Below are 72089 nucleotides of genomic sequence, written 5' to 3' on the forward strand. Positions count from 1 at the left end.
GATCCCACAGAGCCCAGTGCCTGCTCATTTGTTGGCTTTATCTCTTCCAAAAGCAGAAGAATGTTCATTCACCTGGACTTTGCTGCTAAAGACATGCATGTCTGAGTTCATAAATAGAAATAATTTGTCCAAAATGGGCCCAAAGGACCTACTTCCTCCTGATTTAAAGAACAGCACAGTTACAGACAGTTGCTTAAATTTATGGGTAACTGCTGCTTTGTAAAATCATGACAGAATAGCAGGAAGAAAATGTATTTTTAACAAATACAGAGCATTAGTGAGACACAAAGCGCTAAGCATGAGTCACAGTTCAGACTGCTGTGTCTATTAAGTATTTAAACTATGGCATTTCATTATAGCCTTGGCTGCCTTTTATGTATTGTGACAGAGCAGTTACTAAACCACTGCCCTTTACTCCATTGGATTGGAACTGCCCTGCTGGGTGCATACAGCCTGTCCTGCTCATAACGGGTAGAAAATTTCCCTCAGCTCAAGGAGCAAGAACATCTGAGCCCTGTCCGTGTTGCAACAAGCACTTGTGCAGCATGCGTGCAACTCTACCCTGACACCAAAAAGTCCTAAGTGAACCTGACTTCAATTTAATGAAACTGGAGAAGTAGAACAAGTTAGGTAAAGGTTTGATAGATTTTTGTGCTGGGTTTTATATGGCTTTGAGATAAACACTTATGCTTTTGGCCTTTGTTTCTTCCTCTGTAAAGAAGGTAGGTAAAAATCTTGATTCAGTTCTAAAAATGTCTTCGGAGAAACATGTTGAGGCTGGGAAAGGCAAGGGCAGTGGCCTTGGTGACAAGGGCAGGGACTCACAGTGCCCAAGAAAGGTGAACAGAGCAGGCCTGGGGAGGGTAATCCACTTCAGCCAAGAGTCCAGGGATCACCAGAGAAGTCCATAGTATTGCGGCAGGTCCAAAGTCAAACAGGGAAGCAAGTCAGTGGGACGGATTGGCATGGGACATGGCCAGCTACAGGCAGAGCTGCAATGCTGCTGAGGCAAGGACTTCCCATCTCATGTTTAACTCATTACAAACAGGAAAGAAGAGGTACAAAATCATTGAGGAAATGTACAATTTCTTGAGTTTTGGCCACAGGAAAAAGAAAAACAGCCCTAACTGCAGAAAATGCATTAAAGTAACTTTAAAGTTTCATCTCAATTATCATGACTAGGTGATATATTGGTGGTGGAGCAGGTTGTTTCTGGATTCCAACAGTGAGGTTTTAAAAGTGGCTACCAGCAAGAGAATTTAGACCCAAGGACCTTTTCAGGACATATTTTGTGACTTTTGGCATTTCACAGGTCAAACATGAAAGGTTAATGAGAAGGACGAGTATACTTCTCCAGCTCGTCTGATATATGTAGATGATAACCTGGCAAATGTTACAGTTCATGAAGAGAAACAGATGTGTTTACAAATGACCTGTGATAAGCTTAAGGTTGCCAGTCTGAAACTGAACCCAAAGAAGTGTGAGTTGGTTTAAGGATAGAAAATTTATTTCTGGTTTTCTGCCAGTGATGTAGTCATTGGAGAATGGATTTACACAGGCAAGAACAAAACAAGAAGCTGAGCAGAACTCCTTAAACCCACCAGATGTGTGGAGTTTTGTAGGATTATGGTCTTATTATTACAGAAGGTAAGCTGGTAAATTTGCCCATGTTGCAAAACATATATGTAAGTTGTAGATGAAAAGGAAACTGTTTCAGTCATCAGTAGAAATACGATTTAGCAAGTTCAGAGCTGAAAAGGCCCATTGCAAATGTTCCTCTAGTATATCTATGTTTCAGAAACCTTCCATATTAAATACAGATGCTAGAGCATGCAGTTCGGGACAGTATTGACACAAGAACATCAAAATCTATAGGGGATGGTTATTGAGGATGCTGAAAACGGAGCTTAAATTCTCTAGGGAGAAATTATTGCAACACTCAAAAGGAACTCCTGGTAGTCATTAAAGCTACAGAAAATTTTCAACACTAGTATAGGAAGATGTTTATGGTCATGGCAGACCATACATCCCTGCAATGGCTCAATAAATCCTGCAGTCCTGAGAAGGTTGCCAGGTGTCTGTAAAAACTGCAAGACTAACATTTTGCAATTACAATTACTTCATTTTGTGCCTTATTTTGTTGATTCTGATGCGGGACTAATTGGGAAGGTGATTAAAGATTTCTGAAGAGAATGAGGATGCTCCAAAGGAGATAAGCCATCTTTTCTTTTGGCATAGGTGAAACTCACTGGTTCATCCAGGTGAGAGTTGTCTGTAGTAATTAACAGCTTCCCAGAGTGGGAGTTCTATCTGGATAGTGTGCAATGGAAAGATGATTTGGCAAATGCAGCCACTTTAGCAGCAGTATCTTTTCAGGATACCACAGTAAAAAAACTCTGCTTGGAACAGGAAAGCACTGAGTGTAAACATGAAGTTGTAGAGGACATGAGAAGAAACTGGTTGATTGTTGGCTCAGGTATTAGTTGGTGTCCTGGTTTCAGCTGGGATAGAGTTAATTGTCTTCCTAGTAGCTGGTACAGTGCTATGTTTTTGAGTTATGCATGAGAAAAATGTTGATAACACTGATGTTTTCAGTTGTTGCTAAGTAATGTTTAGTCTAATGTTTAGTCAAATAAAGTCAAGGATTTTTCAGCTTCTCATGCCCAGCCAGCAAGAAAGCTGGAGGGACACAAGAAATTGGGATAGGACAGAGCCAGGGCAGCTGACCCAAAGTGGCCAATGATGTATTCCATACCGTGTGACGTCACATCTAGTATAGGAACTGGGGGGAGTGGGAGCGGGAGAGGGGATCGCTGCTCGGGGACTAGCTGGGTGTTGATCGGCGGGTGGTGAGCAATTGCACTGTGCATCATTTGTATATTCCAATCCTTTTATTATTACTGTTGTCATTTTATTAGTGTTATCATTATCATTATTGGTTTCTTCTTTTCTGTTCTATTAAACCGTTCTTATTTCAACCCACAAGTTTTACTACTTTTCCTGATTTTCTCCCCCATCCCCCTGGGTGCAGGGGGAGTGAGTGAGCGGCTGCATGGTGCTTAGTTGCTGACTGGGGTTAAACCACAACAGTCCGTTTTGGCGCCCAACGTGGGGCACAAAGGGTTGAGATAACGACAAACCTGACCAGAGCTTGCTAGCCAGTTGTATGAATCATGGACTCAATGTGAGAGACATGTTGAGAAGGATCTGGGTTGACCACTTGCACGATGCAGTCCATAGAGTCTCACAAGGCATTTAATGTGCATGGAGCTGGATAAGATTCTTGGCCAAATGGTGTCTGATCTCATGGGCAGGAGTAAGGTTTTACATCTCTGTTTCTCAAGCTTATATTCCCTGTAGGATACAGATACCACTGTGTCTATGCTGACTCTTCCTGTCTGGGTTGTGGTGAGGTAGCCTGCTGATAAGGAGAAAGAGCGTGGATAATAGACAGGCATGTAAACTGTTCTGAGAAGGCAGCAGGCTTCGTGGAGGTGTGGGACCGTATCATCTCTTTAATGTAAATTGCTGCAGTTACATCTTAGAACTAACAGAGAAAATAATCTAGGTTTCTAAATAAATCCAATATGCAGTTATATACTGGGGAAATACTGGCTTTCCTTTGACAGGTATTTCACTGTAACATGCTACTGAATTTCTAATTTTAAATGATACAAGGAAGCCTGGCCATGAGAAGTGTTGACAGTGTAATTTGATTTTATTTGTATCATTGGCACTTCATGTGTGGGACATTCTTTTCTGTTTTATTTTTTTAATGAGAAACATTCTATCAGATTGTGAAAAGCACATTTTCTGTTGCCGAATGCATAAGCAAAAAACCTAACTGAACAAAACCCCAATATTATAAAGAACAGAAAAATAAAACAAGTTAAACAATAATACTTGGCTTTTATGTATAACGCATTGACTTAAAAAATCTGAGTCATTCCGTCCATATAAACAAGTTATATAGTAGTAACAAAGTGCATGAAGCAAATTGCTGAATTTAACTAAGGTATTAAAATAAAAAGTACTTTAAAACAATACTTTAACACAGTTTCTTGCCATGATTCCATCATGCATCAACACAAATCAAATCCTGAGGCAACCTGTGCCTTTGACAGTCTTCCTGTATTATTATGTAAATAAGTGGAAGTAATGATCAAACTCGCAAGAGGGTGAAAAACATCAAGACAAACCATCTATTTATAACAGAGCTGTATTTAAAAAAAATAAAATCAAAGTGCACTGCTGGTACATCTCATTTGAGCCTATCTGGGACGTGTATAACACAGCGGCGTGATCCAGTCTCCAATGGTTTCAATCCTCCGTTTAAGCACCAAGGGAATAAAGAATGATGGATGTTCTGTTACTAGCATTACTATGACTAGCATGAAAACTGAAAAATTGTACCAGAATATATACGTAAACATCTTTTGTATACTGAGGAGGCAAACACTCTTAAATTATCTGATGTGTACAGTACTGGTACTTAATGTTTTGGTGCCAGTACCAGACTGGTCCAGTAATTAGCATTCAGATCTATTTCTAATTACAGATAAGGCATATATCGAAAAAGTAAATATTTGGTTATTAATATCTCATACAGTTCAGCAACCCAACCAGTCAGAATTTATCTTGCCAATTTTAACAATCTTCAAACTCTTGTCTTCCATTTGGAGATAGTACTGATCTTTGAAAAAGTAGGTGTACCCTGTGAAGGTAAATAAAAAAGCAGACTCAGATTATGGAGCACATAATTCTTGATCAAAGATTTTTTGTCTGTTTGATTTCATGAAGCTTAATGAACTGGAAGACTTGTTTCCTGAAATATATATATACAATAAAAAAAGATTTATTTTAAAAATACATAGAAATTCCCATCCTGGAGAAGAGAGGTCTTGTTAAATGGAGCCTGAAGTCAGGTTATCATTTTGTGAGCCAGAATTTTCTGGGAAGAAATGTTTTCTGGCAAAATAGATATTGAAAATGTAACCGAGTCAAGACTCGTGATATCAGCACTGCTTCCAGACATATATGCATATCTGTGCAAAATATGAGGCCACTTAAAACCATGGACTGGGCTCTCAGCTGCCTTTGATAGGAGGTTAAAAAAAAGAGCAAAATACAACCCATTTGTGCCTGTGATCAAGGAGGTTGTCATACTTGAGTTCTGACTATGCTAGAGCAGGATAATGCTGAAATGGTGCTGGGACTACATGCAGGTACTGAGGAGCCTATGGAGCTGTCAAGAAGATGGGAAATTTCCAAGCTATAGGGACTGGCCCAGTCATGTCTTCTGGTGTTAGGACATCCTGTGCATCAGGCATTGGGTTGCAGGAGTCGCTTTAGTCTCTGTCTGAAACTACACTGGAAAGAGAATTCTCCACAGAGCTAATTTTCCCCATGCCCAAATTGGAAAACCAACATGAACCCATATCTGAGCCTCAGGGACATCTTGACATAAAAGTGACTTTATCACTGATTACTTTCCTCCATGTCCTGTCTGACATTTGTATAGCAGGTTTCTAGACCTGTACAGCATTGCAATGGAAAGCAGTAAGATGCTTCAAGACACTCAAACAAGACAGTATATAGCCTTTTTAAAAAAACAAACAAACAAAAAACAAAACAAAAAACACACAAGGAAGAAAAGGGGAAAGATGCTAATAAAAGCTGTTTCTTGCCTTGTTAAGCTTTGTAGTATTCAGCATCAAGGAAGTAAATGATAAAGAGCTGTAGCAGATTGAAATTAAATTACCTTCATGAAAAGAGAAATTAGTGTAACTGTTATTTGCTTGGATAAAAATATTCAGGAGAGGTCATATTCCCTAAATGTTTGATTTTAAAAAGTTTAAACTGTGATTAGTAGGGTATTTATCAAGTGATATTTAATGGGAAAATAAAGAGATAAAAAAAGTTTGTTTGAACCAGTGGTTTGCAAAGCTGAATGGGAATTTGGCTCAATTTGGCTCCTACTCATAGACCACAAGAAATTAAAGTCTCTAATAAGTTTCACAGCAGACAAATAAGAGAGCTTGTTAGTGACTTGAATCAGAATTACAGCTTACCACTGTCACCAAGACCCAGGACAGCATCGAGGTTATCTGGAACGCCATTCCAAGAGTCAGCAATGAATTTAGGGGATGCAAGCTCCATTTTCTTCTTTTCTTCATTGTACCTGAAGAAAATTATATCCCTGCATTACAAATCTGTATTTAATGTTAAAATTTAACATAATATTTCAGGGAGTCCTCAGCAGAAGTGACTATATAAAACAATCAAACAGAAATATAATAACTGAGATGTAACATTGTTTCTATTTCATTATAATTATTCCTGACTCCTTTAAAACCCTGTGAAATTTCACATCTTTCCTTTTGGAAATGCAATTCTTGCTGAATTGAAAATACACTTAGAAAGCAAAACCTTTTTCAGAAAAGTAGCTTTAAAATTCCAAACATAATTCTAGGAAAGGTAACTTTTTTCAGGCAGCAGCCAGCATCTGAAGATAGCAGTTTTTAGTGTGAAATGGCTATCTTTTTCAAATCTTCTTTGAAATATGCTTGTAGTCCATGTAATTGATGGATTGCTATTAAATTACTAATTACTTTCCCTAACATTTCATTAAACCCCCCTGTTATTTTCACACAGTCTTTCTCTCTCAGTGATGATCGACAGATAAATGCCAAGTTAAAAATATATGCTTTTCTTTGGGGGGAAAAAAAACCCCAAACCACAATGGCTTTCACAATCTATGCTTTAAAGAGGAAAAACTCAGCTGATGTAAATCCACCTAACTCCATGGAAGTTGAATCTAGTTTGCAGTATCCTTCAGAAGTGAATGGATCTGTCTGTATCCACATCTGCAGATGATCATTTGTTTCATTTACTCTGTGTGCTTTCCACTGTAGAGTGCAAAGATAGATTTGTGCAAAGCCAGTTTTACACTCCCACAAAAAAGTAATCCAGGATCTCCCTTTCCATATATAGGGAATAAATGTCCCAGGGATGAAAGGTCCTTGAGAGTGAAGGTGGAAGGAGCAAGACTGTGGCCTTGTTTTCCCATTTTTCTGATTCATAGATAGGAGTCAGTGCTGAGCAGGAGGAGTGGAGATGTCCTGAGAAGCAATGACATGGCATAGAGTTTGAACCAGGCTTCCAATGCATGTGAGGCCTCAGTCACCCTAGCAGCACTTCTTCAGGAGCAGTGGACTTCAGAGAGGTCATCTTTGACTAGTACTGGAAAGAGGGAAGCATTTATGTTCTTGATTTCTATTTATCTGTATCTGTATGTATCTCTCTATGTATCTTTCCCTCATTGCTGTATGGAACTGCTTGGATTATATCCAAAGTTACACTAGCACAGATGAACAGTAGGTTGGTTAAAATCGATTTAAATTATTACTTTAAATTGCTTACTATTTTTTCCTTGGATATTTAAGGAAAATCTAGTACCTTGCTGTGTAGCTTTAAAACCAGCTGTGGAAGCTGAGCCGGTTCCTCTTACTCTCCGTCACAAAACTTCACTTTGTTTATCAATCTTGTTATAACAACACTAAAATAGCTTGGGGCTGGAAGGAGGGAGAGGAGAAGGTTTCCAAAAAATCCATTTAAAGTAAGTGTGATAATGGCACAGGAAGGACTATGGTATGTAACTATTTTGATTCCATGTGGCAGAGCGCTTGTATAAAATAAACCAGCCACATACTTAAGGGTTATAGCATCTGTGTTAAACAGAGATGCATTTTTTTCTGAAATATTTGTCAACTGCTTGCTTTCTTCTTTACACAGATGGAAATCACTTAATCTTATTTTGATGCCTTAACAACAAATTATGCATTCCGCAGTGACTGCAATTGATAAGGTACTTTGATAGAAATACTGTCTGTGATTAAAGCGATGAATTGCTTGGAGGCCCTGGAGCACAGTTAATCAAACCAATAGCTGGTACAGAGGAGACCAGCAGCTTTGCTAACTCATAGTCTGTAGATTTGGGGTAGGAGTTCAAGGTATTGCAAATGGCTGTATTAGAACTACTTAGAACTACTTGCAAATGTTTAAGATGGTTTCTACAATACGACATTAAAAAATGAATAACATTCTTTAGCTTTTAAGTTCTTATTTTTTTCCTTTAGATAATGAAGAAGAGTACTATCCTCAGAGTAATTGAAAGTTATGATCAAGTGGCAATTGTGAAAGGGTATTTTATTTACTTACAGGAATCCACAGCCATTAGGATATAATAAAGACACTTATCCAGTTTGATCATAACATGAAATTAATGTTGCCATAAAATGGAGTCAATTATACCGAGACCTCCTTTAGTACTTCATATAGAGCATCTCTCAGAAGGAACCCTTATAGCTTGGAGAATCTTTTCGATTTCTGGTGGGTGTTTCTGATGTTTAACTTTCCTCTAAATTGTCAGTTAATTAATGGTTTAACTTTCATCCTGTTGTGTAATGTCTGCATTCCTGAAGTAAAGTCTGGTTCCTGGAAGAGACCTCTGATGGTGAAAGCAGGAGTTAGTGTCTCTGTTTTGCTTTCATGCCATTCTGATAGGCAGCACTGAGGTAACTCACACAGTTCCTCAAAGCACCAAAGTGCCTCTGCTTTTTAAGGTGATCCTTCCTGCCAGATCTTCCTGCCAGTTATGATAATGAAATTCTATTAAATACAATTAGTAGACTCTTCATCAGGTCTAATATAGGTTATTTATTTCTACCACAGTAATAGCCTTGAGGCATTTTAAGGACATTCTTTCCTAATCTAAGAGTCCAGTATCTTTCCTGGATAGAGTGTGGTAGCAGGTCACCTGAGTGTGGTTGCTTACATTGCATCGTATTTTGCGTCTCATACAACCTTTTGAACAGGAACCTTGGTGCAAATAGGGTTACATGCATTTGTGGAATATCACATTTGTGGTGTTCTTTGCAACAAAAACTTCTCTGAGCATGTACCGGAAACATGAAAAGGATTGTCGAGACTGTCAAAATGAATTGAAGCTAAGACTTTTCCCGAAGTACCAACAGATACACTTCTTGTGGTTTGGTCAGATCTCCTGAGTGCCAATTCTATTAGTGGAGCAAATGTGTTAGTGACTGGTACATCAGCTGCTGAAAGGATTTACAGTCATCCCTAGCATGTTTTGCTAGGCACCCTGCTGTTTCTTTTACATCTAGTCCCTCCAAACCTGATGGTTTAGTGAACGAATTTCAAAGGCAATCTGGTCAGTCTTTGGCTTCAAGTGATTGGAGATCAGCCCATTTTTAAGGAATTCCTTTCAGAGTTTTCTCCCAGCAGTTGTGAGCTGACAGTAGGGACAGCTTGCCCCTCTGAAGAGCCTGAGACTGACGTGGGGCAGTTGGTACATAAGGGTTGAGGGATGGGTTGTTAGTGGCGAGCAGCCTGACAGACTCCCAGATATCCTCTTCCATTGCAAGCTAGTCTCCTGCTGCTGTACTGAAGCGCTTTCCTAGACACGCTCCCTGGTTCAGCATCCTCACTCGCCACTGCTGTCAGTGCTGTCCTGGCAGCCTTTGGTTTGCATTCTCAAAAGATGCACCCTCTGCCTCCTGAACCTCAGTATGCATTCAGCCCTGGAGACACAGCTTGGCTAACAACATACCACCAGCACTTCAATATATCTTACTTCCAGTATCTGTCTCCAGCAAAAATGTATGTTCTCTTGTTCCTGCCCCAGTTAAAAGCTGCATCAACACGTTGCACATCAGGGGGTAGTCCCAGGTTGGTGAGTTTCTTTGGATAGCCCCTATCCAAGTTACTGGCTGAATAAACCCAGTACTCATTTCCTAAGTAGGGGAGAAAACAAAGCAAACAAACACTGTTTATTAATCAGATAGAGAGTAGTATTTCTTCTTTTATGCTTTGTTATGTGACATTTTATTGCACTAACTGCACTACTAGTCTTTCTAGTATTTTACCATCTGTGAAGTACTAGATTAAAGTGCAGGTATACTGTGATTACAATTTCTGCTTTTGCCTCTTCAGTGTTGCTTGCCTCTCAGCAAAAGACTTCACCTCAGCTTGCTCTTGCTTCCTCCCTTAGCTGTCCCATCTTTGATGCAGGTGCTGTCTTAATACAGTTGGGGTTATGTTAAAACAAATAGTTAATATTGGTCATTTTTTGTATGACGGAGATAGTCTGAAACGAGGCACGGCCACCTGAAGGTCAAATGCAGAAGCTCATGTTCACCCTCCATTTGTTTTGTTGAGTGATTAACAGGAAGTTTTCACCCAGAATTCCTGTTTTTTTTTGTCTTTTGTCATGCAACATTTTCTAATGTCTCTCCAAATAGGTGCTAGTGGAAGATGTACTAGTATTCTGCGGTCTCTACATGGTATTATAATTCACTGAGTAAATACCCTCGGTGGATTCACTGAAAGCCATGGAAAGATTCATTCATGAGCACATTTCTTTGATTCTGTGCTAGTGGGAAAGAAAGTAAGTACAGTCTTAATACAAGAAAAGTATAGTGTAGCATTTGAGTTCCAGAGAAGTTACTATTTGACCATTCAGGAGCAAAGGGTGGGTCTCAGTAGTAAGTAACGTAACTTTCAAACCAATCTTTGTTTGTTTGATAGTTCTTATTTTTTATTTTTTTAAAAAGCAGGTTAGTTACATTTTCCTGGAAATTACAGAGAGAGGGAGAGAGGTTTAGATGTAATAAGATTATATATAGTATATTCAATATTTAAAGTGTTTTGGCTTGCCTGAAATAAAACTTTTTTAAGCTCCCCCCACCCCACCCGCTCCCTGCCATGTAAACTAAAGCAAATGACCTTTGAGACATGTGGAATACATTATCATTATTTTTTTTCCCTCCTGTGCAGAAAATGTACAGCAGCATCAGCCATATGGTTTTTACATGATTGGAGATGTTTAGTCATGTTTTTAGTAGATACTGGAAGCCAGTTGTTGCTGGCTGAGTTTTTCATGTTGAAAATAGCCTCCCAGCTCCTCTAATTTGGCCAGCACAGCTGAACCATATGTGTGACTTAGGAGGGACAGAGTTGTGCTTCCTGTTGTCCTCCTCTCCCATGGCGGCAGCTAGCACAGCCGCCTGTATCCTCTGCCTGATGAGCCACCAAGGCAGATCCTTGGAAGCCAGAGTGGAAGTCAGTCTTTGGCAAAAGAGGAGGAGACAAGGAAAGGCATGGGGGGGGGGGAGGGAAGATCTAATCTCAAGCAACATGTACAGAGACAGTAAATTAAAATGAGAGGAAACAGAGGAAAAACAGAGCAGTGACTGATGAAACAAGAATTCCCACTGTTGTTGTTGCTTTTTATTTTAAATATTGACCTTTGTTTAGTCTTGCTTAATGTGGAAGGTGTCTTTCTAGGTCTTTATAGCTCTCCTTTGTTGAAATGGAGGCTGAATGCTGTTCAGAGTCTTTCAGGTCCAGCCTTTGTCCTAAAATCCGCAGCATGGGGTGTTTGAGATGTCACCCATACCTGCTGGCTATACTGGCTCTTAGGCAGGCCATTCCCTGGCCCAGTTACAACTCAGAGGAAACTGAGCTTGAATGCAACTTTTATGCAAATGGCTACTCACATTTTAAAACTTGAAACAATACCTGAAAAAAATACAGCCTTCTCATCCTGAGGGGCCTCGTAGACAGCATCAATTTTCTCTGGCAGATCAGGCCAGAATGTAGCAACAAGAAGAGGACCTGTGGGTTTTCCTCGGGCGTTTACAGTCCTCCACATGAATCTGGGCAGAACAGAAAATTGTGCGAGATTTACAATGAACTAATTCACCAGCACATCTGTTTCTCATAATTTCTGGCAAAGGCCACATGAGCGTGCATATATACACATGCACACACACACACACACATTACCAGCAATACACGCTTGTAACTGTTTTCCTACCGTGACTGAAAAGCCGAATCATTCATTTAGAAGCATGTTGCTAAAACAGTTGCACAATAAGCTGCATGCTGGAGTGCAGGTGAAATTGCTTGCACTGATTGCTTTGGAGTTCCTGTTGCTTTTTGTATCAGGGCAAAATGTATTCTGTGCTTGAGTATACAAATAAACTGATTTACAAGGCATTTAAACTATTAGAGCTCTTCTGCTGTTGTGTAAGGAGCAGACGGGTAAGTGTTTGACAGAAAGTGAGATTTGTATTCTGTGAATTGCTCTTGCAATTACTATTGTAGTGACTAAAAGTTCAAATTTAATAACAGTATATCAAACTGCTTGGAAGTGAGCTCGCCTGTAAAAGAAACTGCAAGCACTAAAAATGTTCATTAGAGAAATGCAGAAGGTAATTTATTGGCTATTTTATGTATAAGTAGGATCATCATTTGATTTAATCTTTTAAAAGCTGTAATTATCTTTAAACGGCAGAGCTTTGTGCTGAGGGCTTTTTGTATTAAAAATGGCACTGCTATTTCCTCTCCATGGAATGAACAACTTTTTTCCCCAACAGAACAAAAGTTTTGCCATGGTCATAAAATGAAAAATCAGCAGGCTGGTGGAATCACTCTTGCACCAAGCTATAGCTATTAAATTCTCAGGTCAGACAGCTTTTACCATTATTATGTTGCCGAAGCTCCAGGTGCTGCTGGCCTCTTATTTTTTGCAGACTGTAAATAGTCATTACCCATTCCTACCTTGAATAATTATACCTTTAAGAAACCCAGGATCTGAAACTGAATTTTGGGTTTGCCTAAAACTTGGAGGAGCAGTCCTATATTCATTTAATAAATTGCTTTATTTTTATCAACAGAAGTTTGACTGTGAACAGAGTTAGTTAAGACTAATAAAACATTTTGAAATGCATTTGCAAGTACGATTAGTTGCTGCACACTGAATTATGATAAACTATAATGTTTGATATGATGAAGAGTACAACTGGCAAGTACATTGGTTTTTTGTCTCTTAATTAAAAATACGTATTAATTTAACCTGTCATATGGTACTAATAATTAAGGAATTAATATGTTAACTCTCATTTTGCATACATACATGTATTTTTAACATGTACAAAAATATCTCTGAGCATAACTCATCAAAATTTTCACTTAAAGAAAGAGGCAAGGAATAAGGCATTTAGCTAATCAGTCTTGCTCTTGACAGCATTTAAAGACATGTGAAATGCTGTAAAAGGCTATAGCATTTGTTCCGTGCATGTCTTTTTTTAGACAGAAAAGCAGATCCAATATGACATGAAATGGAAATACATATAACAAATCTTTCTAACACTGTATTCATAAAAGTAGCTCTTTTAAAAATCCAAGTTACAGAATTCTCAATCAAATTTGGACCTGATTTATGACTGAGTCAGCACTAATAATTACTATCTGCATGAATTCCAAACTTTCCAGAGCCAATGGAGACTTAACACCGGGTTTTTATTAAAGCACACATTTCAAGGGACTTGTTAAAATGGGAGGTTTTCTCATGGAAAGGGAAGCTTTGTCAAAGCTGAATTTTCTTTTGTTTTCGAATCGGGTAGGATGTATTTTTTTTTCTACTCATCTTATTGAGGAAATGGTGAGATTAATTATTTGGCTTTCTCATTTCACTTTTAACATGTTAGAAATCTTTTAACTCATTCAGGTTAAATTTTAGTATGTTCATAGACAGATTTAATACTTTGTTACAGTAAGTATTTTACATTATATTTTAACATAAAAAAGATTTGCCATTATTATTATTACTACATGCAGTTATATAAAGGGACCAAATCAGTGGGTCTTTTTTAATGTCTTGGTAAACTTCAGAAGTTTGAATTTTTGTTCACTTTCAGAACAAAACCACCTGTGTAAATGCCGTACTCAGGCACTCTGATTGCTTGGAGGATTCTGTGCCTGGTGGAAAAGCCCAACTGTTCTGTGTGGCCAACAGCGCCTCCAGTAATTCCTTTATCTCCTTGGTTTGAGGGGGGGACAGAAAAATACTTTTTTGAAAGAATTAATCTGATCTGACCTCCTTTTTGCTATTTAGTCCTTTTGCCTGTGTAATATGACAGTTGGATGCTGTGGTCATTTTCATGAATCATAAGTCACACGACACATGATAGACATTTGTTTTTTGAATTCCAAAAGTGAGTCATAATGCTGCTTGCCTGATATTTGGAAAGCTGCAAGACTGACAGGCAAAGCCATTCCAGAGCAAAACAATTCAACAATTGTCTGCTTTTGCTACATGTTAGATAAAGCATGAACAGATTGTTTTGGTATTTGCATAGTTCTTTGACCAACTGTACCTGAATGTGAAATACTTCTGTTTTGTTGAGATTATATAGAATACTAAATCACTTTGCTGATTTAGGACTAGATTTAAAATTGTTCCGTGTTGGATCAAGCCTCGCATGATTACCAGTTTACAAAAGCAGAAGCAAGGTGGAGGTCTGGCTGAAAACCAGGGCCCGTAAGTGAGCAAAAGAGTATCAGTGTGCTGTGAATACTGTGGAACCTGAAAGATTTTTTTACTGCTGTGAGATTATGTTTTTCCTTTTGAAGGCACTGAGCTGAGGTGAATACTTTAGCTCTCTGATGACTATGCTAGCCAAAGTGGGCAGTGTTTTTGGCAAACTTGTTAGGCCAGGGTGGTGGGGCCAGCTGTGTGCAGCTTGTTGGTGGAAGGGTCCAGTGCTGGCTTTCTGTGAGGCTGATCTGTTGGTACTGTGGAGCCATTTTGTGGCCAAGAAAGGGCTGTTTCTTGCCATTAGGAATCACTGGATTGTAAGGAGTCGTAGCCTGCCACTAATGGGGCCAAGAGCAATAGTAGAAAAGGTATCATAGGGGTCCCCACAGACATGTTGAATGAACCCTTTTTGCCCCTAGCAGCTGTAATAGAAATGGGGAACATTATGTTTTTACAACCAGAAGTTTTCAATCCCATTTCTGCATTGCTAAAACGCAAAGTTTGTGATAAAGATTAAGTCAAACTTCAAAGCCCAAGCACCATTATTCTGGGTATCACATAAACAGGAACTAGAAGGAAATGCACTGAAGGAATTACTGTATACCATAGCCTGTAAAATTACCCAACTGACTGTGATTTTTTTGTTACGAAAAGCTGGTGACTAGAGTTAAACCGTGCAGCATAGTAATAAATCCTTTATATATTCTAGCTGAAAATGTAAATCTGGAGGAGGTGGCTGGACTTTACACCACAAAGAGATACAAATAACTATTAAATTGCTGTTTTGTGAGGGGGACTTTGTCTGTTGGTTCCTGCTTGCTTTTAAATTTCAGCTGACATCTGGCAAGAAGCAATGAACAGGTGAGTTGTAATACTTCCATCAGCTTCAGATGCTTGTGTATGTTTCTGTATGATAGGGGACAGTGTTTGATTTAGGCACGCGCAGTGAATGTAACTGTGCCCACATCTTCAATGGCTTTGGGAGAATGTTCAGGGTAACTAAGGATAAATGATTTCAAATTGGGCATTGATTTGTGGCAGGAAAAAAGGAGCTTTAGTTTCTCTCACCATGGTGTTGCCAAGTCCTGTTCTCCTTAGGAGAAGCTCTTCATTACTGAGCAGCTGGGTAATAGGAGGCCCTGGCAAAGACAGTGGGAGCTGCAGCTGTGCAGCCACCTAATTTTATCAGGAATGTCTCTGCTCTTGCATCAAAAATGCCTTTTGTGTCTTCTGCCTTGGAGGCCTTGGACACATGGAGCCTATCCCAATCACCAGTGTCCTTGATGTGTTATTACAGCAGCCATGAGTCACATTATACTGTTATTTAAGGATTTTGGACTCAACCTGGATTAAACCACTCAGGGACAAGACTTCGCTCACAGTTTTTCATGATTGTATCTTTATGAACATGGGAAAGGAACAGATCCTCTTTGGACCAGTCTATCATAATGAAAGTTATGCTAAAACTGAAGATTTGCTAAAACAGTGTCTCCATGGTGGAAGAGGCATTTGATATTATTGCCACTAGCTTTGGATGAACTACTTTTTTGGAGGAGTGTTTTTAGAAATTGAGATTGCAAATTTTCCTGCAATCAGATTCGAAGCTTTCCCCCAGACTGCAGACTATATGAAGTGAAATCAGGAAGGATAGTGCCTCCAGAGCTCTACTCCACTGAAAGTGATGGGATTTCCATTGCTGAATTACAGTCCTTGTAGGTTTTGCTACAAGAGGCATCCCGAAATATTTTATAGAGAATGAATCCTTCTTTGGCAGGCAATAGACTGGTTAATAACACCTCTTCCATTGCTAATTTTGTGATTAACATTACAGATGGGTAAATCTCTAAAGATTTTGCAGGTCATATCTGGTTTGCATAAGCATTATAGAAGTTTGGATGTGTCTCCCAGCTACTTCACCCTTTTAAGCAACCCTCGTGTCACTCCACAGAAGCCGGCAGGGCTGACACCAGGGTTGATTTTTGCTCTCCAATCTCTAGAATTGGGCAGAAAATATCATGGCAACAGGCTTTTTTTGTGAGGTTTGCGGCATTTCCTTCTCCTGATTTTAGCTAGAGCTACCACCAGCCCAGTCATTGTCATAGCATCTTGGCATGCTCAATCCCAGTGTAGGGCAGAGACCAGAAATTAAAAACCACCACAGAACTGCCTAAAATAATGACTGAAGTTGAAAATTCCAGAGTCTCAAAGTTAAGTTTGAGAGTAGTTCTAAGAAAAAGTGAATTTATGGCATAATCATGTCACCTATCTCTAATTACAGAATGTCTTCTGGACATGAAGATTGTTGGGAATAGTCAGCATGGATTCTCAAATGGGAAATCATGCTTGACCAACCTGGTAACCTTCTATGATGAAATGACTGGCTTGGTAGATGAGGGGAGAGTGGGTCAGAAAGGTTTTTAATTTCCCATTTCCAATAAGATTCTCATAGAGACGCTGTTGAAGTGTGGGTGATGTAAGCAGACAGTGAGGTGGACTGAAAATGGGCTGAGTGGCTGCGCCTAGATGGTGCGGTCAGTGGTACGAAGTCTAGCTGGAGGACAGTAACTACCGGTGTACCCCAGGTGTTAGTACTGGGTAGAAGACTAACAACTTCAGTAATGATCTGAATGCTGGGGCAGAGTGCACCCTCAGCAAGTTTGCTGATGACCTAGAACTGGGAGGTGTGGCTGATAACACCAGAGGGTTGTGCTGCCATGCAGAGAGACCTTGACCCCTGGAGAAACGGGATGACAGGAACCTCACACAGTTCAGCAAAGGCCAGTTCAAGGTCCTGCACCTGGGGAGGAACAACCCTAAACACCAGTACAAATTGGGGGCCAACAGACTGGAAAGTAGCTTTGTGAAAAAGGACCTGAGGTCCTGGTGGAAACCAAGTTGACCACAAGCCAGCAGTTTACCCTTGTGGCAAAGAAGGCCATATTATTTAACTGTAAAACCAGAATTTGCCATCTCTTTCCCTTAGGAGTTGATTAGGACACTTTGCTGCCTCTGAACACACAAAAGAGAGGGCAGAGATTGTGCCTGATAATAAATTTCTAGAATTTGTTGAATACGTCAGATATAATACAGATTCCTCTACCTGAGGCTCTGCTGGTAGGCAATTTATCTCACTTACCTATCTTTGAAGAAAAACGTTTCTCCTCTAATTTGTGCGACTCCATCAAATACAATGTCGTGCTTGCAGAGCTCTGGAGTGACAGGTCCAAGGGTTGGACGTGGGCCTGGTCCTGGTCCTGGCCCTGGCCCAGGTTCGACATCGGTCGATACTTCTGTAATGATGAACACAGATATTCTGTTACACTGAAATACAGTGCTGCATGGGTTACAGAGAAGATGAACTACCATGACTTCTAGAAGGGGAATAATTTGGAGGCAGTGCTTGAAGGAGAAAAAATTTATAATAAAGTCTTCTCAGAAGAAGGGTGGTCAAGTACAGCTGAGAAGGCCTTAGCTTCCAGTCCTGCCTTAATCTGCTGTGTGGCCTCATTCAAGACCCTGTGCCTGTGTAACTGTCTGTACATTTTGAGCTGTCTGTTTAACTTGAAAGATATTCAGAAGTGGCTATACTGGGTTCAAATATTAACATTGCAATTTTTTTTTTTACTGGCTTCTAAAAAGAAGATAAATACATTTCAAAGTCCTTCTATTCAGAACTATCCACAACTCTGCTGAGAGAGACATCAAAGTGGATTTCTCTTCTTTCTAGAAGTACCAATATTTTGCAAGTTTCAAAGACGCATTTTGAGGCATTTGTATGATCTTTCTGCCCTCATCAATAATCAAAATGTGCTCTTCAGAACATACGCTTTGCCATCTGGTTTATTTTATTTTTATTTGGCTGCTGCTGTATTGCCTTATAAGGCATTTGCCTTTTTTCTTAGACATCACATTGATTTACTGTATGAAACAAAGTGGAGTGTGGCTGATTTGAGATAATTCTAATGCAAGAAAACAAAGGGTTTTTTGAATACTTGTTTTATATAGAAGGTGGTTTGTAAAGGGTTATATCAGTTATAACGAAGCAAGAAAGACAGTTTTGTCTCAGGTTTTGGAGTGTGCCCCGAGAGAACTGGGTTAAATTCTAAACTCTGTCAAAGATATGCCATGTGAGCTTAGAAAATTCACTTAACCTTGCCCATGTCTCAATTCCCAATCTTAATTAAAGTGGCTAAGAACAAGGCAAAAATGAAGATTCAAATGAGATTTTTGATAAAAAAGTGTCTCATGGTAATCATTTTGGTATATTCTTATTATCATTCCTAAGGTGTTGAATACGGTAAAATACAGTCACTTACAATTAGGAAGATATGTCAGTAGAAAAGTGAAAAGCACAGAAAGAGAAATGGTATAGATTTTCTTCGTCTGCTTAATTGACTGTAGTATACTTGTGCCTCTACAAGGTAGAAAATGTATACATGGAAGGAACTTTAATCCTAATAATTCCTATGCCTTTTACTAAGAGTATCTGTGGAGAAAAAAATAAATTTTTAAGATGTACTAACATAAAAATACTTAAATCCACTTTTTCTCCAGGAGCTTGCCAAATACATTAATGTTGAAGTATCAGCTCCCACACACTCTGCAAATGTTACTGTGACAGTACAGCTTGAATTGTTGTGGGAAGGCAATGTGAACTGTTTCCAAGCTGGGACAGGAAACAACGTCCTTCCCCTCTTACAGGGAGTTGCAATCTGGGAAGCTCGGGGTGTTGTAGACAGTAACACCCCAAACCACCCACATCAGGTATTTCAAGCTAGAGAAAAGCATGACATTTCATTGTCCCAGTAAAGGCAGTAGAAATTTTCGTCTAAAAGTTTGGTTATGGGGAGTTTTGGGGCTCCTGTTAGTTCAGTAAAATAAGTGACCCCTCATCCTTAAATTGTGATATTTGATTGAAGTTGGAATGGTGGTAATAATATGAAGAAAGCAGGGAAAAAGGAACAGACGATGTTTGTGGCATTGGTGGTATTGTGAAGTATGTAATTTACTGCAAGTTCAGAGTCCCAAATTTCAACCTGTGCTCCATGCTTTTCTGATGGGCTCTGCTGATGAGGGAGGACTTTACCATATAGCTCCTGGATCCCTTTAATATCATCCTGAGAAAGTCGAAAGTTCTTGGTGTAGGTGTAGATAGGGGCCATAAGAGCTCCTGGATCCTCAGAGTGCTCTAATCCCATAGCATGGCCAAATTCATGAGCAGCAACCAAGAAGAGACTGTATCCTAAATAACACAGCAAGATAGTATTAGCTGCTTGCATCTAAATAGAAGTGTACCACACTTACAATTTTATTTCCTTGCCACCCATCAAAAATCTCCCAATAATGAATATGATAATATGTACAGCCTCCAATGGTGAATGTCGTACACATTGCCAGAAATGACATTTCATTAGATTCTAAAACTTCCTTCTGTAGCTGATACTTGCTCATACAAATCTCACATGCAAATGTCTTTGACCACAGTCTTAATACTTCTGTGAAAAAAGGATGTGTAGCAAATAAAATCAGACATTTTTTTTAAGCACAGAAGAATTAAACTTGCAATCTAGACCTCAAATCTTACTTTACATCATGAAGTGACATGTAAGTGATAAACAGGTCTGTATATCTGTGTGTCTGTGAACAGAGCCTGGATCAGTAGTGTTGTACCACATATTGTTAGGTTAAAAAAAATCTTTTATCACAGGACGACATTTTATCAATTATGCCCAAACAGTCTTTGAAATTTGGCAGTTATTCTCCTCCTAAAAGAAAAACCTGAATCTAGCATTTGTTTGTAAATGTGTAAAAAGCCTTTTGCTATATTTAATTTTACCCAAATTTAGCCTAATAAATATAGCCTTTTGCTATATTTAATTTTACCTTACAAATAAGGGCAAAGATTAACCAAAATAATTTTAAATACTTATATTCACCATACAAATTTTATATTGTCTCTCTCCTTTTTTAAACGTGTTTTTCATCTTCAGCAATATTGGCCACAAAGGTATTAATTTTTTACATTTAGCATTTGTTCCTAATTTGGCCAATATAAGAGGGTAATTATGACATACTAGTGAAATACTATAGTACTTGTGGCTTTTAGCCTTGGAAGTCAAAACTGGTGTTCAGAAAAACATTTATTTATTTCTCAAATTTTTTTGTTTTTTATATTTTGGAAAGATACTTCATTGTTATAATTTTAGAAAATCTGAATGTTTCAGGCAGATGAGCTCTGAGACTGACTCTTTAACAATAGTCTTACATTTAAATGTAGGGGTTTTGCTCAGATTTCGGGCTGGGGGGAAGTACTGTAACCAGACAGGAGTGATAAGTATGAGAATGAAATCATTGTAAGTGTGACATCATCGGTGTGGTCAATATGCTGTTACGATTGTATTGCTCTGACAAACTGTGTTACCTTGATCTGGACAAAATCCCCACTTGCGGTCATCATCATAGCTACCGGTAGAAGCGCACCACAGCTTGCCATCATTGCGACCTGCACTCGTACAGGACTCGTATTTATTCCCAAGGAAGATGAAGGGGAATACACAAGGGGCTCCTTCTGAATTTCCACCAACTGTTGACATGGCTGCAGAAAATGACAGAAAACCACAGTGTGAAGGGAGTCCCTTTTGCGAGATTAAGCTGATGCATCTTCTCCTAGACTACACACTAAAACCAGAAAGCAAGGAGAAAATCTGCAATCCACTTAAGAACATGAGGAGTAAGATTAAACGTAGTATTTGAAAAGAAAATTGTCTGACAGAAAAAAAGGAAAAAGTCTAGGCATTGCCACTGCAATGAACTTGCCAGTAGTTTTGGTGGGAGTAAGAATGAGCCCTGGACTTGTGTTCACAGCTCTGAGAAAACAGCAGTTAACAGTGTTTTGTGGAAGGTGATTGCGTAGCAAGTATCTTTTGATGGTCTTTCCTGGTGTTGTTTTAAAGTGTGTCTCAAATAGGTCGAAGGTAGTTTAGTGTCAGAAAGGTTAAAGAGCTATTGAGTATCCACCTTGTTAGTAGGTGTCCTACTCAAGTATAAGCTCTGAAGTAAAAAAAAAACAAACCCAAAAGGTCCAGAAGAGGAGTCATATCAAATAAATTGAGGAATTGTTTTATGCTGACAGCAGGGTACAGTTTAAAAGCATATGGTTTTAAACATTTTCTAAAGAAAAGGATATCAAATGTGAATGTTTTTTGGTTTTTGGTTTTGGTTTTTTTTTTTAACCAGTGTTTCTGCAAAAACTGGTAAATTTTTCCCCTCAGTGTGTTCTTATCTCTGTAGTATATGGCAGTAATATGTAAGAAATAACATTTGTATATGCACATACAAGTATTTTCTAGAGGGAAGAGGGTGTAACTAAATTTAAAATTACAGTTTAAAGTAGGTATTGTAAACAGAATAGGAAAAGAATATAAAACTCACTTAAATTCATTTACACTGCTACCTGGCCATTACAGTTCCTTTCAAATTACCTGGGAAGGTACAGAAGAGCAACACAGAGGCAAAGCTGGTTGTGTCCCTAATTATTTATTGTTATTTATTTATCATTCATTATTACTAATTAATAAGCCAGAAATTTAAAAAAAAGAAGAAAAAAATCACAGCTACCTCAAGCAGTAATGTCTTATGCTGAAAAAGAAGCTTAAACTAAGTGTATTTCTTGGTTCCAGTGATAGAGACTGTGTTACCTAGGACTTTGGATATATTGATTCTATATATATTGGTTCTTTTGTTTGTTGAACTATCCTTTAGATTTTTCTCTTCCTGTGTAGAAAGTTAGAATGAATTTGTTCTTTTCTTTTAATTTTCTTTTTTAAACATCTGTAAGGTAAAAGTGAAGGGTTACACCTGGTTATCAAAAGTAACAGGAAGCCAAATACCAATACATCAAATCCCTATTGCATATGCTTAGGCCATTTTCAAAATACTCAAAAAACAGGATGCATGTAGGTTGAATGTAGCTTCAGGGTGCAACAGGGTGAATGTAGCTTTCCCTTGGCTCTGTTTAAAAGCCTGAGATTTTAAACTGCCATAGCGAACTTATACAGTCTAAATACTTATGGCTTTAGTCTGTATCCTAAAATTGAACATCTGCCAAGCTATACAAAGCTATAAATTAATTTTTGTTCCTTTATGTAATAAAACTCAAGTTAAAAAGTATAAAAAATTGTGAAGAAAGCAGAAATCTATTTTCCTGACTAAACCATTTTACTTAGTTCTTTTGAATTGCTGAGAAGATCTATTAACTCAAGCTTAACATACTAAACAGGATTTCTTTTTTCAAGTGTAAATGGTAAGTATTAAGCTAAAATATTATTCATGCTTTCTTCCATCACATGAGACTTCTCTCCGAGGGCCATTAACAAATTGTAATCTACTCATAATTACCCTGCAGTGGTAGACATTTAGTCCTGTGGTTCAATGACATTTGTGTATCCCTGATAAGCTTGGTGTGCTATGGCATACCGTATCGTTTACACAGATTGCTCCTGTTCTAGTTACTTCCTTGGCCACCTATGCTGAAATTGTGCCTAACTCATCAACTTCTGTGTGCTTTGGTGGAGGTGTAAAAACAGGAGGCTTTTGTTACTTCAAACAATGACAAATTAGACTGTGCTATGCAAGCAATGTTCCTCATACCAGTTTCCGGACAGAATCCATATTTCTTATCTCTATCGTAGTCTTCAGTGGTTCCACACCATCGATATCCATCTGTCCTGCCTTCTGTTGTGCACTGGTCATAGGACTGGCCTTGAAATTTAAAGGGAAATTTGCATGGCTGCCCATCACCATTGCCACCCATTGTAAAAAGTGCTGTAGAGAGAACGAAAGAGAAGAACGTCAGTACACAATGCTCAATAGCAACAAGGAATCATGTTGTGCCAATGGTATCGTGTGAAGGTCTTGACAGAGATTAGACAGCTGTCATGTGTGCTGCAGTTCACACTTAGAACTTCTATTTTACACCAAAAATGAAATGCTTTGGCAAAATAGACAAGAGATGTTATAATCTCACTAATGTCTAGAAAGGAATGACTGTTTGATCTTTATAAATGAACTGGGAATGAAGAAAACTCTACCAAGCTGTTTGAATGTGGTTTGAATTGTGTGTATCCTTTATAGCCTGCCTTATAACATAAAATTAATATCCCTTCTTGAAACAACGTTTAGAAAGAGGATTCTGAGAAAGTCACTCATGTTCCTTAGTGCTCTGCTGATTCATTTACCTTGCATCAAGAATGTTAGCTAGAATGGTAGACTTTGTACAGAGCCACAGACAAGTCAGACTGGTTTTTCCCAGTGGCCATCTGTGTACATTTTCAGTTTCTTTAAGATACTGACATACAGGAGAGTTAAAGTCAGATAATAACCTGTAGGCTTTTCCTCTACTTTGCTTTGCTACTGATTTCTGAGAATCCCTGCAGCTGGGCTCAGGCACTCAATAGATAAACAAGAGAGGACGTACTACTTCTCCGACAAAGCTGAACACTGGAGGCTTCTCCTGTTGTTTGCTTCCTTAATGTTCCTGAAGGGAGTCTATTGGTCTTCTAGGTGTTGTTTATTGTCTGTCTGCATACACAGACAAGGCCACATGGCTCAGCCCTGAGAACTAGAAATCTCTCTCATGGATGAAGGAGTACAGATTAAACTAATTTGAGAGTTCTTGGATCTGTTTTTAGGATTTTAGTAAACTTTCTGGAGTATCTAGAGGAAGAGAGATAAAATCTCTCATGCTGATATTTTAAAAATGTATGTCCAAATTGAGTTACGTGAAAATGCAGGTGGCTTGGAGCATCTGATATCTTGTGAACCTGGCTGTGTCTTCTCTCAGCTGCTTTATCAGTGGGAATCCTCAATAGCAGGACAGTGTCTGTCAGTGCCATGTACTGGTGAGAGGAAACTGTGAGGGCGACAAACTGGGCCAGGCCTTGCACTTGAACAGAGTCAAAAAAATCCTTCATGCAGCCGTGCGCTAATTCCCCTTGAGATTTAAGAACAGCACCTCAGAATGAAACACATCTGTTTGAATTCCCAGTATAAAGTATGCATGATTTGGCCTTTTTTAAGGTGCCCGAGGGGACACCTTTCTGCCTCTCCTTCCCCCAGTTTAAAGCTACAGCTAAAAACCAAACGTGTATGTAGGAAGGCTGGGCAGGTTATTTCTAACTTTGCTGTTGTCATTTTTGATGACCAAAAAGCCATTATAGCCTCAGTGTCTTTGTGCAGGATTTCAGGGGTTTTGCCTTTGCTTAGTCTGATACATTGATGGGAAGAGACATTGTTTATGAGCATGCTTCACTTTTTAGAGTAGTAATAAATAAAAACCCAAGAACTTTTCTGGCTGAAGGGTGACTGGGAAGGGTTGTAACAAATGGGGTATTGTGACACAGATGATTCATTTTGCCTTTTCCACTTAAATCAGTAATTGGCTACAGTATTGGGGGCATGAACCAGTAAGTTACTGAAGTAAGTTCCAGTCCCAGTGAGGAGAGGACTTGGAGCTTTGCAGGCCTGGCTCACACGCGAGTTTGCTGAACTTCTGATCTGGCTGAGCTCTCATCTGTATCCTTCTGCATCCTGGACATGGAAGCAGCCACACAGAGGTCCTATCTCTAGGCAAAAGATAACTGCAACACACACTGTGCCTCCCCAAAAGAGCAAGCTTCAAATGTTTGTATTTGTCTCAGATGCTGTAATAAGTTAGGAAATGTGCATTAACTAGGACTGTGGCCATCATGATTGGAGAAAGTCTTTATTTTTTTATAAAGAAATTATAGAATTGGAAGGCAAAATTAAACTGAGTTGTTTAGATGACTCATTTACCACATGAGCTGCTTCAAGCTCTAGATCTGGCACACTCTGTATTTCAATAGCCTTTTTTTATTGGTTTAAATGTGGCTCAATTGCAAAAACCTTATGGAAAGTCAATCTCTTGGACTCCATGCAAAGCAGTTTCTGAGTCACAGTCAAAATGCAGTTTTTTCTTTTTGCTTGAGGTAACATCATGTGATGGTGACAACAGTGGTTTATTAAGTTTTCAAATCCTCTGTCCCCTCCCCCCCACCTTAACTAGAAAATTCTTTGCTTTAATGTAAATGAAAGCTAAAGACAGAGACTAGGTCAGTTTCCCCCAAAAAAACCAAAACAAAACAAAACGAAAGCTTTATTTACTTGTAAGGGTATCTTAAACAACCTGAATCTTGTTCTGCATCATGCTAAGCTCAGCAATTTAAAAATCAGTGAAGACATGCTGGTGTGAGAGCAGATTCAGACTGGACATTACTAATCTGCGAGCTGCACTGCACTGTTAGCTCTTCCCAGAAAAATCAGCCAGTTGTGATGTAAGGAAACCTCAGGCTGGAAGGCTGCTAAAAACCCTGTGGCACAGGTCCAAGGTGGAGGTAGCTGCAGCTTCATGAGGGTTCTGCCTGGGAGAGCAGTCGAGCAGCAGCCTACAAGAACTATGATCAGTGTGAGGGAGGTACAGGCAGAGTACAGATCTCAGTAACGTTGAATATCAGGGGAACAAAGTTAGAAGCCTAAACTCCCTGTAGTGTCAGTGGAGTTTGGTAAAGAAAGAGATTCAAGGTCCCTTGATCCTGTATGGCAAAGAAGAGGTTCAGCACACCTGCGTAAGATTTCTCTAGTAGGTAGACAGCTTTCTGCTTTGACAAATGATAGTTGAATCAGCCTACAAAATTAGGGTACAGATCTGGGATTAACATTAGAAAAGCCTGGTGCAGTACCATAGCTTTAAAAATGTTTCCAAATATGCAGCGTGGCTCTATAACAGGAAGAATTAAAACTAACTTAAGTGAATTAAATGGGAGAGAAATAAACACTGACAACTAGGAATTTCGCCCCCAACACAGACTCTATGATGTAAATACTCCCCTATCCGATTTTATTAGCTGGGTTTTAGCAAATGGTGTCTTGGAATAATGAGTGAACAATACTGCTCTGAATTTAATAAGAAACATCTGTGCATAACTGTTCAAGGATCTTGCGAAACAATTACATCAGAAACAAAAGGCTGAAACCCTTCTGTTCCGTTTCAGAAACCTTGACACAAGCATTTCCAGGAACATCAACTTCCAGAACCAGCTCTCCCTGAGAGTGCTTCACTGCTTAGATTTTCGGTCTTGTATGACTTTGGGATTTTACAAAGGTATCAGTCAGAGTATGTGGATCTCGGTTTGTCCAGCTACCTATAATCTTGGCTTCATTCCGACTATATCTGAGCATTTGGAGTATTTTAAAGAAATAAGGCCAATTTTGCTCTTTTCCAGCTGGAAGGATTAACCTGAAGGAGAAGAGATTTGGGGAAAGGTGGGGAACGAAGGAGATGGCAAAGTTTTAGGAAAAAATGATTGTGCGGGTATGTGCATATGCACGTATATAATCTCCTGAAGTAAATGTTAGGCAGAAGAACTTAATTCTGAAAGTCATGTAACTAATGATAACTTTTTTTTTTAATTAACTGAATTCTGTTAAATGCTCACACTCCTGCTTGTTCATCCCCTATAATCGTATAAATAGCTGTCACCATGGTAGATCCAGCTTAAGATGTGATCTATAACAGGCGATCAGGGTTTTGGAAATTATAGAATTTTTTTTTATCACATTAGGGCTAGAAGACTGGTATGTTCTACAACAGATAGTCTTTGAAAACCAGTAGCATCCTGATGCAGAAAATTTGTCATCTTACATTGGAAACTGTGTGGTCTTGCAAATGAACTTGAGAAATCCCTAAAATTTGTCAAGCAGGAATCCATTTAGTGTTTGGCTACAATAGGATACCAGAGAAGTTTTGAAGACAGAGTATCTGAACTTTTTTTACATACACATATCTGTGGTCTTCCAAAAATTATGTGTACTTAACTGGCACATACATATTAATGTACATACATGTGTTTTTACAGTACTTGTTGAGTCTTGCCTGGGACATGTCGGCCTCTGCTTTTGCATTCTTTGTCTGGCAAACCCCTGAACATGTCTTGTTTTGTTAGCTTTGCATCTTAAGCATCGCTAATTTTCTTTCAGCAACCTGCATTCTCTTTCCTTGTACTGACTGCATGTAGCCATAATATTATAAATAAGTTTAGTACTATTGTTCCAAGCAGGATTAGCATGAGTCCAACAAAAGCTCCATTGTTTTCTGTTTCATTCTCTTTCATAACTCTCTTATTATTTGTTATGACACAGCAGTAGCAGGCAGGAATTTTAGTGACCCTGTGGATCCATTGCTCAGGATGTAAGGTAACATGAGTGACGAAACACTCCCTGCTGCCAAACGCTTATAGTAATCACTTATGTACAAAGGGAAATAAGTGAATATGGAAAACTGCAGTACTGGGAATGTCTGTGAGTATAGGTGGCAGCCCTGGAGCTGGCAAACAGGAGATGGAGCAAGTGGCTCCTTCTCCACTCACTGCTGATAAATCAGCACAATAGGCTACAGCCAATTATACTTAATTGCTTCTCTAAAGGTTTCCTGCTGTGTGATATACAGGAGATGAAATTAACACTCATATAACAATAAATTGTCTGAAATCTTGTATTCAGTAGACTCATCAAGATTTTCAAGCATATAAATAAGTGTTCCTGATGTTAAACAGGAAACATATTGTCATAATTTCATTTGAAAGGTAATCATGTTGTGTATATTTTTAAAAAGTTATGGCTACATGAAAGCATTACACATATTGTTTAATCTGTAAATGAGTGTTTCCAAATTTGAAATAAATTGCTTGTGAAACAGAGGATTCTGTTCACATTCCAAAAAGTTAGAAATTAAGTATGATTTTAGTTTTCCTAGACCCTCTAACAGTTTTGTATAGATACTGATACAGAGTTATGATTTCTGAAATACAGTGTCATTCCTGTATCTAAAGTGAGCTGTTGGCACTGCTTTATAAGTAAGAGTTCTAAGACCTGCGTTATAAATAAAAACCTAAATTCTAAAAATGTGACTGCTTTCCTGGCTAGCAATTTGCAATGTACCAACATATAAATAACTTTGTACCGGGATACGTACTTACTTGAAATTCAATCATTTTTATTTTGAAAAGCAGTATGAGGCCATTTAAAGGTGATTTGTGACAATAATAGCCTCACTTTGCACTAAAATGGCTCCTAGACTAGGAGGACCCGGGCCATCAGCTGGTAAAATTGGTATGCAAAGCTATAGACGTTTGGCTTATTTGGTTTCATCCTTAGCTGATAGTGTTTGCCAGTTACTGCTCTTGAAGGAGATGCAATTTCAATTGTTTGTGGAATGGCCTGCAATTTAGGGAGAGATTTCTGTCATTTAGTGTGCTCCATCTCCAAATTTGGCCCTATCCTTACTCTAAAAGGTAGTTGTCTTCCCTGCTTTGTGAAGCTCAACCTGTAGTGTCTTTGATGTATATATGGGGCCAACATTGCTTCAGACATATCTTTAATATGTCCTTGTTTTTAGAGAAAGGCCTTGGCCTCATCATTATCAGTTACAAACTCTCCTACACCAAGGGAGCCTTTAGGGAGTTTTGTCTGCTTAGATACTGAGGAGATATTAAAGATCAGCAAATATAAATCTGCCAGAAAGGAAGTGGAAAAAGTACAAGGAGAAGTGGATGGGCAAGTAAGTAGGGAACAGTCTACCACAAAAAAACCCAGTAGAAACAATGATCTACTTACACTCGTGCGGACAAAAGCCGTATTTGCCATCTGCGTCAAAGTCTTTGGTTGTGGAACACCAGAGGAATCCATCGTTGCGTCCTGCGTCTGTGCAGCTGTTGTATTCCTTGCCATTGAACCAGAAGGGAAATTTGCAGTACTCACCATCTGCATTTCCATACTTCACTCTAACCACTATAAAGAGGACAAATGCAGTGGTGAAATTAGCCAACAACTGATATAAAAAACTACAGTTTCTGGACATCTTCTTTTCCTGGAGGATACTGGTATAGAAAGGCATTTTGAGTTTCCACTTTGAAATTCAATATGCTGCTGGTCTCTCTATTGGCAAGATGATCATAGCTGAAATAATAACTGGTAATTTTGAAAGAATTACATGGATATTACTCATGGTGAAGTGTTAGAATGAACAGTCCTTAAAATCAGCCCAGAAAAATACATATGTTATTGTTACTATGGCAAGGCAAACTTATAAACATGCTGTTAATACATTTAGTAATTTAGTTTCTTTGGTAATATGGTCTAAAATGTTCATTATAGTTTGAAAGGTTTCAGGAAGCAGTTGAACATGAGCTGAACATGCCTTATGCCTCATAAACCACTTTGGTATTTCCAATTTGACTTGAATGAGATCTGCTGCGGCACTGGGGGATAGGGTGGTAATGCAGACACACCCAGATCCTGGGTTTTATTTCAGTTTGTCACATGTAGTCTTAAGACTACAGTACTGGTGCTGTAATATATGTTAATGTATAGGTAATTCACTTATCCATAGCATTTCTTTTAGTGGCAGTAACTAACTGGATGCTTGCACAGTATTTCCACTAATATGGAAAACAGTTTCCTCCTGTTCGTTGTTAGTCTGTGGCAGGGATCTGGTCCAGTTAGTAGAGCTACCGGTCAATGCTTCTGCTAAAGTTAAAAGAAAGCCAAACAGAAGGAAGTTGACTATTTTGGTATTAAAGTTCAATTATTTTTTCAATGGGAGGACAGCTGAGAAAACTAGAATTTGAAATGAAAGGCAAACATGAATTTGCATTCTTATTCTAAGTTTTCCAAATTATTTTACAGTAGAAGAATTATAATCAGTACTATATGATTGTGGCAAAGTTCAAGCAGAAAAAAGAGGTTCCAAACTACTAATACATGGTCTTGTTTGTCTAGTTCAGGTGATATTATCTGGACTTCAGTTGTTTTCTTCTAAAGGGTATGGCAAACTGCCTCTTAAAGAGTCTTGGAGATGTTCTTAATCCACTGTTTGATGTCAGTTTTGTTTCAGTCATCAACATGAGGGATTTATATTCCATTTGTTTTTGACAGATACCATAAGTATATAAAAACTTATTCAGGTGGATGGTCCCATTCTTAACAACTGGAGCCACAGCTTAAATCGTCTTGAAAAGGGTATGTCAGCAGAAAAGCACTGGCCAGTCTGCCTCTTACGAATGAACTTGAAGATGTTGCAGTTTGAGACCCTGACAACTGAAGCATTCAAAATTGTAGTGGTGGCTTTGTATTTTTCCCACAATTCATGAAGGTTGTGCAGCATCTGGCTCATTATTAATTCAGTTTTTCAACGGGCAACAGTAGGGGATCAGAAAGGGAAATCAGAGGTAACATTTATTTAGGAATTACGTCAAATTTTGTAGAGAACAATTTAAACTGTATAATTTTCACCCACTAACATTTATTGACATGTCAATGAAAACATTTAGTTCAGTGCCTGAAACAGCATTAAAACATAGCAGCCAGCAGGCCATATGCTCTGAAACATTAAAAAGTCTGGTACCTTGCCCCTCTCCAAGAGTCCACAGTTCATCATCATCGAAATGGGAGTCTCCTCCAATTCCTGGCCCCGGTGCAAAGGCATGAGCCAGAAGACCGTCTTTGCCATCAAATGGATAGCCATCACCGTGTTCTGCAGGAGGAAGCAGACAAAAACCAGCAGTTTCTAATGACCTCAACTCTGTCAGAGTCTATACATGAATGATGATTATCTTGTGTACTTCCCCATCCAAGACAGCAGCAGAATACTCTAGTGAGTGAGTTTATTGGTATGGGTTGTGCTGGCAAGACTGAATCAGAAGAGAAAAGAAGCCAGTTCCTACAAAGAACATTAAGTGTCAGTACTGCAGTTATCACAGCATGTTATTTTATATCTCATAAGTATTGTGGAAAGGAATCAAAGAGAGTGAAGCACAGTGAAATATTGTACATTAGATGTATGACTGCATATACGCTGCTGTTTCTCAATGGAGGCTGGTAGGGAGCTGTAAAATAAACATTGTAGATGAGGAATATTTTCAGATAATTCATATCAGTCTCCAACACAGACATTGGAGAGTAAAGGCAGATTTCTTTTAGCAGGCTACTCTTTTCTGCTGCACCTCAGACTGCTGTGCTCTTAGTGCAAGATACTAACTACTTTAAGCAGGAAAGCAAATCAGCTGAGTGTCTCAGTAGCAGGCCTCTGGAAAGTTAGCTCTTATTCAGTGTTCCCAGTCCTGTGAATGAGCCTATTCCTCCTCCACATCAACACTCCGAGACTCAGGCAGCTCACAGGGCAACAGCAGGTTAAGTAGCTCTCCTGTTATTACACTGTAGGCTTTTCTTGGAAGTATACCGCATGTGGGTAAGGCAGGCTGGCAAGGGCATAACCCTGGTATTCATAGCTTTCCCACCACACTGACCTGTGCATCAAAGCTGGCTGCCAGCATCTCCAGTTGCATCATTTCAGGCCTTTTGGTCTGATGTCTTGCCATTTAACAGAAGCCCTAAATACACAGGCATGATTCTCTACTCTGTTACACTGATTTCTTGCTGGTGTCGCTCTCTTAATACTAGTTCCCTTCATTCATTTCAGTAGACTAGTGTGTTAGTTGTCAAGGAGAAGATTTTGACATATATTAGATGCTTTACTCCCATTTATTTCGAAGAAGATCGTTTGCTTAAGAGAAAGCTTGAAGATGAAAAACCTTGTGGATATCCCAGCTCCTGTGAATCTGACTTGCAGTAAAGTGATAACAATTAATGAATGTGAAAGAAGCTCTGCTCCCACTGCTTCTGAGCTGACTATAACCAGCAAGTACAAAAACCAGCGTAAACACTTCTGCTTTTGTAAAACTTCTTTTTTGCAAACTAAGCCAGCCTGGATGAGGATCTGAAGTTTTGAATTCTGTACAGAATCACTGAAGCTTTTGAGGTCAACTCATCAGTAGCTAAAGCAAAGAAAACCTGCTTGAAATGGAGGCTTTTACAAAGAGCTCAGTTATTCTTTGAACTGTTCACTTCACTTCCAAAGTCTACCTCCCAAGTGATTGGCTGCACAAGTATCTTCATTAGTATTAAAAATTCTGTGACTGTCTATAAGAAGTTAAATTGCCCCAGGTTTACACTGAAAAGCTATAAACATTCTTTCAGGGGAAACCAAAATTAATTGAGAAGGCATCTACAATGAAAATTGATTATCAAGTCACCTATGATCAGCTGGACTCAAGCCATAATACAGTTTACGATCCATACTTTTAAATTCCTCAGGACCAAAGAGTGCATTGAAAGCCTGCATTCTGCTATGCTAAAGAACAGAGACCAGCTATGGAGTCAAAATTGAAAGCCACAAATCCATTTTTAATCTCCAATATGTTAGGACCTCCACCACTATCACTGGAAAACTGAGTACAGAGCTATAAATAAACAGTACAATGGCATTCCATTCTCTTCCGTGGCAGGAATCCAGCTCACATAATCTGAAGATCTGTACCAATATTTCCCAGTTCTATTTCTGATTTGTTAATTTAAAAATAAAATGTTGCCACTAGCAATTCTCTTTTGGAAAGATAAATATAGTACAAGGATATTGTATAAATACTTCTCTCTTTCTCATGTATAAGAAAGAAAAAAAATATCTTAGTGAAATTAGATTTTAGCCAGTATAAGCCAAGTGCAAGCTAGGACAAGGTTTGCCAGAAAGGCTCATGGGTACTGCTTATTGAGGGTAGATCATTCCAATACTAAGAATTAATGAAAGGAACAAAACCAAAAACATATTTAAAAATAGAAAAATATACCCCATCGGCCAAAATTAATCATAATGTCTGCTTCTCCATCGTTTATTCGGTTAAATCTCAGAGGTGTGACATCACTCCAGACTTGAAATGCTCGCGCAAAGGCATCATCTACTGTCTCGGGATCCAAATCCGGGGTGTAGCCTATAATCCTTAGAAATAAAAGGAAAAGTTAAATAACACATAACCCCCCACCCAGTATTTGTTGTTTACTGACCAAAATGCTGAGTAGATTCAGTAGTGAAACCAGTTAAGATGTAACACTGCTACATGCGAGATCTAAACACTTTCCTTTGATTCAGAGATGTGTTTAGATGCGGTCTTACTATTTATTTTCCTTTGGAATTGATGCAGCAGCATGAAGAAAATTATATAGCCAGAGGCTGTAAAACCTGCATGGCAGTGGGTCTTGCACAAAATATTCAGGGTTTTGCGTCAGCACTGAGGGGCTGGCAAGTCATACTGTCACTGTAGACATGAACATACAAGCACATCCTGATATATAAGATTTATTTGCCAGAAAAAAAGCTCAATAACATTCTGAAAGTTTCAAGTGTAGATTGTTTTGCTCTTTAGCAATAACAGGAGAACAGCCCTTCTCCCTCACTGTTTTAGTTACCTGCATATTGTTTCATCCCAGTTGAATGCTAATCCTTTACCAGTGTGTTGATTACATCGGCAATAGGATACATGGGGAAATAGGAGGTAAAAGCATGTAAGATAGAGCCATAGGCCGGGAAAGGCACAAACTCTTAATTGGCACAAACTCTTAGAAGGCACAAAACTCTGCATTGCTTTCTTCTTCTTCATACATTTTAACTGGAATTTTTAGTGCCTTATATTATAGCCAGCCAACCTCCATGTAGACAAGTTTCCAATTCTTTGCTGCTGGGGCTGTGCATAGTGAGGGAAACTACTTCGTGCCTAAGGAGAATGAGGAAGAATCAGAGGAAGCACATCAGCAAGTGGGGGCTGCGAGAGCTGCCATGTTTTTTTTCAGTATTTATTAAGCTAGTTGCAGCAAGAGGGATGCTTTGAGTCATAGCTTGTGAGGAAGCAGCAGACCAAGTCAAGCAGCTAAGACAAATCTGCTGTTTTTTCTCATTGGTGCTAAAAGTTTGTTCCTGGACCACCTGAGGTAATGAGGGTTTTTTTATTACTGACTTCAATGAGAGCTATATGGGCCCCCAACTCTTCAGAGTAAGAGTAAGAAATTAAGCCATGCCAAACCTATTGCAATAGGTTTGCTTAAATCATGTCTGTATATATTTGAAGTATGATTGTTTTATTTTAAAAATTATTGACAACCTCCATTTTCATGACTGCTGAGTGCAGAGGAGTTTGTCCTCCTACATGGCCCCTGCAGTCAGTAAGTACTGTGGTCCCTGCTGAGCAGATGGGCAGGTGGGATCTCCTGCTCCAGTTCCCTCAGGATGCTTGCAGCAGAGCAAAGAACAAAACCAAAATCTCTTTAGTCTCAACCAGAACCATAAAGTTGATCTTTAGATGATTGTTCCTGAAATTTTAAATTTGAAATTTCAGAGCTGTTTGCTAAAGCATTGGGTAGTTTTCCAAACACAAAGAGATTCTAATTCAAGAAATCCTGTCTAGCCCTCTAAGCAGCTACTCCACTTCTAAGTGTCTTGTCTGATTGGTTCTTGAAAGCACTATGGTTATATGTGAGCAAAACCCAATATCACCGGTCAGTACCTGTATGTTATATGATTCTTTTCCCATTTGGGCTTTCTTGGAAAGAAGTTGTAATTGGCTACATCTGGGTTACCACAGCGGGGTTTCTTCATTGTCTCAATAGTATTTTGATCCAAATCTCCTGTTTCAGGCAGCCCAAAAAATTTCTGCATTTTCTTCAAAGTATCTTTCAGGACAAATAAATTGCAATTGTCTTTTGGGCACCCATAGTATTTATTCAGGTATTGCTTGGAAAAAAAGCACAGAACAAAGACTTTAAAATTCATAGAAGAAATAGTTAATCATTACAAATAAAATACTGTAATTCCATGTTAGCTTTCCATCTGTAATTTGCAAGTTTTCTTTTCAAAATTACTATTATTAGTAACTGAGACCAGCAGAATCTCCTTAATTGACACAAACCATCCTTGATCACACAACATTGCTAATTAAGCAATCATTTCCACTATTAGCTGTCACCTTTACTTAATGAATTGCTTTATTAGTAAGTAGAGCGTAGAGCTTTAATGTAGGAACTACAAAGTAAAAATGAGTTTATCTTTTTTGGTTTCTTTATGATGTATAAAACTGCTTACAGTTTTAGATTTTGTGTATTTTTTTTTCTTGGAAGACTCTATGGATTATTGAGAAACTTGTGAAGGTATCAAAGCAACCACACAAATGAGACCACATTAATTGAAAAGGAAAAAAACCCATTGCTTATTCAAACCACATAGAGCTATTTGAATGTTGTGTGTGTTTGCTTTTGAGTCAAACATTGCAAGACCTGAGGAAGAAGGTCTTTGGTAACATCTCATTTGCCTGGACACTGCAGCCAATCAATATCTGCATACTTAAAACTCCGTTGAATGCTCCAGCGGATTATGGCCAGACTGATCTTTCTGATACAACCATGGTGGCAGGCCACAAAATTACCTCTCCTTAGTGGTCATAAAGGATCAAAAAGGCAGCACAAATTCCATTATTTTCATTTCTTATCTAAAATAATACCAACCCAAGTCTCCTCCACTTTCGATTGTTGATCAGTATTACCTAATTAGCAGGTATAGTGCTGTTAAAAAACCCCCAAACCTCTGTCTGTTGTTTGCCTCTAATGCCCGAGGAGCAATGGGTTAGTCTGTTCCCTGGCAGTTGTTCCAGTTCAGCAGCCAAGTCTTTCAGGTGTGTGTTGATAAGTTGCATATTTATGTTAAACTAAACTGTAGATAAACACCTGTGGTCCTGAACACCTATACATGGTCCCCACTCTCTGTGCAACACACAAGTGAGATCACACAAACCATTTAGTATTTTTTTCCCTTAAGTTCAGCGCTGACTGGCAGAGTAACTGTGAGCTTCTTGGGGTAGAGACCAACCCTGAGAGAATGCCTGGCAGTCTCTAGCATGTGGTGAAACCTGCCATAAAACCATAGTCATTCAAATGAAAAAGAGTGATGAAGTTATATTGTCAGGAAGTGTCTAAAATCAACTCTGTTCCTACCTGGAGACTAACAAACACGGCCACACAACAGACTGCTGGCTAGCTAGAGGTTTTGGATTCAGTGTTTGGATCTAGACTGAATTTGAGAAAACTTGTAGCTCAAGCTGTTGCCTTAGCTTGGACTGTTGCACAGAAAAGCTCAGTCACGCTGTTTACATTACATAGAGCTTTAGATTGTTGAATTTGTATCCTCACTGAGGAGGAGATAAATGGATTATGATGAAGATGTTAGTTTGGGTACTTCTATAACGATAATGACCTATCATTATCTAATTATTTTCATTTGCAGGTTCTAAACAGCTTGACTAAACTATCTGGAGTTTTCGGCTTTATCCAGTAAAGTGAATCTTATGGTTCTCTTGCACAGAGATTTCAGGAACTCCACACTCGAATCTGTGTTTGCAATATTTTATGCCTAGCTCTAAAAGAAAAGCTACAGCCATGTCAAATGGCAGGTGTTGCCAAACTGATGGGTAGGCCACCCAAACTGGTGTATAGCATGGCACAAAGCTGAGAGATGCCCTTGCCAATGATGCTGTTGGACAGGAAGGTTGCAAGTTACTGATCTTTCCAGTAAAGTTGTCTGTAGCAGAGGAAGGAGCATCATTCAGGTATTGTATCCAAAGTATTAACTACAAATCCAAGGTGGGAAAACACACTAAATAAGGTAAAGGTGTATTTGCCAAAAAGGTATCAGAAATATCAGTGAGAATTATTTCTAACCAAGGATTACATGAAGCCTGACAAAATGACTGCACATTTAAGTTCTTGTGCAAGGAAGTATTCCTGAGGGAAACCTTACTTTATGTGTCTAATTAATTGACTGAACTTCACCCAGGAGACTGGTGATAAGACCACTAGATCGGCAAAATATAGCAAAGGATATCTGATGACTACGGTTGGTCAAGCCTGGATTTCACCACCTCCTCATTAAGTCCAGGCATACCTCATCCCTGCATAGGAAATGGTTCAGAGCTTACTCAGAAAAAGGATTTAATCAAGATATGCACCATTTCCTTCAGAAGGTCCTCCATCTACCTACTGACTAAGCACAGACTATGCCTAGTTTTTGTGATTTTTTGTAACTTCTGATGTGGTATTTCTCCAGTGGAGACTGTGGCACTGGCAAATAATGGACACAGCGTGGTTTCACCTTTGCTACCACAAAGTTTCTATCTAGTCATAGTTAATGGGGCCTGGTGGAAATTATGTGAAATCCACTAAGAACATAATCAAACAGGCCAGTTTGGAGGATCTGTTCTTATCCCAGTTTTCATTTTAATGTACTTTGATATATTTTCTTATGCTTCTGTTTGCATGTCCCAATGAGGTACCCAATGATATAATACAGACTATACATCAGACATGAAGTTTACTGAAGAAGCAGGATGCTGCTCTTGCCATTTTAGGTTTGGGAGTAAGACATACAACCAAAAATATAAAATGAGGCATGGTAAAGAATTTTACTTGCTTGGATTCTAAATAAAAAGCTAACCCCTCTCAGTTTTTCCTAAAATGGAGATTTTACTGAAGATGAGAAATGAACATAACCAGCTGTTCTATGAGAAGAGAATCTTGAAGAAAATGTAGTGTCTATGTAAACCACATCTTGGCCTAGGCTGTGAAATTCAGTTTCCCCAGAGTCAGCAGGGAGCTGTGGTGATCTGGAATTTTGATCCAGCCCATTAATGAAACAGGGTCCAGCTGCAACACAGCAATTTGTGTTCTGATGCTGAGTGTTGGGGCTGTTCCGATGGAGGGTGTGAGGGAAAGACAGCCAGTTAGCATTACCCAAGAATACTGCAAGAAAGACAAAGAAGAACTGCAGTGTTAAACCAGCTTGTAATTTTCCTCTGAGTACACATAATAAATAGGTTTTTCGAAAGAAACAGAGATGAGGGGAGATGTGAATTGCTGTTACTGAATAAAAGCCTGGCTGTGTCTAATAACATGGATTATTTAAGAGTGGTTAAATTGCTATTAGACATGTGGGACCCCACTCTCCTCTCCTACATGCACTGCCCCCCGCCCCCATCCCCTGGCTGCTGTGCTGCTAAGGCAAAACCTTGGGTGAATTTGTTTTGCTAAAGGCTGAGGAATGCCCTTTTGGGGTCAGTTTGTCTGTTTTCCTAAACTTTCCACCACAGCTCCCATCTGGAAATTCTCTGTCTACCCTCCCCCAGACCTTCTTTAACCTGGCAAGCTTTCCCAAGATGCACATCAACTCCTAAAGAAAAGTGACCAACTTTCAAACCTCTGTGTCCTAAAATAAGAATAATTTATCTCAATCTTCCTTAAAATGGACTTACTGCTGAAGAAGAGAAATGTCTATAATTTACATGCTAAAATAAGAATAATTCATCTCAATCTCCCCTCAAATGGACTTCCCCATAATGTCATTTTTATGAAGGTCCACAGGGCTAAAATAAGGTTAGAATAAAATGCTGTAGAGTTATAGCTATAATTTGCTAATGTTGCAGAAATCCAAACTCCTTTTTTTGTTCCAGATTGAGTTTGGAAAAAAATTTCTTTAAACCTCTGATGAGATTTTTTCCCAAAGTCAAAACTAGTCACAATGGCTTCTGGAACTCGAGCCAGCTTTCAATTGTAGTTGTCCCTTAAAGCTGTGTTTATGCAATGCACGGTAAGCAATCTGGAAAACAAACTTCTGAAAGCTGTGATACATGCATTAAGTGAGTCTCGAGAGCCCTCACTTCTATTGCATTTAAGTAAAAAAATTAGATGTCTCTTACTTGCCTTTCTCCCCTCTTACCATTTCAATCTTCTGATTATAGTCACAATGATTTAATGAAATTATTTTGTATGTTCAGACTTAAGGAAGAAAAAAAACAACTTTCTTTGCTGGCTTTAAAAACTTTAAGAGAGGAAACATTACTTGGCTCTAGTTTTAACTTTTGAAAGCTGATACCTTTGCTAGCTAGCTAGCACTTCCAGAGACTCTAGGGAGAGAATGCTACAGTCATTCCTTAGCCTCAGCTGAAAAAAGAAAGAAACATCTGCTTATGAAACAACAATATAAATCTGAAGCAAAGATGAAACCAACACTTACCACTGCTAGTTCTTTGTCTGTTTTGGGAGTGCTGTCTCCAGGAAACTTAATGATTGGTGACGGTGCAGCTAAAGTTTTGTTAAAAAGGTATACTTGGATTAATAGTACTTTAAAAACGAAGCCACAGACAATGTGAGTCTTCATTCTGCCTAAACTTGTGCTCTCCTCTCTGCAAAAAGTTTTTCCCTGCCTGCCTGTCTGTTACTTTAGCTGCACAGTGCACCAGTTGCTTATCTGCACATCTTAACTCTCTGCACCGTTTTCTCTTTTGCTTGCTCTAGCAATTCCTTTGTATGTTTAAAACATCCAGATGCGCAGTCTCAAGCTACCACAAGAGGAAGTCTGAAAACTAGTGGAAACATGAGAAAAGGGCAGTTACCAGATGTGATTGCAGTGATTTTAAGGTAGCAACAGGCAGATATTTATTAGTGCTGAAAGAGGCCACATTTTCTCCTCATTTGCATATATGAAAGCATTTAGTTAGCCAGAGAGCAGAAAAAAGCAAAATCTGACTTAATGTTGAAGATGAAGTGTCCCACATGTATTTTAAATAAAAAAATAAACAAGTTCCTGAATATTATTTTCCTGGCTAAGTATTTTTATTAATTTTTAGCCTATTTTTTTTGCCACAGACATAATAATCTGCTTTAGTCATATGTGGTTACACTCCTACACAGTGCTTTACAGTAAACATTTTGCTTACGGATTTTGAGGCAGACCCTGCACAGGCCAGTGCAGCCGAGTGAGGCTTCTCGTCCCACTCCCACTTAGGCTACATAAACTGTAGGTCTGTGTACATAGGGCTCACCCGTATTTGGCATGAGTGTTTCTTCCTCCCTGATCTGTGCAGAATGTGCAGATCTCTGAATAAGATTCTTGTGGCTTGTTTGGGTTTAGAACCACCTTGAGGCTTTGCCACCAACAGGCACAGTCTATCACCTTAATCTACGGGGTAAAGAGATCATCAGGCAGATTCAGCAATAGAAATTATCCTCAATAATTGACGTCAGGGGAATTGTACAAAATTCAGGGTTTGCTTATGCTGGGGGTTTGGTCCGCTGGTGCAGCTGCCTTAGTCTGAAATTTTGGTGTAAATATGGCCATTGTCATGGACAGTCTTTTTATTGTGTTGTTCATGATATTGCTAGCTTTGAGATGTTATTACAAGCTGAATATTTTTTTAGCTGAATATCCCTAATCTAGGGGCTTGGCTCATGACTTTTTAAGACAGGAGGCTGGCAATTCTGCATGAATGCAAACTGTGTTCTCGCCAGCCAAGTGTCTACAGTTTCTATTAAACATGAGTCCAGCCATCAAGGTTCCTCTGAGCTGTATGTCAGCATAAAGGCTGTCATGGCTTTCTGCTGAATGTTAAATGAAAGTTTTCCCGGTATGACTCTTGTTACTAAATAGGGCTGTTAATGAAAAGGAAATACTGTGCTGGTGTTTGGTATTTACTCATAATATTTTCGTATCTGATTGTAAATAGTTACTATTGACAGTTCTTTAATTTATGCTAATATCAAGCTATTTTGCTTACTGCACCCGATCATCTATGGACTGAATAGTTTTATTATAAAGGCAAAGATTTCAAAGGGTGGGCTGAGGCGTTCAGAGAGAAAGCATTAGCAGGAGCTTTTGCTGCCCATACAATTCCATTGACAGCCCAACACAGCAGCTGTATACACAGCTGCTGGGTTTATCAGCCATGGGAAGCAGCACTTAATGCTCAACAGAGAAAGAGGAGTTACAGGAACTTCATACATGAATGGAGCTTTCTTTGTAAGCAAGTAGCTTTGTATGTATGCCCTCTCATCCGTTCAAGTAGGATTCCAATGGCACGTGAGTAACAGTGAACAACTTTCCCCTAATGGTTTGGCTTTGAAATTACATCTTCTTTTTTAGGTTTTCCCCATCAGCAAAAAAAACACAGTAATTTCTAAGATTTGCCTTAATAAATGGCAGTTCTGAAAATATGATCTGTTTTTTCCACAGCCCTGCACTTGGTTGTGGGGAATGACTCTCCTGCTTTGTTTGTGGTGACAGCTCATATTTGTGTCCGGCCACGTGAGACTCTTAAGAGAACAAAGGCTGAGAAAGCCTTCACTAGATGTGCCAAGTTACTCTTAGCTTCTCCTTAATTAAGCAAGTAAAAATATTATGTGTTGTGTCGCAAGATTCTGCAGTTATCTCTGTGCTTTGCATTAGGTCAAGGGCTGCTGTAAATCTTAAAGCATAAGAACCATGCCATTTTCAGAAGAATTTTAACGTAATTTATGATGGCTTAGTAGCTTTCATTTAGAAGGGCTAAATGTGAAGCCATTTAAAGCTGAATGTGTCCTGGCACATTCCTGTTGCACTCGTAAGCCTCATTGAAATCTAATGAATGCTCAATTCTCAGTGTGTCCTAATGAACATTGAATCAGAAGTGGATGAGGAAACTTTTGAATGGACTGTGAGGTCTGTGAAGTTTGAAAAATCCCACTGTATTTTGTTTCTTTACTGTCAGTGAGAGTAGGTTGAGGTCACCTTATAAATACATTTCCTCAAAAAAATTGGCAAAGCAACAGAAACCATACAGAGACCTGCAGTGAAGCATTGTTTCTCACCTTTGATTGCAATTTTGCTGGTACACTGCTTTGCTGGTAGTACTTCAACCGGTGAGCAGTTAAGCAAGTTGTGTTCCATTAGGAAGCATAATACATAATGGAATATTGGATTTAGGGGTACTGGGTGAACCAGTATATTGAGTTTCTGACCATTGAGTGAAAGGCATTCTGTTCCATTAGCACATGAGATCAGTAGCAGTTTATGAGATCCTAGCTGAGGTGCCTTCTTTCAGATAAGCAAAGCAAAGTTAATGCTGGTGACGCTTCTTTGTGAGAGTAGAAGTCCTACCATATTATGACTAAATTTGGGGCAAAATGTTTCTTATCTTCTTATATTTCTCTTTAAGCTCCATGGGATCATCCTGTTCTCAGTGTGCTACAGATGTGCTAAATCCTGAAACTAGGGAAATTCTGCTGCTGGCAGGCCTCTGCTTTGAGCCAGAGGTTAGGCTAGATGACTTCCTGAGGTCTGTTACAGCCCAAATTACTCCATCATCCTACCACTCTTACTGAATTTGAAAAGACATGGTGTGATGTGTTTTCTATTCTCAGACTAGATAAGCTTAAAATTAGGGAGACAGACTCTGAAACATTTGAACTGATGTATTTTGACATTGACAGATTGACGGTGTAACCGCTATTAATGTTTAGTGTATAAACCTCCCTTGACATTCCATACTCTGAAGAGATTACCTCTAACATTAATTAGTGACTTCTGAATAGATTCCTGGAAGTTAAAAATTAAGGAAAGAAGCAATACAAAACAGAGAGAAAGAGGAAGAAGCCCCCCTGAGAAGAGAACCAAAGGCCATCTACCAACTTTAAGGAAGAGCTGAAACAGTAACCTAGGTCTTCTTTCTCTTACCTTAATACTCACTCTACAGGATTTTTTGTCTATGTGCATAGATGCTACCTCTGGATTAGCTACAGAAAATGAACGCAGTTATAACTGCAACTACAGCCTTTATGTGTTTGTGGAAAAAATTCATTTCAATGTTGCATATAACTTCTATATAAGGTAAGATATTTATTTGATATATACATTAATTTATCTCTGCTGAATCATAAGAAGCTCCCATCTAGTGTTTGTTTCAGGTTAGAACCACTCCATACTGAAAATTTTAAACCACCTACTTTATGAGTAAGATGCCAGTTTTGCTTTTTTAAATGCCTACTTTCCTGCATTAATAGGAACCGTATAGCAGAAACCACACAGTCCGAGATGGCAAATGCCTCTTTTGAGGACGTACTTCAGTAATAACAGTAAAAAGGGAATCACAATGTCTTGTGAGCCATAAGCTACATATCTCAGTAGATCTGACTGATACATGAGTGTGTATTAACATGCTGTTTTTATCAAAGGATTTTTCTGTTTCAGAAAATTATTTTTGAAATGATTCAGGAGCACTCGGCAGTTTCAGGATTAGACTTCAGATGGTGTCCTGGGTAATTTGCTGACAGAGTAGTCATCCCTCCAGAAGTGTACTGTAGCAATTCTTACTGTCAGTAATTCCGAAATTTTATCAAAAGCTGATGATTTCCTGGTGGTTCCAGAGGAGTATGTTAGGCAGAGTGTCAGTGAGCACAGGCCATGGGAGAATGATGGGTTTATTCTTAGCGGGGCTTCATGTTTTAAATTGAAACCTGTTGCTCGGCTGAAGAAATAAATAATCATCAGGACAATTAAGATCTCAAGAAAGCAGCTGATCCTCTGATTACCAAGTCAGCTGGCTGTAACTGGGTGCAGTGGGATGTGTGTCTCCAAGTAAACTATTGCGGTACATGTATATACCCTCTTCTTGTATTTGTTACTTCTAGGTTCTGTGCTGTCAGTTTATAGCTTCAAGTTTAGGAAGCAAAACAGAAGTTTGGTTAAAGTAGATGGACTTGCATTGATTTTAGCAGGATTTGTCACAAAGAAACAACCAATTAAAATTGTTAGAGCTAATGTGGTGTTCTCAGAGTGTTTCATTCAGAACTTATAAGGGACTGGAAAACCTGAAGCTCAGGTGATGGAAAAGTTTGCCTGGGCATCAGGAAGGCTGCCGTTGTGACTGTCCCAGGTCCAGTTGAGCCAAGCCTTTGGCTCCTTCTCAGTTGCCAGGGTTGCCTTGTGGCTATTCTCCTTTGCACAGATCCTGTTCTGTAATTTCTCCTGGATCATCATTCCAGTGCTGCCTTTCTTCCTGTCTGAGGAAGAGAAGTTTATAAGTACCAGGAAACCAAAGAGCTTATGGAAGAAAGCATGGCTAAGCCAAGGAGGGATTTTGATGCATTTTGACTTGCAGTCACGTGTCTGACTAGGAGGGCACTGCGGTAGAAAGCAGCAAGACTACCAGCGTGGTGCCAGATTGAAGCCCCACTGAACCTGAGCTGTATATGAATCATTATCTACTCACTGGTCTTTCTTAGTGGTACCTCTGCTGAAGATGGACAATCTATACAAGTAATAGTATTAATATACTAAGGGACTACATTCTTTCTGGTGTTTGGCACTGGTAAGACACTAAGCTCCAAGTACCTGCCATTCAGTGCCTATAACAGAAATAGTGGGTGTCTGCTGCAGTTGACTGATGGAGACGTGCCCCTTCAGGAACAGAGGAAGGCATAATATTAGCAATTTATCTGTTTTAGTAAAGTTGTCTCCAGGAAGCAATGATCAGTCACAAAAGTCCCCATTGGAGTTTAAAAGGATTAATAACTTCAGCAAGAACTGATTTATGTTGCAGGCAAGTGAGCTCATCTAAGACACGTATGTTGAAGGGTCAATCCTAACAGAACATAAGTCTTAAACACCCACATCGTTTATTATCTGGATATGCTCTCTGCCTGCTCAGTGGCTGGCTCAGACTCCGGTGATCAAATTCACCATATCTGACCACCACATGAGGGAGTCTTTAAACTGTTGGAAATCAGTGTGTGTGTGTGCATGCATGGGGAGGAGTGAGAGTGGGAGAATGTACAAAGGGTCAACAGTTGGTACCAGATGTGATTTTCAGCATTTAAGGTAGCAATTATATTTTTGCTTTTGTTTCTCTCATCCCTTCTGTTTTGGGAAGTTAGGTCCTAAGGACGTGAAGTTCCATTGACACATGGATTTCATTTGTTAGCTTGCTACTAAATTAGAAATGAATTTTAAGTAAATCTGTTACTCTCGACAAACCATTTTCCATTGCATTTGTTCATTATGCTTCTGCCCGAACCAGGAATTTCTGCTTGTGTCCTCAGCTGGTGTTAATTGGCATTGCAAAGCTTCTGTTGGGTGAATTAGTTCGGCGGAAATATGCTGAACTACTTTGGGCAAAACCCCAGGCCAAGTTCACGTGTGTCATGAGGACAAACTTCTTTGTGCCTTCTTAGTACTGCCAGATAGTCTAGAGAAGGTTTAAAATGCAGACTCCTTTGATAAATTTATCTCTTGTTCCTATGCATTTTCCTAATATAATTCTTACCTGTTTTAACTATTTTGATTTCAAGTATGCAGTAGGATAAAGTAACATCTGGTAGTTCTTATAACTTGAATTTGGGGTGTTCTGATTACTCATTGCTGTTGAGCATTCTGCTAGCTAGTTAGTTCAGAAATCATAAAGCCTTCATGAATTTGCTTAGAAACTAATTTCAAACACTTGTGTTTGAAGTTGATCATTGCCTGCTTTTCACCCCTGAATTTCAGACAGAGAATAGATAAAATAAAAAAAAATATGTATTTTAGGTATGTCCATTTAGAGACTGATTATAGTAAGTAGCATCTGCCTGACCTATTAACTGTTAAGGTCACTAATTGAAATGTGTCTTCAGTGAAAATTATGGCAGTAAAATGGAAAGTATAGTGCTTTCACTAAAAATTACATAGTTTAATAATGTGAGGGATATGAATGGGGAAATACTTCTAAATCGCCATAAATGGAGCACAATATAAGGCAATTCCTTATAGTGAAACTGTGAAAATGCTCAGAGAAATAGTTTCTGTACAAGAAAAATTAATTATAATAGAGGTCATAAATTGGACGACTAGTGTGGAATATTGTGAAAGTGCATATTGATAATGTTTTTCAGAATGAGTCTGAAGAACTCCCTTCTAGCTTATAGGGCTGGTGAATTTAAAGGAAATCAGGTTGGTCTATTGGTCAAGATAAGCTGCTCGAGGAAAGAAAAGCTCGAGCGAGGGGATGGCTCTGGCTTCCTCAAGGGCCTCACTTGTTAGCTCCAACAGACTGGCCGCCCACACCACATGTAGTTTGTAGAGAGGAAACAAAGTTCAAACTGCTCCTCAGCAGTGAGGTGAGAAAAAGGTTTTAGTGTCAAGCTTTCAACTGCAGGGCAGTAAGAGGAAACCTTTATTTTGGGAAATGAGTGAAGCTGATCATGAGTAAGGATTTTTTAGTTTTGAGTTATCAGTATTCTCTGAGGACAGAGCATCTGTAAAAGGCAGAGAAAACCCAAGTTGTTTCTGATGTAAACCCAAGCACCCTGCTTAGCACATAAAGAAGTGCATCAGTTTGTTTTATTTCAAAGAAAAACATCATGACTATTAGTATCTGATTTTATACTTCTCCTTTTTGTCCCTTTTCGCATATTGGCTTTTCCCCTTATTTTCAAGCATCCAGTTCCACAGTGATTTACAACTGAGGTTATCACGTACCATTGGAATTTGCCCAGTTGGTTGTGATATATGAAAAACACCTAGCTGCTTTGTGTTCATTCATATTTGACTTTGTAAAGTGTCTAAAAAAATAAGTGGGGCTACTTGTAGGGAAAGGGAGGGACATCTGGCCAACAGCTTCTCTATTTGAAAATGAACAAGATCTTGTGGATAAAATGTGCAGAATTAATTTGCCCTTAAAAGAAACTCCACATCACTGTTGGCTCGGCAGAAGAATGAAGTCTCGATGCTGCTGTATTTGCTTAAGCTTGGTAAACTCAGCATGATCATGAGTAGCACTGGGGACAGATCCTGCCATCCATACTGGTGTTGGTTTGTGTTGTGTTTTGTCAGTGAGCCTGTTGATCTTAATGAGGTACCTTGCAGTGAAAGATGTGAGTAAGGATGATGGGATCTAGCCCTTAGCTAGTAAGGTAGCCACTACCGCATGCACAGTAAGAGCTAGAGCTAAGTTGACGTGATTGCGTGATCAGCTCCGAAGCCCCGTAGTACAGAGCTATGGAATTTCAGAGACAGACCCTAAGGAGTATCTCACTGAGTGACCCATTTCTCAAATTCTGGGAAGAGGCACATTACTTACAAACAGTGCCACGCCGAAGCTTGACGATTCCCCACCGCTGTTCTGTTTGTATTCATGGGAGATCTCGTTGCTGTAACAATCGGCAAGTGCAATCCTGAACATGTCAGAATAATAGTTCTGCTTGCTTTGCTGCTGCTGCTGTGCAGCCGCTTGTTGATAGGCACTGTACATCTCACTTGTCATTATAGTGTTAGTATTCAGACACCGAGGGGCCTTAATTAATGACTTTGAAGATCTGGTCTTTTATAATTCATGACAGAACTTTAATTAAAATCAAATATATAGCAGTTGAACTAGCAAAGGATTTAAAGTGCACAATCTTTGATGGAAACAGTGATTCCCTCTGACCACTAGTGCTGTATGCTGAATGCAAATTTCATCTCATCACAGCAGATTCAGAGAACACAATGGGCTTTCTTTGAAACAGAGAGGTCCCTGTTGTTACAGACTCTGGAAAAATGGTAAGGCCAAGGGGCCTGCAGTCATTTGATTCCCCCTCCTACCCCCCTTTTCTCCTTCTAAAATCCTCATATATTTTGAATGTCTGTATTGGTAGGAAAAAAAGATGACACACATTTGTATGATGCTTATATATACTCATTTATTATTTGTAGAGATGGTGTGTTAAAATGCTGTGTATGGATTGGGTTCTCACTCCAGGACTCTTGTCAAGACAGTAGGAGAATTCTTACTTCACATAAAGGGAAACTGAGGCAGTGCTTTCACTCAGACAACGTAGGGGATATTCATGTATTACTGAAGCCTGGTGCACTGATCAATTGCATCTCTTTCTGGCCTATCTTATGATAACAGGACTTAAGCAACTATGTAGCAGAGTATATTGCTGTAGCTTAAATCTGTTGTGTGAGGGAGTGTGGTTTTCTTATGAGAGTTGAATTAGTTTCAGTTTATTTGGTCTTACTGTATACCTTGATTCACCTGAATTTTTTTATGAAATACTTTTTTAGTATAGGCGACATATTGCTATACCGTTACTGCAGTGACTTCCATGAAGTTCTTAGAATGCACTTCATAGTCTTGTTGGTTACTCTGCCTTCTCCGAGTAAAGATTCAGAGGACATTTGTGGCTTTAATTTTACGATTGTGGGTTGTATTTTAGGGTTTATCATCTGGTCTGGTCTACTAAGGGATGGGTCTTCCTTTCTGGGGAATTAGTTGATTGATTGGGGTTGCTAAGTTTCTCCATCCTGTATATGGAGGCCAATCTGTGATATTACCATCAGAAACAAACAAACAAAACCAACCAACAAGAATAGCTACCTGCTACATATACAAAAGCTAATAAATTAAACAAAATTTACAGTTTAATAGAGCTAAAGGAAATTGGTCAATAAGTCACATCAAGATCTTTCAAAAAAGTTGCCTTGAGAGGGAGGTGAATAATGGAAAAAATTGCGTTCGAATAAATTAGTCACTGTAAGCTGGCAAAAATTCAGAAATGTCTTATTTATTAGCTATAGAAATGGTTTAGCAGTAGGAAAATACGATTCACAAGTTTTCAGCAGTTGCTGAAAACTGTGTTTGATGAATCTTGAACATCATTCAACCGTCTGTAGTTACCATTTTTACCTTTACAGTGGCAAAAATTTCTTAGTTATAAACATAAAAATATAAATATATCTAATAAATATAAAATAACTTCCCTGGAAAGGAGACATTACTTGATTTCTTCAGTAGTAAGTCTTGGTAATGTTGCAAAAAGTTTGTCAGTTTTATATTACTAACCTTTCACATAGTACTTCAACCAACTTGGTAAAAGTACAACTTGTAAACTTAAAATTGAATTCCTGGGCACAATCATGGGGGAGTTTTATCTGGAGCTTTTTCTTTTGTTTTTATTGTCAATTTGCTACAGTAAACTCAAATATGCTACTCATATTTGATTATTAAAGGCTGTTTGGCTGGCAGATATCTTTATATATGAGTCTTAATAGCACTGGGCTGTTACCGCATGCCCAGCCATTGTTAGGGCAGCTGGGGCTGGGCTTGGGTGGTTTTCAGTGTGTTAAACCAAAGGAAGTGTTATCTAATTGCAAACTGTCCTCTGGTTAGGCAGTAATTTGTGGCATCGTACTAGAAGAACTTGGGATTATTTTCAAGCTCAAATGTGCAGGAGTATGGTTAGTGTCCGTACCAAGATTGTTCAGACAGTTACTGGCACTGCACGTGTAGCAGGAGCTGTTTGAGCAGGCTGTTAAGTGAATCAGGCTCGCAGCTTTTATTGAGTGACTTCCTTTCTTGTATAATTAGGTATCAAGGTCAGCTTCTTTTCCTTTAACAAGACATACTAGGTCATTGGTCTGTGACGGAGATCTCAGGAACAGAATCACAACCTCAAAGATGCCAAAAAGAAGAAAAATCTAAGGGCACTGTGGGGAATCCCAAAGGTGGGGAGTGAGGAAAGTCTACCAGCCCTCAGTGGTTAGGTGGGAGGTATTGAGTTCAAAGTAAAACCTCTATTACAGTGAAAACCTGAACCAGCGGCACCACCTGCCTGTCCTTTAGCGGCCTGTGTTAGTTGTTAATGGGAATGACTGAATAAAGGCAGCATTTTAATGGTCAGTGAGAATGTTTCTATAAAGGGATTAAATTTCAACTTTTTGTCTTTCAACAGTTTTATTACTCTTCCTATGCTTTTTATGAGCCATTAATTTCTTTCATACTTGACCATTATTAATACAGGGCAAATAAATGGCTAAACTACTTCCAGAGGCAACTTGATAGGCCATACAGCATGTCTACATTTTCCTGTCAGGAAGACTGATTCTAAGGCCATTTGCCTGTTTTATACTGTTTTTTCTTCCTGATTTTAAGATGCTATTAAATAATATTACTACTGCCGCACACAAAATCCAGATCACTTTTTTTTTTCTCTGTTTCAAAGAATAAAGTGCTTAAGGTTTTACTCTGAAATTAAATGGTAATTTACTTTTGTTTTATTTCTGGATTTCCTTTCCAGCCCCTCTGCTGTGATGTAATAGACAAAGATTTGAATCAGGAATTATGCTCATAAGCGAATCAATACATGTTTTCTGATGATAGTAAAATAAGCAGTGGAAACTTCTGTGTATAATGATGGATTAAAAGGCATTACTGAAAATATGCCCTGTTCTGTGGTGCAGCAGCACCTGTACAGTATTACTAAGTTTCCTTTATTTTATTTTTTTAGCATTACCATCTGTGATGGAGTCATCTTCCTATTCCAGGAAGGGATATACTTTAAAATGCAGCCAGTTCTCTTGCTTTCAGCTCTTCACATTGAGAGTCTTTGCAATCTCAACAGTCAAAGTTAATTATCTTTTTCTGCTTGATCTCCTGAGTAGCTTTGGGAATGGCAGTCCACAAGTCACCTGAGATGAGACATGATGTTTTACCCAGAACACTGGTTTCATTTTGGACACTGCTTTACTGAGCTTTTGTCCACTCCTCTAGTGCTTGTACCTGCAGTCTACAAATCCCTCTCAGGTAATTCACAGATCAGAAAAATCAACTTTCTGCATTCCCAAGGGTGAGGTAGGACATTTAGGCTTCTTTGGGAATGAAAATTAAGAAAAGAAACTTTTTCACACTCTTGGTCCAAGACCCAGTCCTCACTCTCCACCAGCCCTTTCTGAGTATAGTGACACTCGGCATTTGCTGCTGTCAATTGTGTGTAAGTTAGTCTTAACCATATTTCTACAAGAACTGATCCAATACCTTTCCTGATGACAGAATTTAGTTTTTGCTTGCCTTAATAATACCGTATTTGGAGGGAAGGAAGGCTCTTCAGGTATCCCAGCTACTCAAATGCTTTCCTAGGTTTATGCATTGCATGTCTACTGCAGATTTTTACACATTAGCTTTTCCAGTTTTCTGCTCCAGACAGAAAATCCCTAGATTTTCCTCCCAGAATTCACAATTTCAAGACATATTTGCATGTATGTTGCTCATTAATTCAATCTTTCTATGACTTAGCTGTAGATTGTACTGTGCTAGGCTGTTTCTTAGGTGCATTAGCTCGTATGCACAGAAACTTCCATTTTCATTTGTTTCTCTTAAGTTCATTAGGTCTGTCTTTTCAGTAAAGCTGATGAGATCATTCCAAGAAGCTCTTTAGGGTTCCCCAATACCATGTGCAGAACTGGGGCTATGATTGCTTGGCTTGTCATATCTCAAGATTTCAAAGTTTTGATGGGGGAGGTGGCAGGGGAAAGATCATCCTCTGCCTTCTGTATGTCATTCTGGTCAAGGAAACCTATTTATATTGAAGTCAGATGAAATCCTAATAATCTGTAATGTTGCAGATTACAAACTGCAGCCCTCATCACAGTCAGTCTCTGACCTAATACAACATCTCAGGAAAAGCAGTCTAAGTGAGCACTGTTTAAATTACTTTCTAGTTTATTGCAGATAGCATGAGAACTGATTCATAGCAATTGTTTGTTATTAATGTGAATATACAGATCTGAGTCAATGAAATATGTATGGATATAGCTCATTTCACTGCATGTACTCTAGAGGAATTCATGAGTTTATACCTCATATGTTGCACAAACCTCCTTATACCCTCGATCAGTTTTTTGATTGTGTAAGAAATGTAACTACTGCTGATGTGTAAAACAGGGAGACAGCAGAAACAGTCAGAGACGTTGTTGGTATATTAGATTCTCACAGATTTAGGAAATATACCACAGCTTTCTTCTGAAAAGAAAACCTGGTCCCTGTAAGGATAGTGAAGGGAAGAATCTGTCTCTTCCCTCAAACATCTTAGACTTGCAATTAGTGCTGCTTTCCCCTCCAAAGTTGGAGCATGATATAACAGGGAATACTGCAGTTCTAGAGGAAGAGTCAAGACTATGATGGGAAATTCTTATCTTTTGTTGTTGTTTGTTTGGGGTTTTTTGTTTGTTTTTTTTTTTTTTTAACCTGTGTACAGGTTAACCCATAGTACAGGTACTATACCATGTCCATTTTGGTGGGATGGCAATGAAATTATTGATAGTTTCTTCAAGATTTGCAAGAGAACTTTTATCAAATCACAGTGTTCAACTGCCAATTGCTGCTTATTCTTGCAAAAACTCTTATGACCTCAATTTGACAAAGCACTTGAGCACTTGTTTTTACTCAATAGTCACGTGAAACAAAAGAGATTAGTTTTATGCTTAAATGCTGGATTGGAATGTATTTGCTTGAAGAAAATTAAATGCATTTATCATTGCAAAGAATGTAAATTCTATACTGTCAAGTTCTAATGGGCTGAAGTTCAGTCAAAAGAATAGCACTACTCATAAACAGTATGAAGACGAAAGCAGGCATAATAGCAAGAAGAATATTTAATACTTCCAAAGCACCTTTCACCCAATGAGTTCACATTGCTGTGTGCATAAAAATGATCAACATTTCAACACCTCTGTGAACTAAGCTCAATATCTCCTTTCTCAGATGGGAAAGTCAAAGCACAAAGACTTTGAATGATTTATCTGCATGAATTGGTAGCAGAGCTAAGAATCAAATCTTGGCTTGACTCAATCTGCCATGGTATTATTGCTCATCCCCACTATTCAGTCATTTATACTACACAGAAGTGACAAGCTCTGTCATTCAGCTGGATAAAAATAATTTAAAAATATGATTTCAGTACAGCTCTTACTTGCCATTCTCCAAGTTCTTTGTATAAGAAGTTTGGCTTTTTCTCTCCCATGACACCAAGCCTTGGATTTAAATTTTACTGCATTCATTCTGCTTTTCACTTCCACCAAACAGTAAGTTTGGTCTGGCCAAGGCAACTTGTCCAGTGTTAGTGCACTGCTATAATAAAAGTGTGAATAGGCAAGGCTATGTGGAAAAATCATTCCGCTCTTACTGACATATTGTATTGGGTTTGCATGGCAAGGTTTTGGTACTGGGAGGGCTACAGGGGTGGCTTCTGTGAGAAACTGCTAGAAGCTTCCCCCATGTCCGATAGAGCCAATACCAGCCAGCTTTAACATGGACCCTTTGCTGGCCAAGGCCGAGCCCATCAGTGACGGTGGTAATGCCTCGGGAATAGCAGATTTAAGAAGGGGGAAAAGTTGCTGTGCAACAGAAACTGCAGCCAAAGAGAGGAGTGAGAACATGTGAGAGAAACAACCCTGCAGACACCAAGGTCAGTGAAGAAGGGGGGGGGAGGAGATGCTCCAGGCGCCAGAGCGAAGATTCCCCTGCAGCCCGTGGTGAAGACCCTGGTGAGGCAGGCTGTCCCCCTGCAGCCCAGGGAGGTCCACAGTGGAGCAGATCTCCACCTGCAGCCCGGGGAGGACCCCACGCCGGAGCAGGGGGATGCCCAAAGGAGGCTGTTACCCCTTGGGAAAACTGCGCTGGAGCAGGCTCCTGGCAGGACCTGCAGACCCATGGAGAGAGGAGCCCACAGAGCAGGTTTTCTGGCAGGACTTGTGACCCTGCGGTGGACCCACGCTGGAGCAATCTGTTGCTGAAGGACTGCACCCTGTGGAAGGGACCTACACTGGAGCAGTTTGCGAAGAACTGCAGCCTGTGGGAGGGACCCATGTTGGGCAAGCTGACGGAGAACTGTCTCCCATGGGAAGGACCCCACACTGGAGCAGGGGAACAGTGAGGAGTCCTGCCCCTGAGGAGGAAGGAGCAGCAGAGACAACGTGATGAACTGGCCCTGTTGCTGAAAAACTCGGAATAAAGAACTTATCAACACCAATTTAGTGTAGATAAGCAGACACCTCTTTATTGACAGCCGGGTGCGCGGGCGAGTCCTCTCACGAACCACGCACCCCGAACACCAAAATCATACACCTTATATTAAACTTATTCATTCATATTCATTAGATTTCCAAAAAATGTTATGCATATTTATTAGATTTCTGGGAAGTTATCACCATATGTTAATGTCCTTTACACATGCGCATTGAAGGTCTCTGGTGGTCTTCTAGAGTCCTCTGGTGGTCTTTCATAGTCTTCCTCACTTGTCTGCTTCTTGACCTCCTTTAGGTGATTCTGCGCAGTTTGGCCCTTGGCAGGTAACTAACTGTTTCTTGGCAGATAACTACAAGTTGCTTCATAAAGAACTTAGCAGTTTCCATTAATTTAAAATTCTGACATCTTATACATTCTTCTAGGTTATAATATACTCCTACTAATAAACACTATATCCAAATCATCTTAAATCTTAAGCTTGTTATCTAAGTTCTTAATGTTACTACTAGATGATTTTGGCCAATTCCTCTGGCCTTGGTACCGGGTTATACAGAGGATTTCACAGCAGCTGTTGGTTGTTGGTTAAATGTGTAAAATGCAATAGAGATATACTTTTGCTAAAATATTTCTTACAATTCTATATTCCTATTGAATATGATTAATTCTAACTACTAACAAATCAATAACAAATCAGAACTACTAACTAATCAATAACAAATCAGTAACAACCCCAACCCCCATTCCCCATCCCCTGCACTGCTTGGAGGGCAGGAGGTAGAGAAAATTGGGAGTGAAGTTGTGCCTGGGAAGAAGGGAGGGGTGGGGGAAGATGTTTTAAGATTTGGTTTAATTTCTCATTACCCTACTCTGATTGGATTGGTAATAAATTAATTTTTCCCAAGTCAAGTCTGCTTTGCCCATGACGGTAACTGGCAAGTGATCTCTCCCTGTCCTTATCTCAACCCACAAACCTTTTGTTATATTTTCTTTCCCCTGTCCAGCAGTGAGGAGCAGCTTTGGTGGGCACCTGGAGACCAGCCATCATCAGCCCACCACACATATAATACTAGTTGTGAAGTCTGTTACTTGCTTCTCATTCTGAGAGTTATGCAGCACTGTATGTTTAGAAGATGTATAATATACTCCCCTGAAGCATGGGCAGAACCTTTTATCGTACCACCCAGCGATGCTTCTCTCTCTCCCAGCCGCTGCAGGCTAAAGGTGCTGCCTCTCCTCTCTCCCAATCGTGAGTCATGAGAATGGATTTTTTTACAGTCCTTTTTGTGTAGAATATACTGCTAAAAATAATGTTGTTCTCACTATGTAGTAAACTGGAATTTCAAGTTCCTAAGGAAAATTGCATAACTAAGAACTTTAACATGAGTTCTTTACAACAGAAACCTTTGTGTTTTACTAAGAACTTTTCAAGTGTAGTAAAACAAATAGCTGGTGTTTTAGTCCTGAAAGTTTTGATGGTGGACTCTTTCTCTTGCAGACCTTGAAGGTTGGCCATTCACTTCACGAGGGAACAGGACAGGGTCCCTTACTTTAAAGACCTTTACTTGCACTAAGGTTTAAGATTTCTATTGTATAGAAGCCAGATGATTTTCTTAGTCCAGCTGTCTCTCACGCAATGCCCACATGCATATCCTACTTCTAGTTTACATGCTGCAAGTAACTTCTTATTAAATGCCATTATAGTGAGGGAAATGACTATAAAACAATGGCACTTCCCCACCCAGACCTGCTCCCCATATGTCTGATGTATCTGCTTACTTAATGGAAATGAGCTTTTATTATTGCTAACAATTAAGGGACAATATAGTTGTGGGAAAGTGAGCTGGTTTTCTGCTCTGTATGGCAAATGAACAGCATCAATCTCAGGTAAATTTCAGTTACCAGATTTTTATTATTGGTGATGATACTTGATCCCTTAGGATCAGACTTCTGATTCCAGGTTGCGTTTGCAGAGCTGGCAGAAAAAAAAAAAAAAGAAAAAAAAAGGAGGAGAAAGGAAAATCACTTGCTTTGTAAATTGAGTAGACTTAGCCTGGAAGACATTGAGAGACACTAATGGTTCATTAAAGCACATTTTCATCATTTTTAAGTTCAAAGTTTGGAGGGAGCAGGGGAATAGTTGTTAATGGTGTTTGTAGAAAAAATAGGTCAAGGTATGAGAGGTATCATGATGGATTGTGGGTCTTTCTTTTTAAAAGGTGTGACATGTTCTTACTCGGTTACCTGTTTTATGATGTGTTTCTTCTCCTCCAGGACTTCAGCCTCACCCCATCATCTGGTTGCACACACCTGCTTTTCTTACTGCCGCTCCAGCACACTCTCCAGAGGCACAGCTTGTGCTTGGCATTCAGTATAAAACTCACTGCAATGGCATTTCTGAGTGCCATCATGGTCATGCTGTTTCTACTTCTGGTTACATTACTACAAGAGACTTCTATGTGTCCTGGTTTCAGCTGGGATAGAGTTAACTGTCTTCCTAGTAGCTGGTACGGTGCTGTTTTGAGTTCAGTATGCAAAGAATGTTGATAACACACACTGATGTTTTCAGTTGTTGCTCAGTAGTGTTTAGTCTGAAGTCAAGGATTTTTCAGCTTCTCATGCCCAGCCAGCAAGAAAGTTGGAGGGGCACAAGAAGTTGGCACAGGACAGAGCCAGGGCACCTGACCCAAAGTGGCCAAAGGGATATTCCATACCCTGTGACGTCCCATCTAGTATAGGAACTGGGGGATGGGGGTGGGGAATCGTCGCTCGGGGACTAGCTGGGTGTTGGTTGGTGGGTGGTGAGCAATTGCCCTGCACATCATTTGTACATTCCAATCCTTTCATTATTGCTGTTGTCATTTTATTAGTGTTATCATTATAATTATTAGTTTCTTCTTTTCTGTTCTATTAAACTGTTCTTATCTCAACCCACAAGTTTTACTTCTTTTCCCGATTTTTTCCCCCATCCTACTGGGTGGGGGGGGAGTTAGTGAGCGGCTGTGTGGTGCTTAGTTGCTGGCTGGGGTTAAACCACGACATATGATTAGCACTTTTTTAATTTAGTTTTTTATTCTTGTTGAGGTCATAGTACAAAATAATTGAGAGATTAATTAGTTATTTCTGCATAATTAGTTGTTTCTGCAGATTTGGTGGGACCGTTTAGCACCAGCTGTAATAATGAAATCCAAGCTGTTGTGGTTTAACCCCTGGGTTGTTGGTGACTTAAGTCAAAGACACTTGCTAAATGGTTGTTAAGGTGAGTCAGGGGCCTCCCATCCCATGATTTAGCCACATCCCAGACTTCTAAGCAACGTGCACCTACTGTTTCATTCAGATGTGAAATGTACAAATGTACATGTTCCTGGGAGGCTCCAGCCCACGGGAAGCAGACACTGCTGCACAGTTTGCAAAGTACCTGTCCCAAGTCTGAAAACATGGAATCAAATGAACTTTGAGGGGAACTGAGCCATTCCCAGATTCTGGACATGCCAGGAAATATCTGCTGTGTCTTTGTTCTTCAGCACAACTTGAATGTACAGAGCTAGAGTTGGAAGGTTTGGGGTTTGTTTTTTTCTGCCTGGTAATGCAAAACAATTGACAGCACCATTTAGCCAGCAAGTTCAGCTGAGATGATGGTGGCAGAGAAGCCAAGCCTGGTGAAATCTGTCCCAGAATGTAATACTGGCACCCTAGTTTGTGCCTATAATATCTGGAGTACAGGAAATGTTGCATGTTTTACTGGAGATCACTGCCTGTTCTTTCCTGCACTTTTAGTAGTTGAGTGAACGAGACATGGGGATGACAGTAATGTGGCAGGCAGCAAAGGCAGGTTGGGAAGTGACCCCAGCTATGTATGTGTAGATATGGACAAGAGAGAGTAGAATGTGAAAACCCACATTTTTTAACCTACCCGTAACAGTAATAAAGGAAAGAAGCACAAACAATGGTGCTGGATGTTTCAAAAACAACCCAGCATGGTTGGGGTGTGATCAGTGTAGCACCAGGTGCCTTTTGGTTTGGTCTTACTGGCGATATTTGGGAAAGAACTAAATACTTAGTCAACAGGATGATAAAATATCAGCTGTACTCACGGGGCTTGTTTGACTTGTAAGAGGCAATTTTTCTCCCTTTGTAAATTGGGGAGCTACCAGCTACAGTATTGCTGTGTGGAGTGGTGGGTGTTGGCAGTCTCTCAGGATGTTGGTAATTCCTCTCAAACTGAACATTGCAGAGGTGCAGTTGTCCCCCTAAGATCACAATTTTATGGATTCTGTGACTTTAATAAGTTGTTGTATCCTCACTGTGGAAAGCAGAAAGCAGGCGAATAGGCAGGTAGGTCTTTATCCCTTTTACAAAGCCATGACTTGTGGTCTCAGACCAATCTGACTATTTCTTCTGGGTCACCGACAATCAACAGCACAAAGCTGCATGTCCTTCTGACTCTTACCAGGAGCCCCAGAACATCTCTCATGGCTTATTGTCTCCTTGGCTTTTGAGACAACTGCTGAGGGGTCCTACTGCCACCCCTCCAGTTCTTTAACATCACCCTTTTAAGGCTTACTTTTCAGAAGTCCCCAAAATATTTATAACTGAAAGCTGTTCTGTGTATGTTTGTCTGAGGATGCCCGTGGGAACATAGTGGATCATAGAATTGTTTAGGTTGAAAAAGACCTTTAAAATCATTGAGTCCAACCATTACTAATCCTGTTGCATCATTAGTCCTGGAAAAAGTTTGAAATGCAGCTTTGACTCCCAGTAAAGGCATGTTGGATTGGATAGCATTAGGTTATGTTCCAGTGGAATAGAGAGCACACCATAAAACCACTTCCTAAAGATGTGCAAAAAGAAAGTTGTCACTCTTGGTGCTTTCATTTCTCCACTAAGAAGTACCTGTCATACTGAAAGAGCTGTACCATGTAGGTTTGCTCATTAATAGGGTGTTCAGTTCCTTTGCAATGGACAGTGCTACAAGCAAAATGTGAACTCTTAGTGTCTTCTCTCTAATGCATGATATTCAGGAAAAAATACAGTACCCTACTAGTTAGCCTGGTGTCTGTAGCAGCTTCAGGTATAAAGCAGCTGACAAAATGTCAGTTGATACAATAATGGATAGTTTCCTGTGACTACCAACTCTGTGCTAAGTATCAAAATTCTTCCTTTAATGAGACATGAGATTACTGACTATATGACTTGTTTTGTTATCAGTATTAGAACACTACCATGCTTCATTTATGAGTATTTGCATAAATCACCATTCTCATTCTTTAATAGAATGTACAATGCTAAGATCTTAACTTAGGCTAGAGTTGCTTCCTTCCTCATATTTTATGGAGCACATGGACTTGATTTTTAAATTTTTAATTCTAACACATCTTATTAAACGTGCAGGCATAGAGAAGCACCACCAGTCAAAGACATCATTATTATATGCATGGAGGGTTATCTTCTGTCTTTCTACCCTCATCATTCATTAATGATGCACAGAGGCTTGTCATTTGTCTTTTCAATTCTTTGACTTTATTTTATTGCTCATATTTTATGACACATGGAGTGCTCTGTAGCAAGCATTCATCATCAGCCTTACATATCTATGGAAATAGCATCTCTGTTAGGCCAGAAAAAGTACCTTTTGTTCTCTTTGTATTTTACTTATGAACTTAGTCTAACATCACTTTCTCATTGATGCTGTTTCTTTCAGTCTTTAATTTTCTAAGAAAACTACTAACACAGCTCTGCTGTATGCTGAAAAAGAAGCTAACCCATACAGCCTCACCTTTATCTCATTTCGTAGCTGCTCATACACCCCACTAAGTACCAGGTATGTTCATGTGAACCTCAGTTGTAACTCCAGTTTACCATTCAGATAGTGACCTTAGATGTGATTAAGATGCTGCTTAGTCTTTGTAAAACTGCCAGACGGAAATCTCTTCTGCCAACTGTGTTGGGTGTGTGTCTTTGCATGGCAAGCTGTGGTCCACTGGGAACAGTGAGGAGACTACTAAAGCAGTTCTGACTTCTACATGTCACTTTGGAAAGCCCCCCAAGATACTCTGATCATAGAGTGTTTGGAGCTCTTTAAGTTTTTCAAGTTCAGTTTAAAGAGCTTAATCAAACTTTCTGACACAACTGGCACACATTAACATTTTTCAGCTGTAAACACACAAACCCAGGAATTTCTAATTGCCAGTAATTAAAGTGTGTGGTTGGTTTTGAAATGCTTTCCTATTTTGAAGAAGTCTGAAGTGGTACAGCTCCCCAGTGATGTTCCCAAGGAGACAGGCCTGCCCGAGGCTGCCTTGCTGCCTCTCAAAAGGTAATAGGGAAAAAAATGGGCTGTGTACTTATCTTGCATAAACATTTGAGCTAGGGCTACTGTTGTGTGCATTCATAGCAAAAATTTAGTTGGGTGACTCCTTTTTATGAAAAAATTAATTAGCTCACCATGCAAAATATCACTCGCTGCCTGATATGACATTTAAAAGGATCCTGGTATGTATCAGTTTTTTACTGAAATGGTTCAAGAGCTCAGAAACACAAACCCATACTGTCCCAGCAGAATGTGGGTGGATTCCATTGCTTTATTAAAAACATTTACGAGTGAAATGTTCTTTGGACTAGAGCTAACCCTGAATTACTCTGAAAGGATCCAGAGACCTACCAGTTAGGGGCCAAGTTATATGCATTTCCTCTGAGCTCTTTTGAGCATGGGGTGGGAGGTGCAGTTCTTCTCTGATGCTACAGTGCTTTACCCAAATGCTGACTATGGGAAACAGGGGGGAAGGCCTCCTGGGGAATATGATATACTAGAACTGTCTCAGCTTCCTCTGGAGCATCTGGGGCTAATGACTGCAAAGAGGAACTTGATAGGGGGCATAGCCTAATCTAATATGGTAATTCCTAGATTTTCATGATAGCTTGATGCTTGACAAAAGCCACTGCTGCTTTTCTCCTTCCATGTGCTCACAGAAGATTCTTGCATAATCTAGCTCGAAAAAAGCAGAGCTTCTGAGCCAGGGCTTGGCAGTCCATTCTCTAGGGATGCACTTGCAAGTATTTTTGCTTCTGAGAGTGGTATTTCTGGTGGCCACATCACAATACGGTTTTCAAGTGCTTGTCTTTTATTATCTCTCACAGGGTTTCTTGATCTTCCTGTCTCTTCTAGTCAGTTAAAAAATACGGTAAGAGCAGCCTTTATTGTGGTATTCTGGCACTTCTGTTTTCAGTTTCAGCTATAGGGAGGAAGCCCAGAAGGAAAAATGCCTTTTTTTGTTATTTTTGGAAGAAGTTAACCATTTGGAGCCTGAATTGGTTCTGCAAGTGCAGGATGGGGTGATGTTTCTTACTCTGAAGATTCAGTTGAAAAAATTAGACATAATCTAAAGTTTCTGCACGTACACCAACATGAAATGAATTAAAAAGATTTAATATTTAAGTCATTAAAATGTGTTCAGTTGCAGTGCTAGCAATCCAGGAACACAAGCAGGACCTCCTTTTACAGGTTGACCAGTCAATAAATTCACACTCCTTTGGTTTACTGTAATGTGTGGGCAGAGAATGGGTGAGACCATGAGAAAATGTGAGGCAAGGGGCATTATGGACCCATCTGAATTTGATTCCTTACCTGCCATCTTTTATCTCTGCTTCTGCTCCAGGTCAAAGAATTATACTTAAGATACAGCAGAAGTGCTATAGTTAACACGTGTACTAGGACTATGATTGCTTTCACTGTAAATGTCATGTTTCCTGTGGATAACGTATCTGTGCCAATGAAATTAGTAAACGTATTGAAGACATATCTGACATCCTGACAAATGGGAGAGAGAGTAGTTTACCAAGAAGATTAGGTTTATAAATAAGTACTTAGAGGGAAAGTGCGTTGGAGGATTAAATTAAAACTGCTAAATTCTGGTCACCTCATTATTCTAAGACATTCAGTATGTGTTCTCCAGCGTCCATTTCCTGCTAGCTATGCACAGAGTCACCTATCAAGAGGAAAGAAACTGAGTGCATTTCCATGCAACATGGATTGGAAAAGAACAAGAATCAGAAGCATAACAAAGCATTTCTTGCCTAATAAGAAGAATCAATGCATAACTTTTATTGTATTGGTTTGTATTTTATTTTGCGTTCTTCTAACATGGGGGGGGGGGGGGGGTTGACAATACAGGATCCACTCTGCTCTGCTAGTGGTGGACATGCATTCTGCAGTACTTTGTGCCACTGTGATAAAATGACTCAGGTGTTAGCAATTCTGCTACTTCCTTTGGAAGACTGTTTCACAGCTGAATAAACATTACTACAGGAGTTCTTCCTGCTGTGCTTTAATTCAGAGAAGTGAAAAGTACTGTGGTCCCCCTCATTCTGTAGGGTAGAATCACGTTGGGATCTTTGGGAAACAACGTGAAGGTGTTTGGAGGGGTAAAGGAGAGAGTCTAAATGTGTGGGAGAGAAAACGTGTACTGAGGCTTTATGCTTTTAAAACTAAACCAGACAGTAGTAGAATGAAATTTAAATGTCCATTCTAATGAAGGCAGCTGCAGAATATCAGACAGATGGCAATTATGGGATGGTGATGTTTTCATTTATACTTCTGCTTCCAGAAGAACCCACTTGTACGCAGAATCCATTGACTGTCAACACTAAATTCTCAGCTTGCAGTCAAGCAAATTGCTTTTTAAACAATAAAGTCTTGGAAGACCAGGACTCTGAAGTGTCCTGCTTAGAGCTTTTCCATGGCATTTTTCAAATTCCAACTCTGACACTTGGAAGTCCAGACCAGAGTTCCCCCATTAGACTTCCAGAAACCCACGGAGTAATTCTACAGGGATTTACTCAGGAAGCGGCCATGCGTCTGCCTCAGCTCTGCATGGACAGGTTCTAGCTTCAGGGCTAGAAGCAAGTCCCTTAGAGTATGAGCAAACTGCTAGAAATATGGCATTACATGGTCTTGGTAAAAGTTGCTTGCAACCTGGATCTAGGGGGTGTCTGCCCTGCTTCTCTTGTATCCCAGGGTAATGAAAATGTTTCCATAGAGTATTTTAATGAGCATAATTACACACACTTGCTGTGTGTAGTTTGTAATGCTCTGACTTCTCATCTCATGTTTGCAAAGCCACAAATCAGAATGCTATTTTTAGATGGAGACAGTCTTGGATTCATACTGAGTGTAAATATTTATAAGAATATGGAGCCCAAATAATTCAAGAATGTTAAATTCCTCTAAATACTTCCAACACATGGGTGAAGTTAGTTGGCAAGTAAAAAAGGTGAAAGTTAATTTCTCCGTTCTCTTACAACAGAATTTGCTGAAGTTAATATATATTTTCCAGACTTGTATTTACTCAAAGATCATCTGTACTAAAGGCAGAAAAAGAGACATTCTAATGATTTGGCTTTATAATCTATTTTGTGTCCTCTGTGTCAACCAATGCTAGATGGTTTTCTCTCCAGGCAGCAAGTGCTAGTGAAGGCATCACAAGCGTCTGAAGTGATACTAAGATCTATCAAAGTTTGTTACAGCCAACTGTGAGTGACTTTCAGACACTTGTGCAGTACACATCACCTGGAACCGTGTGTAACTGAAAAGCATTAATGCTTCCACTCTGGAGGTATGAGAGTCAGGTTTTCTTCTGAAAAGGTTCCTTGCTGAGGTGTCGGGAGAAAGGAACCATGCTAAGTGTTATCAGACTTGGAAAGTGTGCATGGGATTGTGACACAATGAAATACGGTGAAAGAAAGAAATTGCAATTTATTCTCCTTGTTCCAAACTTAAAATTAATCCAAGATAAACAAGACCTTTACTCCAGTTACACTGACAGCAGAAATACTTAGGGGAGTCCTTTTATACATATGCTGTACACCGTGAAGGGAACACGCTTGGAGGGCAGCTAGTGCTACCCCTCAGTTTTGCAAGCTCTTTTGTGACCCAAATGCTACGCTGGTAACTCTGTGCTTCCTTTGACTGCATATGGTGAGCGTGTCAAATGCCACATCGCTGAACCAGGAGAAGAAGATCCAAGAGTGATGGCTCTTTATAACTGCCAGGTAGGCTGTGTTTTCTCAGGTGCTTGAGTTGCTCATTAAGAGCAGATGTGGTGATGAAAAGTCTTATGGTACAGGCCTGTGAGCTCTTATGAGCATGGACTGCCTCAAAATAAGGGTGTCAAGGTGACACCCTGGCTAACTACATATCATTCACTTGCATTAAACAGTGAAATACAGCCTCTGCAGTTGGTATTCACAGTCAAGGTAGGAAATGTTAATTTCAATTAATGTACATACAGTCATGGTGAATAATGCCAGATCTGATCTTAATTCTAGTAATGAACTTATCAAGTTCATGCTAAACTTACTGAGTTCACAGGTCAATCAGTTGCTGTCAAAGTGGTCTAAAGGCATCGTCCAGCCCTGGCAGCCCCTGAACCACCAACTCTTAGAAGCTTGTAAAGTTTATACAAGGAAAAATCATGCTATGCGCTTATCGTCTCTCATGTTCTTCTCTAGACATGTACTCCTGACCACCAGGGACAGCCACAATAGAACTAGATGGGACTTTTTCTTTGAACTGTCATGGTGTTTCTTATGTTCTTAAGCTAAAGGCATCCACTTAAATTTTGTCCAAGAAGGGATGTGAATACAAGGGTTGAGAAACAGGAAATGCCTCTTGGCATGAACTTGGGAATGTTTTTGTGTATGTCCCAGAGAATTTCATTGGGAGCGACACCACTTTGGAGAGAGATACAGTTTCTCAGACTTAGCAGAAATGTACCACACTAGTCTTTTTAGATCAAGATCACTTTCTGTTGTACCAGTCAGTAAATTGGAAGCAGACATGAGTATAGTATTCTATATTACGTTGGTTTGAGAGAAGCATTCTGCACTAACTCGGCCCCTTCAGGCTGGCTTACAGGGTCAGCCTTACATAGGGTGTTCGGAGATTTCCAGTCTGTAGAGCTTCCTCGGTCACACTGTGGTAGGATGTTGTTGTACAGCATCTGCATCCAACTCTCCTGTATACACTAGCGCAGGTCAGAGGGGCAATAGAAGAGATTAACTCAGTTTTTGGACATACCAACAGTTGTTAAGAAGCCTCTTTTTGTTCTAGGGAAACCTGAAGGACGGTCCAAGATTGCCCTGAACAGTTGGCCAAAATTTAATGTTTGAATTTTGAGCTCCTCAGAGCATGGACTTTATGTCTCTGTTCATCTGCAGAATGCCTTTCAGCACCCTATTAAAAAATGCAAACATTTATAACCTCTAGCCATTCCGTTTGTGCTTGTCTAACCGTGAACAAAACATTCCCCTCTCATCCCTCGTTCTCATCCTTATTCTTACCCTTTCTCAACTTCTTACTCAGACGTGGAGGACTGACGGTCTTTTCAGGTCTTCTGTGGTACGAAATGTTCTTTCTGACTCTTCTGTTCTGCTGTATAAGCTCAGTGAAATTAATGGACAGGGCTATGTAGCATGGGCAAGCAATGAATGAAACAAAGGCCTGGCTTGTAACTGGCTGTGAGGGAAAAGCAAGCAGATGAACTTTAGGTATGCAGCAGAATGATGATCCCACTAGGTATTCTGCTGTCGGGTACTATCTGGGATGCAACTTCAAAGAGGAAAAGAAGCAGTCATCACAAACAGATAATTATAAAGTTGTTTTATAACTGCCTAGCATAGCTTTTAGTAAATTAGTGAGAGATCCTTTTCTTTAATGCTTGGTGACACATGCACAAAACCCCCGGCACATCTGATTTCTAAGACTTCAAATGATGGCAAGTATTTCTCTTCCATCCAGAACATAAATAAATATGAAAATGCCTCTTTATCTAATACTGATTATGGTCTCAGTTCTGAGCAATATGGAGGAGATTAAAGCCTGATGCTTCTGTGTACAGCCTAAGGCACTCTCACAGTGAGAGGATCGTGGTCCCCTTGTTCCATGTACTGTTCCAAATTCCATAAATGTCTCTGTCACTGCTGTCACCTGCTACCATGTAAAGATCAGTCTAGTTCTGTGCATCAACTTAGCTAAGTGCTTGTTCTTATTAGCCTGAACAGTGACAATTTGTTACCATGGGCTGCTCTGGGACATTTCCCTCTCCAGTAGTACATTGTTTGCCAAATCTATGTGTTACTGCAGTTGTCTGTGCAATGCAGACTGCTTGTGAGGATAAAGCTAGATTTTTAAACCTGAATGCTTTGTAGCTGAAGGCGAAATTCTGTTCTCAGTTACATCTGATCAGATCAAGGCTAGATTTTAGTCATGTCATACAAATACCCCCACTCCGTTTACATGAGGCTAATTGTAGGCAGAATTGATCACTCAGCCTTGGATGTCTTTTGTTTATTGAAATGTAACAAAACATCTTTTCTGTTAGTTTTATTTGTAGAGTTTCATATGAACATTAAGATCATCTAGGTGTTTTGAGCACCATTAAAGTCACTTAAGAAAACAATAACATTATTTTCTGGGTAAAGGATAGCAGGGCCATTTGACGGAGCAAATCAAATGCTTTTGGAGTCACTTCTATCATAGCAAGCCTCGGGCAGCTGCATTCCTAGCAATGAGTTTTGGCTAGATGCGTGAAACTGGAGCAGTGAACCTCACAGAGGCATACGGAAGCTTTACGTCTCCAAGAGCACTCTGTTGTGGTGGCTGCTATGCATCCTTAGCAATCCGCGGGGAAGAACGTGTACTTAACATTTCCCTGCCTTCTTTTGCTACCTAGTTCTCTGGAGAAATAGAACAATTCTCTTACAAGGCAACAAAGCATTCATTTTTAAGCAAGCAAGACATTGGTAAACCAAACATGACCAAGAACCAAACTGCACAAATTACTTCAGTTCCTGGCCATCCCTATGGTTGCTGATGGGTCTCTGACTTACAGCTATGCAGTCCTCTGAGACAGGACCACCCTTTCCCTAAATGATTTGCTGCATCAGGTGTCCATAAGTAAATACATCTACAGGATGTCCTCAGCTGGTGTAACTCAAAATGAGCTCCATTAAAGTCAAAGAAAATTGAAATCACTTGGGCTACCTAGATTTGCAGCAGCTGAAAAATCTAAGTGATAATCTGTATTTCAAATGGAGCTAAGGTTTCTTTTCCCTCACTCCCAAAAGGTTGCTTTCACTTAGGATGAGTTAGTTAGGAATGCTGGAGTGCATTTGAGTCTTTATTGAAGGCATTATCTGCTACAAGGTAAGTTTTACTCAATAAAGGATATTTTTTTAGTATCAGTTTTCCTGTGTGTTTCAAAGACAACGTGAATAATGTAGAATTTTTATAGTGGTTTTACTCTCCTTGTTCTTTTCTCCCATTAGAGAACAAAAGGCTTTTACAGATCTCTATTACCAAATTTCATTTCAAACAGAAATATTCTCCATTTTCTGCTTTAAATATGTAGCTAGTTCTGTTCCAGTTGCTAGCTGAAAAAAGGTTTGTTTATATTTTGGAATAGTTAGTGTCAATATCATGTAGTGAAAAAATTATGAAAATGAAACTACCTAACATATCTTCACTTAAGTCAGCAGCCCTGTACTAGTTTATATTAGTTCAAATTTCAAACACATGTAGCAGGCAAGAAATTAAGTAACTAGACATCTTTCTTTAAATGGGATGTAATAAGCTTTATGGATCAACATTATAAAACCAGTGGACAATTAATTATTAGTTTCAGGCTACTGAATAATAAGCCCTGTGTGGGACTCAAAGGAATTTGGTAGCAATTTTCTCTCTCAAAAAGAAGTGTTGTTTTTTGTGGGTCAGGTTTGTAGGTATCTTGTACCTTTCTCTTACCTAGCAGGTCGTAGACAAAGCTGAAATAGGAGAGAAGAGGCAAGTGACTGCATGTTTCTGGGCCTATGTGCTTTTGGGATGTCTTGGTGATAAACTGATATGACCATTTGGCAATCTTAAACAAACCTCAGAAAGTAAAGCCAAACTTCTGACGTGGCAACTTGAAAATGTGTGTGGGTTTTTCATTAGGTTGATTGAATCTTTTGAGGTGTGCAAGTCTGGTTATGGATAAATCATGATCGTGGCATTTCTTTAACGCACTTATGATTGAGCCTGGGCTGATTATTATTATTATATATTGTAGTTCTGCCAGGAGACCCTGGAGGTACTGCAGGCAATGTATCTGGACTTCTCAACATGTGAGAAGAAAAGAAAACAAATGTGTGGGATGGAATGTTTCCTAATGAAATACCATGTCTCAAGTATTTTGTTTCTGTTTCAGAATTGTATCTTGTAGTGGGGATTGATGTAATCTCAACATAAAGAAGTTCAGACTTCAGTCAAAGCAGCTGATTCTGAACCCATGTGTTTTGATTAGCAATTATTCCTCATTTCCTCTGAGCAGTTTATTTGGGTTATTTCTAATTATGAAGAGTATCAATGCTAGGCTGCTTATGTGGGCAACATAAAAGATACTATGATGGAGGCTTTTTAAATTTGTTTTTTTTCACTGCTTCAAGTCTTAATGTAGACTCCTCTGCCTTCAGCCCACTGGGCCTTTAGGAGCCAGTTTGGCTTTCCAGACTCGGGTCTCTGTTGAGAGAACATGGTAATAAATTACTTCAGGATTTTTGGAAGCATAAACTTAATGTGTATTTCTTAATGACTGTAAGGGAGACTAAATTCTCAAAACGAAATGGGCATTGCTAGGTGAGCAAAACAGAGAGAATTCCTGACTGTATTTTCAGTTTTGCTGTATACACGCTCATTCGTGAAGCTAACTTTACATAAACCACTGTCAGTAACTGCGTATCTACAGTTCTGGAGCTGAAATGAGTATTTCGTGTTGGCTCAGTTTGAAAACCAGGAAGTCTTGGAAATAGTCTTGAAAGTTACTGTGTTACTATTGCATTTGCAATTTACAGCGCATAAGTATTAATCTCTGCTAGACTTGGGGTGCGGGGTTCTATGCAGGGATAGAACACTGCTTAGTTTAACTGTGAATGAATTCAGGATTATTTTCTATATGGTTCAATAATGGATGCAGTGTGCATTATGAGGACTAGAATGTGAGGCACCACTTATTCATTTACACTACCATTTAAAATGGTTTTGCCTGAATCCAGAAGTTATGAAACTTGGTTGATGGAGAGGGATAGAAATCAGGAATTGGAGTTTTCCAAGTTCTGAAAGTTGACAGTTGCAAACAGTTTTCTGACTCTGAAGAAAATTCTTTTATTTTGATCTTTTGAGGCAATAAAAGATCCAGTCTTGTAGTTGTGAGTCAATCAGTAGATTTTGGTTGTTTGGTGGGTTTTTTGGTGTTGTCCCCCTGTGCTACAAGATCATTCAGAGCTGAGGTGCACCTGGAACTATACACAGCTTATGTGGGTCACCTGTATTTTATACCTGAACAAACCTGGTATGCTCCAGCACAGAGGGATTACAGATCTCTTAATCTGAAACTCAGTAACTGCTGGGGATTACTTTTCTTGCAGTGTTTAATTTACAGCTTCGTAGCATGGACATATGATTTCAGTTAACAAATGACATGGGTTCCCTAGCATATATTGGTCCTTTTGCCTACCAAAAATGGGTTATTGTGTAATTCTTTGAACACAGTGGTCAAGCTCAAACATAAATCTTCTTTAAACCTACGTTAGTTTTCTGAAGGTATTACTCAAAAGCCCACTGAATTCACATAAGAATAATGCTGTAAATCATTCTTCAGACAAAAAGCAAGAAAAAAAATTCCCAGCTCTTCTCAATACTTTTCTATATTTAGGTAATTTTTAAAAAAAATATTTTAGGAAGTTGATTGTGACCTTTGGGGGATATAGATGGATGCCAGTACAGTTTGAGAAAGTTAACCCAGTCAGTCCATGAAAGCACTTGACATGACCTTTGGGATTTTTTGCATCTGCTTTTATTGCTGTTGCTGGGCCAGTAAGAGTTGTTGTTTTTCAGATTTTTACATACTAGTCTGTGCAATTTCTATTGTCTGTATTGTACCTTACCATTTTTTGTTTCCTCCATACGAATCCATTTAGGTTTGCACCTAAATTAGTCTGCTGTTGTGCATTATAGTGCAGTGTTATTACTGATATGCATGTTAGAGGAGTTTAAGTGGGCATGATGTGCTGTGACAGATCTTGTAGCTGGTGTGGTTGGGTGGGGTGGTTTGCTTGTGTTTGGTTTTTTGGTTTTTTTTTTTTTTGTTTGTTTGTTTTAAAGGAACATTTTATATTCAAAAAGGGGAGGGGGGAAGAAAGTTTAATATGTCAAATGGCCATATCCATTAAGAAAGTGTGGGTATTTCTTTGCAAGTGAAACTAAACTCTAGGCTATAGCTGCCTACATACCTAACCAGAGGAAGGGAAGCCAATAAATTAATTTGACTCTAATAATTCACCAGAAATTTAAACTGTTCTGAGTTCCTAACATGAAGATGTCTTCCAGGCTCTGGTTAATGCAGGTGATCACTGTGCCACAGCCCGTGAAGTGGTTTCTGGCCTTACACCAGCTGCAGTTATGAGGTGACAGCATTTCTCCCCTGCAGTTGTGCTTTGCTTTTTGGGGTGGGAGGCGTAAGACGGTATTTCATTTGGAAGGAATGTCCTGGTGGGAAGCAGCTTTCAGGCAATGTGCGACAAATGTCTAGCTAAATAAATTGCTGTATGCTTGCCAAAATTGCAAAGCAATTTAACGTGCCTCTGCAAAGCTGGGCAAGCGTTAAAAGTTTGTATTATCAACAGCAACAAAAAAAAAAAAGTGTGAAGGAAATTAAATGGCACTTTTCCATGGCTGTTCACATGTGAAGGGGATAGAGGAATCGAGAGGTCTTATAATATTTTCAGTAATTGTCTAGTACAACTACAACTCTCTCTTCTCTGAAATTTAGGTCAATGCCTGACAGTTCAGAGTCCTGTAATGGACACCCTAAACCTTGGCTCTGCTTAACATCAAATCCAAAGTCTGTGATTTAGGCCTGTCCTTGGGCTTCTGGAGTTTGTTATTTCAGCCCATCAGACAGTTCAGGTCAGATGGGACTTTTTCTGGTGTAAAACTAGTATGGGATAGAGGGATTTAGTTTATCTGCAGGATTATTTTATGTGTATTCTTGACTTTAAAGACAGGCCATCTTTAAATATTTTACTACAACACAGAGGAAAATATTTGGCATAGTGATAGTAATGGAAATCAAAGCTTGGAGGGCTCTGTACCTGAGTATTGTCTTGTTACTTACAGCAGTCTATGCAGCTTCTGTGCCTCTGTTTCAAAAACCTGTTAAAGCAGATATGAGGGCATTTTAAACTTAAGGTACTTTAAGGTATAAACTGGGCAGCTGAAAAAGGGGTGCTGTTGAGCATGAAGAAACACTGCAGAGTATGATGCTCACCATGGGAACCAGCACTTTGAAATCCCAGGCTGAAAGACATTATATAGCCACAGAGTTGTTTTAGTAAATATTTATGATCCAAAGTTGTTTTCTGTTTGGGTGTTTTCCTGAGACCTTCAAAGAGCCTTTATGTGTATTTATTTTGTTTTAAAAGCAAAAAGCCTTTGTGTGTATTTGGGTTTTCTTTAAAAGGAAAAAAATAAAAGCAAAGTAAAACATGTTTGAAATGCTGTAATGCAACAGTTTCTCCTTTGCTCGTGTCATGATGGTTTCTGTTCCATAAGGCTCTTGATGCCAAATCCAGGCAGGTGGGTAAATGCTGAATGAGGGGAAGAAACAGTGTTAGGGCTTTGCCATTTGACTTGGAGTTCCCTACTAGCATGGCACAGAAAATCCATGGCTTGGCAGGTCTGTATACTGTTACTTAACACATCGTAAATGCTCTAAAGTGCCCTTCCTAAGGTCAGATATCTGCAGTCAACTCCAGGGTGATATTTCACAAACATTCTGAAAGAATGAGTGTGAAAAACAAAGGCTGGTTTTGAAAGTGCTTTAGTAGCCCCAATTAATCGTAACTCCCAGTAACTGTGACGCAGTTTTGCTTTGGGGGCTGGATTAACTCTGGTTAAGAGGAGCTCTCCTGGTTTTCAGATTGCCAGCTGGCTACAGCCGATAGAAATGTTCATGGGTCTTGAACTAATTCCTGGATTGTATGTTGCATTTTAAGTGGTGTTTGATCATTTCCGTACTTAGCACAAGACT

At 39.3% G+C, this 72089-nt stretch overlaps 1 protein-coding gene across 1 annotated transcript; it reads right to left on the bottom strand.

The window, feature by feature from the left end:
- Nucleotides 1-3699: 3699 nt before the first annotated feature.
- On the bottom strand, nucleotides 3700-39716 carry MMP2 (matrix metallopeptidase 2). The gene is made up of 13 exons (XM_049805016.1): nucleotides 39417-39716; nucleotides 34867-35093; nucleotides 33160-33308; nucleotides 30882-31010; nucleotides 29093-29266; nucleotides 23054-23227; nucleotides 20826-20999; nucleotides 19491-19646; nucleotides 17541-17694; nucleotides 11602-11738; nucleotides 9656-9815; nucleotides 6072-6181; nucleotides 3700-4714 (listed from the first exon to the last, which is right to left on the bottom strand). Exons 1-13 carry the CDS (start codon nucleotides 39558-39560, stop codon nucleotides 4611-4613), a joined length of 1992 nt encoding a protein of 663 aa, XP_049660973.1. The 5' UTR covers nucleotides 39561-39716; the 3' UTR covers nucleotides 3700-4610.
- Between the last annotated feature and the right edge of the window lie 32373 nt (nucleotides 39717-72089).

The sequence above is a fragment of the Accipiter gentilis genome, chromosome 7 (genome assembly GCF_929443795.1).
Source record: "Accipiter gentilis chromosome 7, bAccGen1.1, whole genome shotgun sequence".
In the NCBI taxonomy this organism is placed as follows: domain Eukaryota; kingdom Metazoa; phylum Chordata; class Aves; order Accipitriformes; family Accipitridae; genus Astur; species Astur gentilis.

Excerpts from the sequence above, each read along its gene's own strand:
- MMP2 (XM_049805016.1), bottom strand. The coding sequence starts at position 39,560 with ATGAAGACTCACATTGTCTGTGGCTTCGTTTTTAAAGTACTATTAATC. Across the intron at positions 19,647-20,825 it reads GGGATTTTGTCCAGATCAAG|GATACAGTCTCTTCTTGGTT; the intron begins GTAACACAGTTT and ends TGTGTTATTTAG. Across the intron at positions 17,695-19,490 it reads AGGGATCCAGGAGCTATATG|AAGTATCGACCGATGTCGAA; the intron begins GTAAAGTCCTCC and ends TCATCATTACAG.